This window comes from Solanum pennellii, chromosome 10, assembly GCF_001406875.1.
Source record: "Solanum pennellii chromosome 10, SPENNV200".
In the NCBI taxonomy this organism is placed as follows: domain Eukaryota; kingdom Viridiplantae; phylum Streptophyta; class Magnoliopsida; order Solanales; family Solanaceae; genus Solanum; species Solanum pennellii.
Window position 1 is genome coordinate 69,279,017 of NC_028646.1, and position 72,089 is coordinate 69,351,105.

At 34.5% G+C, this 72,089-nt stretch overlaps 1 long non-coding RNA gene across 1 annotated transcript; it reads left to right on the forward strand.

Annotated features, from left to right (window-relative positions):
* The first annotated feature begins 4,378 nt into the window (after positions 1-4,378).
* Positions 4,379-40,837, forward strand: LOC114074397. Its single transcript, XR_003574794.1, has 5 exons — positions 4,379-5,119; positions 19,272-19,336; positions 26,663-26,790; positions 28,228-28,289; positions 40,600-40,837. It is a non-coding gene; the product is annotated as an uncharacterized LOC114074397 (long non-coding RNA).
* Positions 40,838-72,089: the final 31,252 nt, after the last annotated feature.

A 72,089-nucleotide genomic window follows, 5' to 3' on the forward strand; every position in this document is an offset into this window, starting at 1 on the left:
ATTCTTTGCCTGATCCAGGTGCTACCCTTTCTTTTGTTACACCTTTGGTTTCTAGGAAGTTTGATACACTTCAGGATGATTGAACCCTTTTCAGTTTGTACCCAAATGGATGACTCCGTAGTTCCAAAAAGTGTCTATAGGAAATGTCATGTAATGGTGCCAAATAGTGACTCTTGTTGACTTGGTAGAACTTGACATGTTTGATTTTGATATCATTTTGGGTATGGATTGGCTTCATGCTTGTTTTGCTTCCATAGATTTTAAAACGAGGGTAGTGAAGTTTCAACTCCTAAATGAACCCATATTAGAGTGAAAGGGGAGAAATTCTATGTCAAGGGGTAAAATCATTTCTTGCTTGAAGTCTTGTAAGATGATATCCAAGGGTTGTCGATACCATGTGGTGAGGGTTAAAGATTTAGAATGTGAAACACCTTTTATTGAGTCGGTCCCCGTAGTGAGGGAATTATCGGAGGTTTTTCCTAATGACCTTCTAGAGTTCCTCCCAAATAGGAAATGGACTTTGCCATTAACTTCTTACCTAATACGAACCACATTTCGATTCCTCTATATCGGATGACTCTGGCCGAGATGAAAAATTTGAAGTTCCGCCTCAAATATTTACTAGACAAGAGTTTCATTGAACCTAGTATTTCTCCATGGGGTGCAATGGTCTTGTTTGTAAAGAAGAAGTATGGGCTCCTTAGGATGTGCTTTGATTGTTGTCAACTCAGTAAAGTCACCATAGAGAACAAGTATCCTTTTCCTCGGATTGATGATCTATTTTATCAACTCCAAGGTGCTATCTACTTTTACAAGATTGACTTAAGTTCGGGATTTTACAAACTTAGGGTGAGAGGTTAAGATGTTCCCGAGGCAGCTTTCCGAAATAGATATGGTCATTATGAATGTCTAGTGATCTCTTTTGGGTTTACAAATGCCCGAGATCATTTATAGACCTAATGAATAGAGTTTTTTGAGATTAGCTCGACTCATTTGTGATTGTTAATTAATGATATTTTGTTATACTCGAAGAATAAAAATGAGCATGAGAGTCATTTGAGGTTGGCCTTGCAAGTTTTCAAAGAACACCAACTTTATGTCAAATTTAGAAATTTTGGATTTTGGTTGAGGTTAGTTGCTTTTCTTGGCCATGTTATCTTTGGTGAGGGTGTAGAGGTCGATTCGAAGAAGACGGATGCGGTTAGAAATTGCCTTAGACATTTGACTTCGACTGACATACAAAGTTTTTTGGGTCTAGTTTGGTACTTTTGAAAGTTTGTTGACGCATTTGCATCTATTGATTGTCCTTTGGCACCTTTGTCTCAAAAGAAGGTGAAGTTTGAATGGTCGGAAGCTTGTGAAAAAGGTTTTTAAGAGTTGAAAGATAAGCTTACCTCCACTGCGGGTTGACCTTGCCTGAGGGTAATGAAGGGTTTGTGGTGTATTATGACGCTTCCCGAGTGGGCTTGGGATATGTCCGCATGTAGCATGGTAAATTAATAGCTTATGCCTCTAGGAAACTCAAAGTTCATGAAAAGAATTATCCAACTCATGACCTTAATTCAGCAGCCATAGTTTTTACATAGAAGATATGAAGACATTGCTTGTATGATGTGCATGTTGATGTGTTTACTGACCATAAGAGTCTTCAATATTTGTTTAAACAAAAGAAGTTCAATCTCTTACAGAAAATATCGTAAGAAATTTTGAAGGATTACGACATGAGTGTCCTTTACCACCGCGGAAAGGCCACTGGGTTGTGGATGCTTTGAGTCGTATGGCTATGGGTAGTGTATCGCATGTTGAAGAAGAGAAGAACGGATCTAGTGAAAGATGTTCATAGGTTTTCTCGGTTGGGTGTACGGGTAGAGGATTTTCCAAGTGGTGGTTTCATGGTCCATCATAACTCCGAGTCATCATTAGTTATTGAGGTGAGGAACATCTTTATCCTATATTGATTGACTTGAAGGAGTCAGCAATTGGTAAGCTCAATGAGTCATTCATCCAAGGGGAGGATGGTCTTCTTAAGTGCCAAGGAGACTATGTGTACCAAATGTTGAGGATTTGAGAAATAAAATTCCAGAAGAAGCCAATGTTTCCCATTACTCCATTCATTCGGATGCCACCAAAATGTATCATGACCTTTGGGAGGTCTATTGCTGGGATGGTTTAAAAAAGGACATAGCGGAGTTTGTTGCTAAGTTTCCAAATTGCCAACAAGTTAAAGCCGAGCATCTAAAACCGAGTGGTTTAACCCAAATCATGGATGTTCCTACTTGGAAGTGGCAAGACATCAATATGGACTTTCTTGTTGGGTTTCCTCGAACCTGAACACAAAATGATTCAATATGGGTTATTGTGGATAGGTTGACCAAATATGCCCACTTTATCCCCGTTAAGTCTACTTATACGGTCGAAGAGTATGCATGAATCCATATTAATGAGATCGTGAGTCTTCATGGGATTCCTTCGTCCATCATTTCGGATAAAGGTGCCCAATTCACTTCTTATTTTGGAAAGCTTTTCAAAAGGGTTTAGGTGCTGAAGTGAAACTTAGTACGCTTTTCATCCTCAGATAGATGGTCAAGCGGAAAGTACCATACAGACCCTAGAAGATATGTTAAGATCCTGTGTTATTGATTTTAAGGGAAGTTGGGATGATCACCTACCATTGATTGAGTTCTCTAACAACAATAGTTGCCATTCGAGCATCTCTATGGCAACTTTTGAAGCTCTTTATAGTAGAAGATGTAGGTCTCATGTTGGATGGTTTGAGACTGGTGAGTCTTCACTTCTTAGTCCCAAGATTATTTGTAAGGCTATAGGGAAAATTCGGGTCATAAGAGATAGATTGAAGACAACCTATAGTAGGAAAAAGTCTTATGTCGAAAATAGGAGAAGAAATCTTGAGTTTAAAATAGGTGATCACGTCTATTTGAAGATTTCACCTTTGAAAGGGGTGATGTGATTCGGTAAAAAGGGGAAGTATAGTCCCCGATATGTTTGTCCTTATGAGGTTTTACAACGGGTCCGAAAAGTTGCCTATGAACTTAAACTGCCTAATGAACTAGCTTCGGCTCATCCAGTGTTTCATGTTTCCATACTCAAGAAATGCATAGGCGACCCGGTGTCTATCCTACCTATTGAGGGTTTAAGGGTGGATGAGAACCTCTCATATGAAGAGGTTCTGGTTGAGATCCTTGATTTCCAAATCAACAAGTTGAGGAACAGAAGTTACCTACGTAAAAGTCCTAAGGATTACATCTTGTTGAGGATGCAACATGGGAGGCCGAAGCCGACATGAAGTCCCGCTGCCCTCATCTTTTTGCAACATGGGAGGCCGAAGTCCACATGAATTCCCGCTACCCTCATCTTTTTACTCCTTCAGGTTAGACAAACCTCTTAATAATGAATAATATGAAATTGACTTGTTTTCTAAATAGGTGCATGTTTTGGTAAAAGTTATACCAAATTAAGTTTTAAGAAAATGTCTTCATACTCTACTTTTGCACTTATATGAAATGTGTATGCATGTTGTCTTCAGGAGATTTTGTTGTTTTGGTGTTATCTTGAGAAGAGTGATAACATGGTTACTCTTTGATGTATTTTGAGCTCATGTTGATATTGAGAAGGTTGTTCCTCATAATTTTTGACACCAAATTTTTAACCTCCACAAATAGATGTTATTAATTATCGAGCTTCATCAATTTCAAACGATTTAAAATAGTTGGTCTTATAAAATTAAAATATACATATATATACATATTTTGCAAGTAATTTTAACTAGTCTTGTCGAATTTATAATGTCTAGATAATAAATTTGCTTTGCGTATAATTATTTTATAAATAGGGGAATTTGTCTCAAAAGATATTACTTTTTCGGTTACTTATTTTTCAGTTTAAATTATAGTTATAATTCTGAGTTAACCAGTTTGTAATTGAATTAATCATTTTATAATTAAGTTATTTATTTTATTTTTGTTAAGATTAAGAAGCTTTTAATTAATTTATGTAAATTCGTCTTGCTTAAATTGAGACGTAATTAAGCCATTAGATTAAATTTGATTATGATTGAAGTGAATTTGGGTATCGTTCCTCCTACTTCATCTTTTAAGACAAAAACTTTGGGGCCTTTATTTCGGCCAACTCTTTCAATTCAAGAAACCCTCCAGTCCATTTGCTTTTAATTTTGCCCAATTCCACAAGGGAATCCTATTTTCTTGCAGCAAATATGATAGGTACTGCCCAAATTTTAACCCCCCATTACCAATTTGATCCAGCCCACGCCTTTATATCCCTTGACCCGACCCAACCATTTTTCCCCTTTCAGAAAAGAAAATGAAAACCAGAACAAAAGTGAACCCAACAACGATAGCGCGCGTGAACGGTGAAATAAATCCGGTACGCGCCTCACCGCTCTTCACGTTATACACGGTGATAGACGGAAAAGCAGTGACAACAAAGGAAAGTACAATCCTTTATATCTTTACCCCCCCCCCATCCCTTTCCTTGCGTATGATTTTTAGCTGACAGAACCATGCGAAAACACCCTATTAGCGTGAGATTGCATGCCACATCAATCAAGGATGGTTGGAATCGATCAAAACCGTCTAGTCACCCTTTCTCTTTTTGGAATGGGACCAAAAATATCAGAAAAAGTTTGTTTTTGACAAAATAGTGAAAGATTTTTAAATTCATGTCCCCCCTCCCTTTCATTCATTTTTTATCCCCCCTTTTTCCGAGCCCTACTTCTACCTTGATAAATATTGGTTTTGTGGTTCACTGTTATGGGGGCAGAGGTTGGGGGAATTTTTCTTAGTCGGTGAACATTTTTTTTAGAGAAGTTTCTATGTGAGAAAGAGGAAACAACATGTAGAATTTTGGTTCGAGAAGGTTTGAGAAAAATAAAATATTAGAATGAAAAACTTAAGAAAAGAGAAAGTAAAAGGTACACAAAATATGTGGGTTTCAAGTAGTCCCAACTTCCAAACAAGTATTATAGTAGGCACCAGGTTGCCGAGTCCTTCTTATTGATCGTTGGAATTTCCGTAACTCGTGTGTCTGAAGGAAGCCGAAATCCCTCAGATCGTTGTCATCCCACTTCTCTGCAACTAGAAAGGTAAATGATCTTCCTCTAGCGTCTTTCATCTTCGTTTCTTTCGCTACTCCATTCCGTTAATGTTGCAAAAGTCTAGATTCTGTGGCTGGTTTCTGTTGATACATATCATTGAGGTTGGATAGATTTGAGTATATTATGCCTATATATATCTTATGCGACCTCATGGACATGATTAATTATTCAGCTGGTGTTGTCGATTCTGTGTTGGTTTTCTTTTTGGTGTTTATTTGTTGTGTATATCATTCATTTTTTTATATATATACTGAACATGCCCTTTGATGTTCATAAATTTTCAAGAATCATTTGGTCCTTCATCTTTAATTTATTATAATTGATGTTTTTGTCTTATAGATTTCCTTGTCTATTGTAGTAGTTTTCTCATTTATGAAACATAGTTTTAGCTGTTTTCTTGAGAGTTTGTGTCCCCATTGCCCAATGTGACTTGCTCAAGCGATTGTCGGCTCTCATGTTTCTCGTTTATGTCGTTTTCTTGTAATTTTCCCCCCATTTATTATATTAGAAACATCATCTTTTTTTGCGATTGTAAAGATTTAAAAGTCAATATGAAAATCTTACGTTTTTTAATACCATGTTCGGTCATTTTATATAATCGGGTTGCTTGCATTGCTAAAAAAAATCCCGAAGTATCTAACGCGCTGTCAATGGAAATAATGAGGAATTTTTCAACTGGAAAATCATGCTCGTTTGATGTCTAAAAAAAGGAGTAAATAGAAAAAATGTTAAAGTATTAAGATTTTTCTTGCTCATGTCTGTGTATTCTCATCCTACTTTATTGAGTTTGTCTCGGGAAATTCATGCTTGTGAAGTTTATTTTGTTTAACTGCATGAGGGCATGAAGTGTTCATCTCTATCTTACCATTCGAATTTCATTATCGATTAAGGTGGAAGAATTTTTTTTATATGCATTACTTTGATAAAAATTGAGTTAAATGTTTTGTTTTGTTGCGCTTTGTTTAAAGGATCTTTGATATTGTCTTAGCGTACATGTTCCATTCTGGAGTCTAGGGTCCTTAATCCATTTCCTCTCCATTCATTACTGCCACTAGATAATATACTGTTTCCTTAATTTCATTTGCTTTGCTTTCTGCCGAATCATTGCGGATCCATTGTCGTACATTATGTTTTATTGTGATTAAGTGTTCTGTTCAATTCTTCGTATAATTAGGTACTTATGTATATTATTTGTCCTTTGCATGTTAAACTCGACCGATTTCTTTATAAACCCTCGCCTCTCCTTGCGTCTCAAGAGAGCCAAAAAGGCTCAGAATTCCTTTACCCATTAAAACCCGACGTCCAGGTATCGAAGAGAAGAATTTGAACAAGATTAAAAAGCCAAAGAATTCAGACCAAAGAGTCCAACTTTTTTTAGAATGTCATATTTTTTTATTTTGGGGGTGTAACCCCTTGTCGTCTTTTATTATTTCTTGACTATTGTATGATTAGTTTAGGACAGGTACAAAATCAGTGGGTCAACCCAAAACTCCAAATACCTGTCCAAGTGAACAGAAACCAGATTTAGACCCAAATCTCTCTATCCCTCTTTTACTTTATCTATTATGTGTTTCGTTTTGTCGTTCGTAAAGGTTAGAGAACCCAAATCCCCGCAAGACGCTATTTTGTTTTAACGACTTAATTAAATCGATTAAGTAAATAAACCGAAAATAAATTTTGCAAGTCAAATCTCAGTTTGGTAGTAAATTAAATACCTCATTTTTCAAACAACTCTAAATATTTTTTATTTTAAAATTAAGTTAAAATCATTTTAGCTAAATAAATTAGTTTTTGGATGATGGCGATTTAGTGAATATTTTAGGTGCCGTAAAAACCTTCCTAAAATATAAATATGAATCCCCGAACCCCCATTAAGCATTTTCAATTCGCTTACTGTTTTAATCGATTGAAAATTGGTTTTCTTGACTTTTCTTGAAAAAGTAAGTAGCAACTCCAAACAAGTCAAAAACTTATTAAAACTATATTTTCTGAAAGAAATCTTGAGACAGAATGTCGACTCTGCTAGAGATTTAGAAGGATTCTAACCTTAAAACTAACATGTTTTAGCTATGTGAAATTAACTGTTTATTTGTTCATTTATCGCTTTATCAAAATTGTTGCACTTTCATGGCATAACATCTTCCGTCAAACGACGATTATTTTTTATTATCACTTAAAGGACGATTATGTGGGCTCAAAGTCATTCGTTAACCTAATCTTTCTCGGGGCACTCTGACGAATGTAGTTGGTTACTTGATAGTCAACGGTCGTTAACTGTTCCAGCCTAAGTATTCTGCTTGGGTCACCCTTTTACTATAAAAAAAAACCACTCCTATTCACACTAAGATAGAGCGAAATCAAATCCCTAAAGTAGCACATTGGCCAAAGATGACCCAACAACTAAGGGGTGTTGGACACATTAGAATGACTGCCCTGAGTCAAAAGAGCCCACGGCTCGACCGGATGATCATACTTATATGCTATTTGAAGGATGTTAGTGTGTTTGGAAGATTGTTGTGTCTTGGGGAAGGGTGGAAACTAACTATTTGTATATTTTTGTAGATGTCGAATCAATTCATAAGTTTCAAAATGGTCACTGAGACACCCAATATACTTTGTGTTTGGTGGAACAACCTCAAAGAATTTCAAAAGAGACAAATCTCGATTCACTTTGGCCACTTACCTTCGATAATGGACTTTAAGGTTTGACCCACGTTTATCGAGGTAATTATTTGGTTCTGGGACAACAAAGGGATGGTTTTACGATTTTGTGATATCGAAATAACACCAACAATAGAGGAGTTAAAAGATTGTTTGGATTCAATTGGAACGTGTGGCAAGAGTAAAAAATATCCAGATCATAACATCTTGCTACCATTTAGGCCGACTAGTGATAAATTGAAAGACATCTTACTGCTAGTGGACAGACTGGTTGGATGCTCAAAATATACCATTGATGAGATTTTTGAATGATAGGGGCACGACAACAATTTTAGGTTATTTCATAATCATAGTACTTGGAGACAAACTCAGACAATCGCGTTCTCCGCGTGCCTTTTAGGAATGATGGTGTTCCCTAAAGATTAAGGTAAAAAGATTGATATCCGGATTGTGATGGTTGTAGACTCTATCTTAAGAGGGATTGGAAAAGAAGAAGAAGCAAAGGAACACTACAGTTTGGCCCCGATTAGTTTGGGTGACATCTATCGATCTCTGAGTTTGTGTAAGAACGGATTCCAATTTTTCCAAGGGTGCAACGTTTTGCTTTAATGGTGGATGACTAAACTCTGTGTAAAAAAACGGCAACCAGCAACAGGAGTTGTCCAAGCCAACCCAGACGAGTCCCCTCGATAATTACATATTTTATCTAAGCATTTGCAAGTTCCCAATTCACACTATGAGAGAGGCATGAGCGAAAGTATTCAATAACCTGAGAGAAGAAGACATATAGTTGATGTTTCAGAACTTTATGTCAGAGAAGATATCGGCTCGAGGGACCAAACGTCCATTTTTGGTCCTTCCTGACACCAGAGGAATGCGACCCTACAATCGAACTGGGGTGATGCGGCAATTCAGCAGAAGACAAATCCCACCTGCTGAAGGGGATACTAGCTCCTTCGTCATTGATCACAACAGGTGTGTCAAGATACCTTTTGCCAAAACCATCCTCCAGGAATGGGACGGTAAGGTCAACATGAAAGGAAATATTGCTGAAAATAGGTATGAAGCTGGGTATGTCGGTGAATACAAAACATGGTTGCAGGATGATCTGCGTTGTGTGGTGAACCCAACACCAAGCTTGGGTCGAGAAATTGAGGACGTCCAAATGAGGCTCCAGATCCACGTTTATCATTTTCAGCAGGAATGGGAAAAAATCGAACAGGAATATCGACAAAGAGAGCAAGAGTACCAATCCAGGGAATTTGGAAGCCAAATGGCCTTAGTTGTGATGTCACAAGAGTTAACCGATGCGAGGGCCTGTTTGATGCGTCTAGATACAACCTAGATGAACACGTCATCACTCTTTGGACCATGCCTCCATCTTCCAAAGCTGTGTTTGCTGAGCCGTACGTGGTAAGAAGCAAATACATCATGTGTGAAGAGGTAGAAAAGGAAAGAGGAGAAGCAGGACCACAACTTTCTAATTCCCCTGTGTGGGATTGTTTTCTATTTGTATTTGCAGTGTATTCTCATTCCCAAAAATGTCTCCCCATTTTTATTAAAACTCTATAACAAATTCTATGATTATTTGTGAAACTTATTTTGGGGGGTGCAACAATCTTTATTAAATTACGCAATACATCCTTTAGATCTCTAGGCCTACCCTTCGCACATAGGGACACATTCATGATTAGGAGCGATATATGTGTTGTTAAATATTTATGTGATATGTTATTTTGAATAAGGGCATCGTTAAGCCACTCCTTTCCAGAATTTTCTGAAAAATATATACACAAGTCACTATTACAAAATGTTCGACACTATTTTTCGAGTTTTGAGTTTCCCAAACAAAAGAAAAACCCTATCACAAAATCCTAAACACTACTCTACCCTCTCATGAAAGGTGAGATCACAACTATGGACAAAGGAAAGAATATCAAGACTGAATCAACCGAAGAAAACATGATGGACATACAGAAGCAGCGCGGAAAGCGCCTATATGAGCTATTGTTTCCTCCTGAGAACCCCAAGTTAGAGAGCATCGAAGAAAGTTATGAGGAAGTGGTCACCCGCAAACCTTCTCTCAAAGGACATCTGGTAGAAGGGGACCAGAAAGTCACTCTTGAAGCATACCCACAAGAATACCGAACAAGGATGGAAACCATTTCGTGCACCCTCATTTTTTAGCACTATAGGTCGAGGCGTATGTTGAGGCCCGTTGAAAGAGAATCTTCCCAAGTGGAATTAGGGGACATCCGCAAGACTTGTGAGTTTTATCCCAACCAGAAAGGGCATACGATAGAGGAGTGCACAGATTTTAAGAAGGTGGTCCACCGTTTGCTCGATATGGGCAGTATTGCGAACAGTTGGGGTGACTGCATCATCCATAGTTTTCCCCATAATTATAAATTACCACACAACTTGATTAGAGGTCTCAAGGGTATTTGGCTTGTAACAGGGCTGAGGGAAAAGGTATGACAAATTTGACTTAGTGAATTCACCTTTTTAATGCATTGTTATACTCATCTTCACCTTATCTGATGTTCTTATCATTCTTTTCATTTGGAGACTCAATCTTCAATTTTGATTCAAATTTTATGAAACCCCTTTTATTTCATAAATACTTTATTTTTCAATCAATTTTCATGTTCTTGCTCTTTTTTATGAGGGGGGGGGGGTACTTATATTTTCTCTGAACGTCAAGGTTGAGGATCACTTTTATTTCTTCTCTTTCATATGACTTTTTTAATCCTTCCTTTCAACAATTTATCTTAGGCCCTAACTTGGGTTTTGCCTAAGTTGACTATTCAGAAAATTCAGTTTATAGAAAATGTTTTATGAATATAAGTTAGGGTAATAGGCTTCAATGAGGCTGGAAAAAAATAACATAGGCTCTAATGGTGCAAAGATGGTTACACACCCTCACAATGTAATCACAAAAGGTATGAAGATTCAATTTTCTTCTCAAAATTTATTCCCATTACCATCTCTTGCATTCACCAGGGCTAAAAAATTGACTAGTAAGAAAAACTCTAGAAATAATAATGCATGCTTTAAAGTAGGATCTCACCATACACGACACATCAAGTACATTCATCCTTCACAAGTATGCAAAATTAAGTAACTTGCATATGATGTTAATGGAAAGGCTTACATCAACACACAACTAGTCAACATAAAATTTCAAAGATCTTTCAATAGTATAGCAACACCGTTTTCCCCTTGTAACACCAATACAAAAAACATTTTTCATCAAGATCCCTATAAAAGACATAAATATTGGACAAAATGGATCCTTGAATATCCATAATAAAAACACAAGAAACATCAATATTTAAAAAACTCAGAAAATCATGGGTCAATTTATAGAGAAACAAACATGAAACTAAAAACAACCAAATGTAATAAAACAAAAATTCTAAAGTATCTAAATAAACAAAATACAATCAAATGAGAATATAGGACATGTTACCTTACCCGACCAAAAAGATACTAATAGTTTCATCAATACTAAAAATAAAAGTACTAAAGTAAGATCATTGAAAATTCCCCCTAGCAGGATATGCCCATGAATAAATCTGATCCTCTGGTTCTTAAGGTGTAACATTACCTTAAGCATAGGTAATCAACACATTAGGAAGAGGAAGACTTTAATCTGTTGGACAGACCCCATTAGTACCAATCATGGAGGTCTCCATACAAGATCTATCCAAAGTAGCATGTACTATCAACTCCAAGATACTCTATAACTCAGATAAGGCTTCTGCAGTCACCTACTCATAAGCCTTCAAAAACTCATCCTCATCCATCTTAGTAGCTGAATCATTTTCATGCTCATCAACTATCGACTCACCATCTACTGGGTGCTTAGCTATCCTAGAAGGTTTAGCTCCTATAAACATTGTCGAGGGTACAACACATGGAAATTGGGGTAAATTTACCTCCCCATAAAATAAAAATACTTTTGGACCTGAATGGGTTCACGTCTTCGCCAAAGCAGCTATATCACTTCTCAACTCGGTGAGCCCCAAAAACACTACCATCTTATCTCAATTACTCCTCGACTCTAGAGACGTTATCTAGACTCTCCCCATGGGAATCCATTGTAGCTTGATGTCTTAGAAATTCAATCCACATAGGGAACATGATAGCCCAAATAGACGTGATAATCATCTTGGGCACCTACTTCTCAAAGAGAGACACCCTAACATCCACTGAATGGGAAAGGTTGCCAATTCAACAGATCAAGGAATGTGTCAATGGAGGAATGTATGAAGAGGCAAGTATGGTAGTGGTAGATTACAATGGATAGAGAAGACACATAATGAAAGGGGAGCAATACCTAACGACTTCACAATATGAGCGGGATGAGAAACACTAATTCTAAGGTATTAGGTTGCACTACCAATGTGGTATTAGGTGATCCATGATTTTCTCTCTCTGCATCATCTCTCAAGTGATTGGCATCAATCCTTCGAATATCATTGGATAAGGCAGAGGTCACTCTAACATCAGTCCTCTCTCGAAATGGGACTCCTATCGCTTCACATAGCTCAGTGATCAATAAGGGGAATGGTAAGGAAGTCTATGCTGCCTATCTCGCATGAGCATTTCCTCCTCATAATTTTGCCCATGTGATCCCCTCATGATCAATTATGACCCACTAAGACTGCCTGATGGTTCTGGAGGGTCGACTCATTTTGAGAAGGCATGAGGTTGCTTCTAATGAATAAAAATAAAAAATGAGCCACTATGAATCGATAAGGCAAAGGTCAAGGAGGAGAGATACCTGAGGGATTTGTAATATCCTCGGGATAAGAAACACCGATTATAAGGTATTAGGATCCACTACAGAGGTGGTATTAGGTGATGACAACTTCTTTCTTGCCGCATCATCTCTCAAGTAGTTAGCTCGATCCTTCAAATAATGTTGGATAAGGCTGGGGTCACTCTAACATAAATCCCCTCTTTAAATGGGACTCTCGCTGCTTCACATATTTGAGTGATCAATACAGAGAATGGTAAGGAAGTCTGTGTTGCCTAGCTCACATGAGCATTTCCTCCTCAATAATTTGGCCATGTGATCTCCTCCTAATCAATGATAGTCCCACAATGATAGCCTTTTGGTGTCGGAGGGTTTACTTGTTTTTAGAAGGCATGACATTGCTTCTGATGAATACTTTCACGACCCGGATTCTTGAATCCGAATTGCAACTGGGGTCGTTGACCTATTAGAGGTCGCAGACAAGCCTATTCTTGCATTCATCACATTCATCTACTTAAATTTGCAGAAAGTTTAAAACTTTTTAAATGTATGAAACATACATAGACTTCATATAATTATTAACTAGTTACATAATATACTAAGCTCAAAGAAAAGGAATAGCCATCTATCATAAAGAATCAATTCTAAGGGAGAATCAATATATCATAAATAAGTTTGCCAAACACGGCCTTATTACAAAAGATTCGAAAAGATAGTATCTGAAAGAAATGCTAGGGAAAAATCAACTAGTTATGTCTAATACTAGGCTAGACTAAAACTGTAGCATCCTCGAAATCAAGAGGACCTACCAAATGGTCTGGAGAAAGCTGATGTACAAACCGCTGCAATAAATCTTCAATCTTCTTGGTAACCTGCACCTATAAAAATAGTAAATTGTATAGGTTTAGTACACCAGTTGTACTAAGCATGGGTGTATGCACACATACAAATAAGGCTATGCATGATCAAGGAAAACTCTTCCTAAAAAACATGCCATTTCTTGAAAGTGAGGTCAGTAGACTTTCCTAATTAGTTAGTTGTCAATTGTGGTGTGAATATGATGTATTTTAATGCATTCAAAGCACACAACTAATTTTCTATATGATCACAAGACAATAGAATCATCAACATAATTTTAGAACAACTAGAGCGAAGATTTGATATTTTGACCCTCTTGAACCCGAGAGCTCCTCTCTGTATACTTAGTTTATTTTTAAGTCTTTTTCTTCTTCATGTTGTGTAGTTCAATAATTCCTTTATTCCTATGTTTTACTTACAAGTCCAATAATTCTTTGTAGTCCCACACCAACAATGAATCAAGTAAGTATTTCAAGAGATTAAGAAAATTATTTAACTACAATTTGGGGAATAAAATCTTCATAAACCAATCATTAGTGACTATATCTATTATTGTATGATTGTCCTAATCTAAGAAGTCATTATAAGCCAATCTTATTTGACTAAGATCCTTTACCAATAATATAAAGTCATTACAAGACAATCTAGTTGTCTTTATCATTTTCATAACATGAGGATTCATTATTAGCTATGCCCTTTTCTTATTGTCATATTCATTGGACATGATTGGACTATCCTTACAACAACTCATTCATTACAAAAAAGTATTCATTAATAATTCATAAGCCAGTCTCTATTGGCTATGCCACTTATTTCATCATTTTCATATTAGGGAAGTTATGAAGCTTTGATTTGCTATTATGTTTGTACTCCCCTTTATTGGCATTATATAACAAGTCATTATAAGCCAATTTATTTTGGCTCCACCCATTATTTGCTGAAACTTCATAAGTATTGATATTGGCAATTGACATACTTAAGCTCTTCTTCATAGCTCACTTTTAACATTCGTTCCATCATCATTCTTTGTTGCTTTCATAGAGACATCTTTAGAAGTAAGATCATGCGAGCTAACATGAAATCAAGTATCTTCCCCACACCGAAAATACGTGATTCACCGGTTAAAATGAATCTAGGTCATGTGAGCTACTCATGAAATCCAGTGTCTACCCCACAACGAAAAGGGGTGATTCCCGGCTAAGGCAAATCCATCTCAAATTTTTACCCCACATCGAAAGGGGTGGCTCACCGCTATAGTGAACAATGAATATTCTTTTGAGCATTAACCAACATAGATCATGTGAGATGAACATGTAATCCTGTTTCTACCCCACACCGAAAAGAGGTGATCTCACTGGCCGAGGTGAGATCGAGACATACCTAGCTCTCTTAGTTGGAAACCACAGGCTACTTCCTATGTTGGGTAGACATAGTTCGAAGACTAGGGACTTAAGGAGACTACTTATGCACCTCGGTGTAGCCTCTTCATATGAAACTTACAGGTGCAAGCACATGCTCATAACTAGTCTATCGGTGTTTTGCTCACTTTCATTATCTTCTTTATCTTTCAGTGTGGACTCAAACATTATGGAAGCTTGCTTCTAGATAGAGATTTACTTACTCTATTGATGACTAGTCATCCCGACATTACATTGGTGAAATGTGAATTATCCTTACATATCATCCTTTGGTGTTAATGAGACTAGTCTCACACATTCTAACACCGTCATTCGTGAATATTTTTAACATTGTAGCTTCGGTGTAAGTGAGGCTTATCTAACTTCTTTTATCACCTCAATCTTGTCACTTTCTTAACATAGACATCTTTAGTTATGTTATTACCCACGTTACTTGCTTACTTTTGTTAGTATCTTCATATCATCGTTTATGGATGATGAGCACTTCATTCAATGAGTTACATATGTTCATGGTTCATTCTTTTAGAGTATGTCGGGAGTTGGCCCAATGAATGGCATGCCCTTGAATATGGATTCATTGAATTACTTTATAAGTACTGGTGATTGTCATTTCCTTATTTTGGCTACATATTATTGGCATATGCTTTAGTATTTGCTAAACAATTTTGGAAAGGATTACATAACCATCTTTGTTGGAATAGGCCCATTTACATTCATTAATGTATAGTTTGGTATGTATGAACCATTAGCCAATATTTTAATCATTTAACATAAATTTATAGACATTTTCATGCATCCTTTTGGGACAATGTACTGTTACCCAAATTATTGGCATAAGATAAGCATTGCACTCAAGACTTGATTTCATGTAGGTCCTTTTAACCAATCTTATAGTTCATAACTTTAGGGATAACATTTTTAAACATCTTGGACAGCATCATATTAACATTTGACGAATATAACATCTTCATAACTTCACAACAACAGCAAGTCAACATTCCGACAATAACATAAAAACTTAAACATTTACGGACGTAACTAGCATATCCTCGATTCTTAATTCACGTTGGTAACATTTAACTTCATACGATTAAAATTTCATGAGTTCATTAGACATTCATAATTCAAGAACCCTACACATTAATATCATACAGAACCACATACTAAAAACATGATCTCTAACCTTTTCAACATTGAAATCGTACAAGGATACTAGGGAAAGGAAGTTCGACGAGAACGATGGGAACAACCCTAGTTTTCAAGATCACATGAATCGTCCAAAAGAAAGTAATCTTGGAGAAAAAATTCAAGGAGGAAAACCCATACCTTATGTAGAACCTAACCTATGAATACCACCTTGAATGAAACCTTGAAGGAACCTTGAAATTGCCCTAGAGAAATAGATATACTTTCCGCCTTTTTCTTTCGTTCGTTGTTTTCTGAATTGCGTTTGGAAAATCATAGTGTTTTTACGTGAGTATAAGTCATAGGAACTGATATTTACTTATTCAACTAAGGTTTAATAGGTTAATTAAATAAATCAATTAACTAATTACTAAAAATCCCCTCCTAGTTTGACTAGAAATCGGAAAACACAACACTTAGTCAAATCTGAAATGTTTCCTAAGATTTTCATTTTTCCCCTTTAAATTAATAAATTACATGGAAAATTTAATTATTTAAGGGACCTAGGGTAATTAAAAGAGTACTCCTAGGTCATTGGAATCATAACTAACCCTTTTGGATCATCCTTGGTTAAGTACTAGGATGTTTCTTGAGTTATACTAGGTTAGTCTAAGAATTTCGATTTGACCCCATTAATTTAATTAATTAAATTGATAATTTAATTAATAAAGTTACCTAGGGTAATTACTAAAGTACCGTAAGTATTTATAACCATAACTAACCATTTGGGCCATCCTAGGTTATGTGATAGGTTGTCTTTTTCTTGTCTTACCCGAAATATAGAAATTGCTTTGTGATTTCGGTTTTGCCCTTTTAATGTAATTAATTATTCTTATAAAATAATTAATTAAGTAGTCTTGGGTAATTACTAAAGTATACCTATCTTGTTAGGACTATAACAAACCCTTTGGACAATCCTAGGTTAGGTACTAGGTTGTCTCTTTAACTAGTTACTAGGTTAGTGTTCACAAGGTTTGGTCTTAGGTTGTCGGGTGCACTAGTTGGTCGATTTCGGTTAGTACTAGGTTACTTAGTTATTTAGGGAAGTAGTTTAGAGTCTAGAATTAGTTATAGAGCTAGTCCACACATGGGTGAACCCATGTGCACGCCTGCACCCCTAACTACCCTAACCAAATTCGGTTAGGGTTGTCCCCTCTTGGCCGTTTCTCCCCATGTGCTTGCACATGGGTTGCTTGTAAATTCCTAACTAACTATTATTGATGTACTATTTGGAATATTTACTTATTGTCCCAAGGATCCTCACTATGTCCTTGGGCACTGCTTAATCTAAATGATCATTTTAATTGATCATGTGCCATGGTATCTAGGCTTGACATTTGGATGCCTCATACCCAAAGTGTTGATATAGTTGATATGGTTGAATACTTAGCTTAGGGTATTACTTGCAGGTACATTTCATGGACAAGCTTATTAATGTTAGGAAATTGGCTAACACCCCTTTAAGCAAATATTTTCTACTATGCCCAATAATTTTCTTATTTGGGTATTATATTGAAACTGACTAATACCCCTTAGTAAATTTTCAATGCTATGCCCAATATTTCTCAATATTGGGCATTGGAATGCCTATGTATCTCAAATACGCATTCTTAAAGACCTGTTGGGCTCTTCACTAGAAATCTAATTTTCCAGAATATTACATTATCCCCCCTCCCTTAGGAACATTCGTCCCCGTATGACACTACACATCATTTTACACAAAGAGGGTGATTTTCGAAAGTTACTTTAACATGCTTAAACATTTATCTTTTGTGAATATCTGATTCACTCTTATTTGGATGATGCACAACATTCAAGCTTACCTGAAACTTCACATTTTAGATTGGGGAACTTACTTCTCAATCACACCTAACTTAATGCACATCACAACTCATGCAACACAAAAAATATGTCTATGCTATACAAAAATAGCATCATGAATTCAAACATGACTTCATTTTAGCTCATATAGTGCAATTATTAAAGCATATGATTAGCGACTTACAACACCAAATCGACCAATGCACTAAAACGTAGAGTTTCTTACACAAAAACCAGACCTAGGAAGAGTACACCTAACTTTAAGAACTTAACAAATGAGGGTAGCAGGATCTCGTATCGGCCTCGGCCTCCAACGTTGCTCCCTCAAAAAGGTGGTTCCTCCATACACCCTTACAGTGGATACCTCTTGTTCCTCAACCGTTTCACTTGGTGCTCTAAAATTTCAACGGGAACCTCTTCGTAAGAAAGGTTATCATCGACTCCTAGAACCTTAGATATCATCTTGTTGGCCTTAATATTTGAACCTAATGATGCCCAACTTAATTTCAAAGGGACTTTCCACTATGCCATCTATTTTTCTACATACTCCTTCGGCCCTAACACTGTCTCCTATGGGAGTACTTACTAGAAATGGTTCATGTAATATCTCAGGAAGTAACTCAAATTTACTAGACACTAAAGGAGTAACAAAATACAAGGTAGATCCTTGATCTAATAATGCATAAACAGGAAAGGAAAAAGACAAGCAACTTATCGGTATCCATATCCGCGGACTTCTCTTTTTCCTCTCTTCCTTTCAACAGATAGAACCGGTTTCTCTTGGGGGTTTGACTGTTGCATTAAGATTCGGAAGAGGCTAAGCATCTGTTCTTTCCTGATTTCTTACATGTGGGCAGTCCCTGACTATATGCCCACTCTTGTTGCACCCATAGGAGGCATTATTACCTAGCAAACACTCACCTCCATGCGAACGACCACACTTATCACACGAATTGCTATCTCGTTGGGAATTTCTAATGTTGCCCTCGTTGGCATTTAAACTCAAGTCTCCATTTAAACCATGTAGCCATAATGGGAATTGACGGGTCATACTTTTTAGATGATCACGTAGGATAGTATTTGCGAAACATGAGGTAATACATTGTATCATCACTTAGTCTCAAAGTGATGGTTGTCGGTTAGAGAATCTTCTGTAGAAACTATATTACTCTCATATATAATTAAATTTGAGTTTATTATTGTTATATCTTTAATGAACTAAGACTTACACTGTTTTATCAGTTTTACATATATATATGTTGCATCATCCTTATTGCTTTATATTGAGTTGTTATCTTATGAGTTGATTAGAGCCAAGGTAAGATCATCCTTAGTCCATTTAAAGCAATATAATTGTGTTTATCTTAACAACTCCTATACTCGTACATTCAATATTCTGATGTCAATTCGCCTCCATCATTTTATGATGCAGACGCAGGTAACCATGATCAACACACATCACATCATTGATCGAGGTTAACAGTTCACAGTCATTAGGTGAGCCTCCTTGCATTTTGGAGGACATCTTTTTATTTTCTTTTTTCTATCTTAGTTATTAGGATGTTGTGTGGTTGGTCCCAACATCCATCTCACTCAATTTAGAGGCTTCATACAAGATGTAGTAGTCTAATTATGGAGTCTCCTTTACTTTATATTTCATATGTTCAAGTTTTATGATTTGAATGCAATTTTTGGCAAAGACAGTTATCTAAGTATTTTGATGAGAATGTTTTCAATTCTTAATTTGAGATGAGAAAGTCTTCCTCTGAATTGAGTAAGCCAGGTCAGGGGTTCTCTTGGTGGCCAGTAATGGTCATCGAGTGTTGGCCACATCCAGGGTGTAGGCTGCGGGCGTGACATTCATATTCTCATCAACCTTCAAAGATTCCTTCTCAACAACCTCACTTCTCCATAAGGCCTTTATTGATGCGACCTCCTTTGTTCTAAACTTGCAAACCTAACAATCAAGAATGTTAATAGGAATCTTCTTATAAGATAGGATTCCCTCGAAACTATTATTCTTGGTAGGAATGATAAGAGAAGGATCACTCAAACATTTCTTTGAATAAAGATGTGAAATACGGGATGAACTACATCTAACTCTAACGGTATCTCAAAGTCATACATTACTAAAACACTTAGATATCCTCTAAGTAACAATGTATCGGGACTTAATTTTTATTTTTTATCAGATATGATAATGCCCTTCATAGGTGAAACCATCATATATACCTAATCACCAATGTGAAACACCAAATTACTTTATCTAACATATTTATAAGATTTATGTTTTTTATCAAATATCACAATGCCCTTCATAGGTGAAACCTTCATATATACCTAATCACCAATGCAAACACCAAATCTCTTTATCTAACATATTTATAGGATTTATGATGGCTCTATGTTATTTTTAATCTCTTAGAATATTTTTACCTACTTCATGGATGGTCCTAAAAACTCAACTTTATCAACCTTAAACCAGCCAATAGGAGATCTACACCTTCATCCATAAAGATCCTCATAAGGAGCCCTTTGAATACTGCATTAATAGTTGTTATTGTGTATTAACTCAATAAGAGGCAATTGGTCATCCCAATTCCCTTTGAAGTGCTACACAAATGCTCTCAATATATCCTCTTAGGTCGGAATATTGCTCTCATAAGGATGAAAAGTTGTATCAAGGTTAACATTTGAACCCAATTTTTTAAAAAATACTTCCGAAATTGAGAGGTAACTTAGAACCTCTATCCAAAGATGATGGATAAGGAAACTCCATGAATTCAAACTATCACATGAGTGTGCGTGAAAGGACCCAAAACCGAATGGCCTCACATACCTTGATAGAGATCATCCCCGACGAAATCCATGCAATGATCTTGGCGTTCTTGGACGATTCTTGGTCTTCCCCTTTTTTTCTCTTTTTCTCCCAATCCCTAAGGGTTCTAATTTTTTGAAACTTATTTGGGACTTGTTTTACCCCTAATATAACCTTTAAACGAATTAGGAAACACTAGGGTTGAAGGACAACATTTCCCTTACTAAAATCCAGTGTTGACTTTCATTAGTCAAATAGCCGAACTTCTGAAAGTCATATATCCCTCATACGAACTGGGAATTTCGCAAAATTGGTGTTGTTGGAAATGTATTCCCAAGATCTTTCCATACATATGAATAACTCATCGAAACTTTTCATGAGCTGGAAGTTATGACCGTTTGAAAATCGCCAAAACTCACTATTGAAATCTTTAAATTTTTTAGATTTTTTTCTTACTCTAAAAATTGATTATTCTTGTTTTTCTTAGCTTGACCTTAGTTAATTCAAGTTACGAGATGTTACAATATCTCCCCCTTGGGAACATTTATCACATCCCAAGACCACACCCTAGAAATTTAGGGTACAATCTCGGATTGTAACCGGCGTACTCGACCTCTCGGAGGTCTTATACAAGCCCTTTCATATCATTCATCGCATAAACATAGTGAAAAGTGGTGCGGAATTAAAACTTTTTACAAAACATAATATAGTTTTCAAAATCTCTTTCATATAAAAGTAATAGAAAATACTAAGTCTCAATCACATCATCTTAAGACACAACAATACTTCCGACATGGACCATACTTCAATATACGAATAAAGAAGTACTTAGTCTATTACAATACTTTGAATGAAAACATAAAAGACATATATGACCTCGAGTCAAGTGAGGACATACTTCAACTTCTCTTGAATAACCTTCTAAGTCCAAGTCTTCACTTCTCAAAGCTCCTTACCTACCGTGAACGATATAGATAGATAAAAGCATCGAGTTAGTACAACCACATGGACTAAGTATGGCTTTATGCATAAAAATCATGAAAACGGACTTTTATTGGAAATATGCATCTTTTCATTTTTAAATCATATTTTAATCATAATAACATCATTAATGAATTTATAAACACATAAGATAATAATTAATTAACAATATCAAATTTAGGCATCACTTTCTAGTAAGTTCAATTCACTTTACTGTGAATTGACTGCACTGTTTCAATTACTTACTAACCCCTTTAATAACCAACTTCTAGCATGTAATTTATCCACTTAAAGTCATCCTAAGATTAAGTTAAGTCACACAAAGAAAGACCGCCCATACACCCTCTCTAGATGTGCATAAACGATCCATAGGATTACTTATAATGAGTCACATACACACTTCAAGACATCAAACATATCAGCATATAAACACTATGACATTTCCTGATCAAAGGCTATCAAAAGACTTACTTAAGTAGGTGAAGAAGATAATGTACATGATTGACCTCTTCAAGACTACCTAAATCATCCTTATGACTTCCTAAATTTGTATCATGCCCACATAATCAACATCTTCCCTAATTAGAGTCATTCTTAAGACTCATCTAGGTAAGATACAAAGTGACCATTACTATGCCCCCTTCACACCTTAACTAGAAAACCCTTAACTACTATAGATATGTACTTATTCCTTTTACATAATCCATAACGTAAGTCATTAGTTCATTAAGACTCGTACATCACATAAAGGACAGTAAAATAATGGTCTTAGACAAGACCTAGGAACTCCACATAACACCTTCAAAGTCTATTGTGCAATCTCTAGATAGAGTCCCATACAATCACCTAAACTCCATAAACCCCTCTAATGCTAATAGGTATTCCATATGATGATTAAAGGCAATAACCAACATAGACCATTATAGCTAGACATGAAATCCGGAGTTCTATCCTTCTCCGATGAGGTTGTTGTACTTGCCAATGGTAGAACTTAGACACATCCCATGTAGGCACATGGTTAAGGAATATGAAGGCCATGCTTTGTAATCTAGTCTCATACTTAACTAGAACTACTTTCCCTTACAATACTCACTCGGTGCTAGCCTTCTTTCTCATAAAGAATTTCCTACATTATGTTCACATAAAAGGGTTCCATAACAAGTTCATAACCCAATCACATTTACCCTACAAAGGAAGGTCCACTAGGGCTACCTCCCAATGGTGACAAGAAGCTCATTATGACTTTCCTAAGGATTAATATTATGTCGTTCCAGCCAACTGACCTTAAGTCCATCATTCCTTTAATTAGAAGGATACCATTACGGCTTACGCTTGAACAAACTTAACCTTACCCTTAAGTCAAGATTTTCACATAATAGACTCTCATATCATCATTTAAGGTAACATATCATTCATATATTCAAGACTAAGAGTTCTAACACCCTAAATCAAGACATCACATACTGATAATCATATATACATCAATCAAGGTACACAAGTCAACCAAGACAAGATACCACATACTTCACTTTTAAATAATAATGCAAGTAATCCTAGAAAAACCTAGAAACAATCTAATATCTTCAAGTCATCCTATATATCTTCATAACATCATAAATGAACTCCACATAGACTCACAAATCCACATAGGAATAAACAAGACTTAGCCCTAACACTATACTCATAATGTCAAAGTCATAGTCTAAAATGATCACTTAAGGAAACATAAGTAGAAGAACACACATATGACTTCACATGTACAAATATAATGTCATGTTTCACATAATAAACTACCCAAATAGTCACATTGCTTTAAGTAGTTGCCAATAAGGCCATGCTCATCATATTGCATAAAGTAACATCGACAAGGCCACGTCAATTGCAACTAAAACACATAACACCACCACAATAAATGGACCATACAAATCCCAATAGAATCGAAGTTTAATTAATATCAAATTAAAGAATAGGCCAGCATACCTTCATACCATCTTCCACACTTCAATTCAATGCCAAATCAACCAATTCAACATCACAAGGCCATTACCCATGGCCATGAACAATAATTCAAAGCAATAACCATAAAACTAAATAAATCTATATCTATTAAATCTAGGTTTAACAATCTAATATCAATTATATATCAATTGAATACAATTCTTATATCATTAGAAAGCCCGTAAGAAACTACATAACAATTCAACAATATTAGCTTAATATCAAGTAACTCAACAAGTAGTCATAACTAGGGTTCATCAATTTACATGGTTTCATAGGTAATTTAGATTTAAATCATAATTACAATATCAATTATATCGTAATTCAAAATTTAGAAATCATTTATGAAAGAACCCATGGTAGAATTTCGAAATTGGACAATTGACTTTAGAAAACTTTGAAAAATATTTTGAGAGTTGGGCTCCTTCCAACTTGATTCAATTCAGCCAATTTGTTTTATGTGCATTAAACTCTTCAAGTTCTTGATGAAAAGTTGTGAAATTCTTGGGGTTGACTTGTAATTGATCTGTAGTAGTTTTGATTCATGTTCCTAGATTGTTTTCGAGTCTAAACTATTGGGTAATGAGTTATTCAGGGATCCTGAGGGTTTGGGGTGGCAACAATGGGTGTTTTGAATATTTAAAGATGAGAAATGGAGAACTAAAGTCGCAGGTCCCATCAAACACCCCTTGGGGCGCTGGGCCTACCAGAGCTCCTCAGAGAAGCTTGTGTTTGACAACACTTGCATGTCGCGCCTCTCAGAGCACCCCTTACAAAGGTTTGCACTGAAGTACATTGCGCCAAGACCCCCTGGAGACCCCGTTCTTCCCCTATCTTTTTGTACTAGCTCCTAAATGAAGTACCTTTCATTCTAGTTGATTCTAACATTGTAAAGTGCATCTAAACATCATGAAATCATCCCTAAACATAAGATCATGATCAAGGAATCAATAATTCAATTTAAGGGAAACTAATATCAAAGTCAAAGAATTTAAGAGTAAAGTTTATAAGTTAAGAAGCAAGTCGAAGTGAGTTATTAAATTTTTCAAAGACTCTCAAACAATCACTTTAACTTAGTTTTAACGCTCATGTTACAAGTTGAGCAAAGAAAAAACAGTTGAGTTAAATTCTTAAAAGCTATAAGGTGACTAAGTATTCCATAATATTTAAATTTCAAGTTAAGTAAAGAGAAAGAGTTGAGTTCATTTCTAAAAGGCTATAAGGGAACTCCGTATTACCTAAAGGATTTTTACAAATGTTTAACATTTAAGTTAAAAAGGAAACTAAGAGTTCCAAAATAATTTTAAACAAAAAGGGGATCATTTATTCCTAAAGAAAATTTTTAAAGCTAAAAGGTTCAGTAAATTATCTCAACCCAAAGGAAGGAAGTTTTACTAAAAATATGAGCTAAAGTATATTTTTGGAGTAGTATTGAGCACCGATGTGGGGATGAGAGTTCATATAACAAGGCCAATGGAATCACTATATCATAATTTATCACTAGTTCATAGCTTAAGATAAGAGACTTAGGTCAAATTTGTAATCTAGATCAATTACTCAAGAACTAGCATAATTGGACTACAATTAATTATAATCTATCAGTAATTTATAAAATAACATCATCTAGTAGTAATTCAACCAATAACAAAGTCAATTGAACCAACATTACACAATTCATATTAAGATCACAACCTAGGGTTAAGGGGAATAGGTTATGTTCTACAAAGTAGACCAATACATCAAGATAATACATGTTAATTTATCCATAATATCCAAAAAAAAGTCATAAAAAAATAATTCACAAGATCAATTTCGAAATTGGAGAAGACCCACTTGAATTTCATACTTTTGAAACCAATTTGATGGAACCCTTTGGGGAAAAAAGTCCCAAAGGTGAAAGAAATCTCATACCTTAATGTTTGATGAATATTGAAGGATAAACCTTTGTGATTTAAGCCCTATAACCCACCTTTACCTTGTCTCCTATGGAGTTTCTCAACTTGAGAGAGAAAGAAGAGAGAAGGAAGAGAGATTCGGGTTTGTGAATTATGAGACCTTAGTTTAGACTAATTAGCTTAGGGGCTTTATATAGGTTTTTATTTAAATTAACTAGACCTACCCTAACAACTAATTAACCTCCTTAATAAGACAACTAATTAAATGAATTAAATCAAAACATGCAGCAAAAACTCAGACCTCAGAGACGGAACCCCGTCCACGACCTTTGTGTCGATCGACGGACAAAGGACCAACCGTCCTGTTGGTCCGTCCGTAAGTAAGAGGCTGTGAAAAACAGGCTCTTCTTGAATTTGAATATGTTTTCAATGATGGTGGCCATCAACGCCCCTTTGATTGACACACGCCTCGTCGATTACACTCGTCTGTGCACACTGCCTTTTGGCAACTTCTTGCCAAAATGCAAGAGTCCTGCTCAAGGGCCCTTGGTTGGTCCTTCGGGCGTCATGCCTGGACATTTCGACCTTAAACTAACTTTAATTCGTGTTAGAGACCCTTGCACCAATTTTCAACATTTTCTGACTCCTAAAAGCTAGTCAAATAGGCTTAGGCATCCTAGTACCTCATTGAACTATTTTTCGGACGCCATGGACGTTCTTTAACATTTTTGTTTCTAAGCCTATGAAATGAATTATATACATTAAAATAGTCCTTAAAATAGTGTCTAAAACTTTTTACATCAAGGTTAGTCTCTAGAACATGTCTTAGATTTTCGAAGTGTTACACTAGAGATAAAAATACATTGGCTCACCCTTCACACTTAGAAAGAAAATCATATTCAGTAAAATAACAATCTGAATATGCTCGGCAGTCTGTTACTATTTCTAGTCTTTCTTACTTTTTTATTGTGCCATCAAGGTATTGTTCCCCTTTTCTTCAGCCAATCAATCTCCACTTTATGTAAAATTTCTTCACATTTCTAGGTTTAGCGTCATATTGTCTTCTTATTACTTCTTCAATAAATGCAACTAACTATCAAATTTTTAATTTTATGTAATTCATCTTGGAAGAAATGGTGTCACAACCATTCCTCATCGTTCTCTATACAATCTTCATGTTATCCACATGTGCCCTGGTGTCAAAGACCAGATTTGATGTTTATGGATCATTTCCCAGAGTTTTTGCCAAACAAATTAAGGTAAATGATTTTGTTTCTCTTGTTGTGTTAACTTTCATTCCTCTGTAATATTCCATCAGTCATGAACTTTACTGAAAAATACTGTAACACCCCGTATTCTACGTATACTAGTTCTATTTATATGACACTTATGTATTACCTTGCAGTATAGTTATGAACTTGGTTTTCTATGCGACAAGTGACAATAGAATAAATTTGAAGTAAACTGTCCATAGATTTTGGTGCGACACAATTAAGTAGACGTCGATGGAAGTATTTACAATTGAGATCATAAGGTTGTATTTGAGTGTAGAGTTGAAATTGACATAATGTAAATAAATTTTAAGTAAAGCTAAAGGTATTAAGATCTAGAAATGGAATAAAATATTGAGGTGCTTGCTTGACTTCACTAAGCTAGTAGGTGACAAGTAGGCGCATCACCTACTTTGGCTTATTGACCAGCAAGAGGACCAAGTAGGTACATCACCTACGAAGACTCTTTTGACCATTTTATTGGGCCATGTACACCATCTATATGTGTCCCAAATTGAATAGAAAAATAAGGGGTAAATGGACAGCCAAGGCCCGATCTTTCAGATCCCACAAGAAATAATTTGAATGGAAAATTAGGTGCATCATCTACTTAAAAGTGTGGCATATTTAATGACACGTTGCTGCAAATGAAGTACAAGAAAGGTTGAAAAAGTGAAATCTGATGCAAATATCTCATTTTCTAGTTATTACAAATTTTAAGCTCTCAAGTTCATAAGTTTCTCTCTCTAGAGACGAAAAAACCACCAAATTTTCCCACTAGGGTTCTTACTATTTTTCACCTTATTTCTTCTAAAGCAGACAGAAGTTCACCTTATACCCGCTATTGATTCAAGTATATTGGACAGTTCTTCAAAGGAAGTGAATTATTGATAGTTATATGTGTTGGCGGCCAAGGTTCTTCCACTCTCTTCCAAAGCTTAAGAGAAGGTTACAAAAATAGTAATTGAAGGAGCATAACATATTTAGATATCCAAGGTAAGGGCATTGCCACAACATTTAATTATTAGTTTATTTGAGAATTTCAGACTTACGTTTTTATTGCAACTCGTGGGATGGTGATTTAAAACCATAAATTCAAGTATTTTTACTATCTTTTAGTGTTGAGGACTACTATTGTATTGATTTACTTATTTGAGGTCATGGAGGTACTTAGAAAATGAATGTGAAAACCTGTAGGGGGCAGATTTATAAACTATGGTGATTCATTATTAAATAAATATTTTTGTAAACATACTGCCCGTTCCATGGGAAGGTTGTTTCGTGTAAATAACTATAACAGATAAAATATGTAAAAGAAAACAATCAATTTGAAAGACTATGGGTTGACTGCTGTTTTGATGAGTTGAAATATCCCGACTTTATCGGTAAGCTGCTAATATTAGCATAAATAATTGGTTGTTATAGATGAATACAATGACGTTAAAGGAAAGGTTGACACTGTGTAAGCTATACGAATTGGAATTCAGGTATGTAAGTCTATTCAATTTCCTATTTCTTTGGCATGAATCTAAATCATCCATTACAAAAAGTAAGCTTTCTAAGTGCCCTTGGTAGTGAGTGATCCATATTTACAATTGCTACTCTCTAGAGTATTAAAGTGATAATTCTAATATGCGTTTGTTATTTAATGTACGTGTTTACTCTACATCATGCAATGTCTAAACTTTTTTAATCATCAAAATAACCTTGAAACATATTTCCATTGTATAAATAAGAGTAATCTTAGATTATACATTGTACATATGCTTATATGTTTGATATACGATCTGCCCATATTGTTGCCAACTTGCTTAAATTGTCTATTCCATCGTATATGTAATGTTTTCACATCTTCTTGCGTTCCCTTTATTGGTTATTACTCCCATTGTTTTTTGTTGTAATGTTACATCACAAGATGCCTACTTGCTCTACTGTACATTTTATATTTACTTACTTGGAATATATATAAGTCCTTAAGTTGAATCTTTTCATGTTCCTCCTTGGTTCCACATTCATGAACACCTTGTATTTGATATTAGTTAGTGTGTATAATATTGAATTCATGTATCTTGCCTGAATTTTAAATATTTTCACTTGATGTGCTTCAATTTTAGATGTAAAATTACTTTCCCAATCATATAAGCTCCTATGTATTACATTGGTGTCACATTTGCTTCACAGGTCATTGATATTATCATAAGTCCATATTCATATGTCTTCTACTATTGGTCCATAGTTCAAAATCTCAAAAATGGTTATGACCACTAAAATAACAACCCAAATGAGTTATTATCAACAAAAGAACAATCTCAAAACGTTTATGATTATCCAAAGAACAACCTCAAAAGATTATGGGCATCAAAACAACGATCTCAAAGATTAAAGAATCTAAGTGAATAGATATGCATAATTATGGATCAAAGCCCAGGGGAAAATTCCTAGCATGGGTCGATCCCAGTTTGTATAGAAGGGTGGCAGTTCATGGGCAAAAACCTAGAATTGGCCGATTGGTATAAGAGAATGACATCTCAGGGGCGAAAGCCTAGGATGGGTTGATCCTAATTTGTGGAATTATGAGAACATAATGCCAGGGTTTAAATAGCCTAACATGGTTCATCCTGTCCTTCCACTTATCAGCTAGTCATTTGTATCATATGTGTTATAAAAATTATAATGCACAGTAAAGTAAAGAAAAGATTGTAACATACATGATTGTAGAAGTTTAAGCAAATGTTGTCTCTAATCCTTATCTATTGGTATTTAATTGGTTTCACTTAACCTATCATTTTACTTAACGTTGTGTTATGCCTTACATATTTAGTACATTCTTTCGTACTAATGTTTCTCATTGGGATGCTGCATTTCATGTTGTAGGTACACATACTCAACTATTAAATCTCCCCAATAGAAGCACATGATACTCAAGGGTTGTTTGTTAGCTCAAGGTTTAATAGGGGCTTTGCCGAGTCTTTATTCTACGTATTTCATAGTGGTACATTCATTGATCTCATTAAAGGCTTTATAGAAATGGTAAAGTTATCATATGTATTCATATTTTCACTTGTCACATGTATCGATTCATCTAGTTAACATATCAGCATAGTAGTAATTTATCTTCTCATCATAGGTGACTCATAAAGCACGTATTCATATAGTACTTGTCTGCCTCACCTAGAGTTAGGGTGTGACAAAAGTGGTATCAGAAAAATTCGTCTTCTGGAGTCTATGAATCCATGTCTAGTAGAGCCTTACTTATGAATGTGTTGCGCGCCACATTTATAATTAGGGGATTTCATGAACATTTAAGAAATGTTATCTTCCTTCATAATCTAGGTCATGCCATAGAGGGAAATTAAGAAGTCAATTTCCAGTTACACTTGATCATGATACTGATATTATACTTACGATTGTTAAGGTTTACACTAGCTAAAATGTGAACATGCAACTTACAAAAATGGATCTGATGTGATCAAAATTTAGACTACATTGAGCTTTTTTTATTCTCTTGTTCTACTCCACAAGGTATGTACAGGTTTTTATATTATATGAATTTTAAGTTGCATTTTTACCATTTGAATCATGGTTGTTTAATTAAGAAAGATATAGTATGGTCATCCATATGCTTAAAAGGTATGTGCTACCTTGTTACATACATGAGATGTAGTATTTCTAAGCACATCTTCTTAGGAGGATGTATGCAACTCTTGAGCTCTACATTTCCTCCATATTTATAGGATCTATTCCTATAGAAGAAACTTGCTATTAGTCTATGATATATGTAGAATTTGCAGTATTACACATGATCTCGAAATTAATATCGTTGAACCTGTTTTTTTTTCCGGAAAAAGACAGTGGCACAGTCAGATAGGTGGATGTATCTGTGCAATATTGTTAAAGATACCCCTTGTAATGACCGGGGAGCACCCCATGGAAGTTACCAGCGTACTCGACCTCACGATGGTCTTGTACAAGACTCTTAGCATACCTTCATCTCATAAACATAAAATATTGGAAAATTTAATACTTTCCATAGCATAACATAATGCTGAGCTTAACCTCATTTAAAAGCCATATTTGCATAGTTAATAATCTATGTCTCATTTTTCCTTCTTAGACGGTACAACAACAGAGTAGAATAGGGACACAACCATTAACAAAAAAATAATGAAATCTATACTATTATATAAACTTAAATGACATCTTGACGTGGCGATCCTTGATCGTAAGGACCCTCTTAAACTTGGGTAATATCTTTCCAATCTCTTCACTCTAAGAAACCTCTAGCCATCACCACCTACACTTTTTGTTAAAAGATGAAGAAGAATGGTATTAATACAAGAATGCACTAATTATGATAACCATGAAAAACATGCTTTTAAAAGGGACATCTTGTTAGAAACCATGCATCATGACTTTTTAGGAAAACATCATGAACATTTATACAATCGGTACAACACAGACTACATACTTTATCATATACATAGAAACCATTCATAATAACACATAAAGCTATTCATCACATTTTGACGCACCTTTAATACATACAACGCATTACCTTCCTTTTTACCTAAACTCTTTTCCTTAACAAACCCTTAAGAAATACTTGGTACAATGTATCACCTTAAGGTCATCCAAGATGTACTTCCATATAGCCTTCGTGAATAAAACCACATGCATATTCACAAAGTCATAAGCATATTATAGAACATGACCTTCACATAAGAACCATCACCTAAGACAACCCCCAAGTCACACTAATGCAATATATAGGTAGAATCCCATAATACTACTTATACCATGTGTTCCCAAGAACCCACCCTAGAGTAGGCATATCATATTCATCAAATCATAACATCTTCATTTAATATTAGAAATAAGACCAACATACTTAATTATATCATATAGGAAATCATTCATTTACTACACATTTATTCATAACTCATTTAGTTCACATAATAGGTAACCCATCTTCACAACCCCTTCAAAAGCTTACTTGTGCAATATATACATGGAGTACCATAACCACACATACACAAAGTAAACCCATTTAGAGGCCATAAGTGTAATTCACATGGATAATCATAGCTCATGTCTTGACATAGTCAAAGTCAGACATAACATTCATTCATACTAATCATACATAAACATGAGTCTTCATTTCATATGAGGCTCCAATCCTATCCTTTCTTTATGTCACCTGGTGCAATGCATCAGTAGGGTCAATAGTCCTACTTGTACTAGTATATATCTCAAGGAGTTACGATTAGAGTTCATATTATTATCTTACTCTTGTTTTTAACATTTGGGAGACATAGCCATAACCCTCAAATACAATGTGAGCTACATGGAACCCGGTGACCTACTCCCACACCAAAAAGAAAGTGTAATACTTTTCAAGGTAGGACATTCATACATAATAGCTATTCTAGTGGATCTACTAAGCTAGTAATGGAACAAGGAGATTGCTACTAGAAACTTTGACTAGCTAACATGTAGATTTCAATCCCATGAGACAAAATCTATGTCGGGAACCCGGACTTGCTAACGTGAATATCGTCTTGTGGGAAGCCAGACTTACTAAGTGTAAAGCCTCTACACTAATTTTTCATGTTCACCTAGTGCTAAGATCAAACTCCCTTTTTAAACATCTTTAAGACTTTAATTGACATTAGTTCATTAAGTAGTCTTTAGGGACTTAGTTCCATTATATGTCATATAGCTCAAAGGTTACTAGGATGAGAATGTCCTTTCATCATGGAACCTACATTATGCGAGAATTTCCTTTCACATAATCATATCATATTCATACTATTGTCTAGTTTAGAGTACAATTGAGTAACAATTTTCAAGCGCCTTATTTTCACTAGATTATCATAAACTTTATTCATTCATACATTCGTCTGTGTGTTTACCTATGCGAGAAAAACTTTTACATAACCACCTTTGGACAAAACATGTTCATACTTCACTAGTCATATACTTTTGATGCATACGAATACATAAAGGTGAATATGAGAATTATCCTTTCAATTAACAACATAAACATATCATACTCATAATTATGCATAAAATGTGTGTGTTCATATTAGTCATCATGATCACATAAGAGCAACAATCTAGTTGTTGAGGAAACCATACTCCAAGGACCACAACACATATACAATATCCCTCAATTCATGAACAACTCACATAAAGAGAATATAGGGATTATAGACCACACACTCACACTATATCCTAGGAGACAAGAACATATTCCACATTTAAATAGAAGACTCCTAACATGCAAGGATCACATATTCACAGACGGTTCATATGGGTAGGGGTCAATCCAAAATATTCCTTGACATATTCAATCATGTAGATCACTCCTTATCCTAACACAAATATTCACATTCTAGTTTACATCATCAACACACCTAGGCCATGATACTAGCATTGAGGACTTCACACATAACCTTCATATTCATGATGATCATAATATCAATTCAATATATGCCACTGACATCAAGGACATGATCACAACATGTATAGACAGACAAGAATGTAAATACTGCCACAATAAGTGGACCACACCACACAACATCTATTCTAATACTAAACACAAGGAAATTAGGTCAACTCACAAATACTCCAAGCCATGATCATCATAGAAAAATCCTTAGAAATTCATAATCAATTGATGTAGATAAGCAATAATGCATAACAATTTATCATAAACTAAGCATAATGTAATTGATGTATAATCAAGATTAGAAGACCCACTTTATAGGCTAAATTGTTAAATTGCGGAGAGCATTGGTTCTTTCATAAATTCTATGAATTATTATCATAAAACCATTGATTAATCATAAATAATTTAATGTCTTTGAAAACCATTTTGATAGTGAACCCATGTTTAGATTGAAAGTTAGGAATTTCGTTCATAGAAAGTCTTTAGAAAATCATTGATAGAACTCCTTAGATGAATGATTAATAAATGATCAAGGGTTACCATACCTTAATACAAGAGAAGACCACTAAAACTTTGAGAAGAAACCACTTGGAATCCATCCCCTAGCTTGATCTTGAGCTTTGTCTCCAATGTAAGTTTTGAAATAGAAGACTTTTGGAGAGAATATAGGGTCTTTAGGTGGGTTAGTTAGAATTGTTAGTTTAGGGTTCATTAAGCCTATATAGGTGCTCAAATACCATATTAAACGACCTATATTAACCCCCACTTAATAACTAACCCAACTTCTAACTTCTAACTGTAAAACAAAACTGTCAAACTGGAAGCATCCACATTTGGTCATCCAAGGACCGTCTATTGATCCGAGGTCCGTGGTTTGGTCTCCTAAGTCATTATTGTGCTTCACCATATCAGGTATAACTTTTCACTTTAAGATTGGAATATGGAAAACTCGACAGCGAAAGAAAGAGAACTTCGAGACCTTTAATTGGGTAGGTAGTGGCCCACCTAATCCATTTTTAGCTATGAGATATGACCATTTGAAGTTGACTCTAAACTAAAAACTAAACCACTAAGAACTATTTTTAAGGCACCATTTTGGAGGCTTAGTTCTATGTGATTTTAAGAGCTTAGCTTAGGGTCTTACTAGCTTTTAAAGATTAATAATCAAATATATAACAAACCCCTAATCCCTTAATAAATCAATTAACTTAACTCCTAACCACAAACCTAAAACTAAAGGCTGGACATTGGCAACACATACAGTTACCACCTACGGATCGTAGTTAGTTTGACGCCTCGTGCTGCATGGCCGTGGTTCTTTACTGAGGGTGGTGAATGGAGGGCTTTGTTGGGAGACTAAGTCTCAACCTAGGATCCCCTTCCATGACCCATCATCCACTTGACGTCCCGTCAAGGTTGGTCTCGAAGGCATGCTGTCTTTTGATATCTTTTTGCCAAATTTTTGGGTCCTCCTCAAGGACCTCTTGGGTGGTCCTTGGGGGATCGTACCGAAATGTTTGGACCCTAAACATGTCCATATTTGTTTAAGGGTTACTTATAAAATATTTAATCCTCAAATAACAATTAAAGATCAACTACAAAACCCTTACAACTCACTAGTTCACTTTCACTATTATTCGGAAGTCATGGTCGTCTTTTGATGTTTGATATCAAATCTATTAAAACAAAAATTAAAATATGTTTCCTACATTATTAAAAAATTATTAACTCATTTAAAACATGTGAGGCTCCAGTTTACCCTAGTTCAATTTTGAGGATCGTTACACCCCTAATTAGCTAAAATGGCCTAAATTCTCACCATATATCATCCCGATTATGTTAATATTTGGCTTTTATATGGTATATGCCAGCAACCCCGAATAAGTACTAATAAAATTTGTATTCTTTCATGGCTATAAAACATAGGGATTAGTGTGCCAATTTCTATAAATGATATATGTATGGTAGTTCCTATTATGATCTATGTTTTGGTGATGGAGGATTAGTATGTGACTAAAGGGTAAGGTTAAGAAAAGAAAACAAGTTGATTGGTTTGACCTAGGTTGTGACTCGTCATCTTGTGCATAGTGGGATCTAGTACATAAAGATACTATTTTTGACTAAGGTACTTGTTAGATAGGAAGCATGTGGAATGAACCTTGAATTACATGGCCGAATACGTACGCATAGCTTCTCACTATAGATGGGATATGTCGAATTCAGGATTATGGGAATATGAGAATGTTATAGAGGAGGGAGATAGGTGATTATGAAAGAGAGGTTGCTAAGTGTGTGAGGCAATAAAAAGATATCAACTCTTCAATCCTAATGATTTATAATGGTGCACCCCGAAACGACATTGTGCACCTTTGTTTGACATATACGTCATTTTCGTATTGATTCAAGTCTTGATATTTGGAACTGATATCAACAAGAAAAAGCGGACTAGAAAGGTTACCTAGATAGAAGATACATGGACCTAGTTCATCTACATTATTAGTACAAAATAGAAGTAGAGCATTATTCACATGTATAGAGCTCATACATTTCATTTAATATTTTTATGTAGTATTTCGTCAGTCATAGTCCAGTTAAGGGAGAGGAAAAATTGATCATATGTTATTTATTATTTTTTTCGTATCTTGTATGGGAAAATAGTCGGAGCACCCTCACTTGTTTAAAAAATCTATTAGTTTAGCCAGACTTATCTAGTTAAGCCCATAGGTGATAAGTCTAAGATTATATGAATCATGATATAATTTTGTATTTACTTGACATTTATGTGTTAATAGAGTTAATGTTTTATGGTACGTTCAAGCTTCAGTATTTTCTAATATGGCCTTCAAAAGACACCAGACATAGAGGGTGATGTGACACAAGCTAGTAATAATGATAAAGTTGACCTCAGCCTCCTACTTCATAGTATGAACTATATATTGAGGATTTTCTTTTCTATATTAACTTTAATATTTATATTGACCTATATGGAAGCCAATTCCCTATAGTAGAACACCTATAAGAATACTTAGGAGATTAAAGAGAGTGGATCGGGAAATCAATGTATATGTTTTGAAGTAGATGAGGAATACTAGCAAAAGTATTCCATCAGTTACTTAAATATTAAGACAGTGTGTTTGCTCTTATTATGATAGAGTGGTTTTATAGAATATCTCTTAGTTTCCAAAGATTGTTTGTTATATAATTATACATGTTACATGTTTGATAATTATCTATCTGTATGTCATTTTTATTATGTATTACCTTCTCATAGGTTACCTAATTCCATTGAATACTTCCATGTAAGTGTTTTCCGCTTCGGAGTACCCTTATTTATTTTTATATGTTTTCGTAGGACCTTTTCCCTATATATTAATTATTGCAATCGCTACTTTTCTCATTTCACTTTTTCATATAGTGTGAGTACTGCAAGATAATTGTTCATGTCACGTGTTCATATATTGTGGGTACTCCAAGATAATTGTTCAAACGACCACTTCTATATATTTTACATGCCTCGTAGACTACATGCTTAAGCATTACAGGACTTATAATTTTACTTCCCATGTGTTATGTTCTCACTTGCTCATATTTCATATGTCTATTCATTGACATGTTAGTCAAACTATCCATGCGATATAACTCACTTGCTCAATGTGGTTTGTATTATGTAGATAATTTTCTTTTATGTAGACACATGTCTTATACTCTACTCGCTTACATATTATATTTCATAGCTTTAGTACTTATGCATCATATGATCATCTAGTCCATTTCCTTCATTCCTTATAGTTCATTCTCTTGCACGCTACCTTAGTTCATATGCGCACGTACACCACATATTTCTATAGCTTAATGCCCATATATTATGTTTTCCCTTTTTATGCTAGTCTTATTTTGTGTCATACTCAGTGTGACTTATTTATCTGTATTATAATTGACTTGAGTTTTGAAAATTTTGGAAAAATGTTTCCTTGTATCATGATGTAGTGATGACTTTGACCAGAAAAAGTTGGGCATTTATGTAAATTCTATCACAATAATAGATAAATAACTTAGCATAATGCCAAATTCGAAGGTGCAACATAAAAAATTAGTTTATATTAACATTTATGCATTCTTATAAGACTCGCCTCTGAAAAGCGTTAAGAGATAAAAAGAGAAGGGAAAGTAGTGCCCCGATTGGTTAGGCCTGTGATTTTATGTGTCTGTTCTATATACAATGCTTTTGGGAGATACTATAGTTATTCTCTATTGTTAAGGCCTTTAAGCTAAGCACAAAATGTGTAACCTCCATTGATGTATTGTGGAAGCAATATAATATAACATAAGATACTTGGAATAGAATATTGTAGAGATCCTAAATACCCCCTCCCTCATTCTAAACATACACATAAGGATCTGAGATCATGTGGTCCCGTTATCTGATCATAAATCCTACTAGCATTTGTTTATTTGATATGTCATTTGCATGTATTGTGTTTAGGTATATAGAAATCCTTTTTTTTATGAGTTATAATTGTGATTATTTAGTGAATTACATGGTCAAGAAAGGGGTTTAATTTGTCATATTATTATTTTATGAACCATATCTATTGAGACATAATGCTAGAATCGTCTATACGTGTTTTAGGTTAGTCTATGAATTTTTGATAGTCTTATTTATAATGGGAACTCTCGCAAATATCCAAATGAAATTCAAAGGTTAACCAAGCGAGCAACTTCATTGTTACACTCCAAAAAGTCAAGACCTAACATAGATCCTAACATGGGTGTCAAAAGGTTTAGATTCTATTTATGACCTAAAATAATTTTTTGAAGTCATCCTAGATGTTTTAGAGACAAGACGTCAAAGAACGTCTAGGACGTCCAAAAACTAGCCTAATTGAACTAGTTGGTGTCGCTATGTTTGGGGATGGTTTTTGAGGGTCAAATGTAGTCTAAAACTTGTAAAAGACTTTGGTTAGGTATAGAATAGTATAGAGTGTCTAAACATCAAATAACTACGCCCCAAGGACCACCCAAAGGGTCATGGAGAAGACCCCATCATGGGTGGGCAGGCTGCCAAAGCAGCCTGCAAAAGTCAAGAATCAGTGGGCTTCTTCGCGACGTGCAGCCCGCACGCACCTCACTGTCCCAAAATTTATTTTTGGGAAATAAAGCGTATGTTGGCCCTGGGACGCGGAGCCACTTCCCAGATTCGGTAAAATTATACTTTTGACATTTTGACTTCACAAAAAGACCCATTTAAGTGAGGGGTGTTTTGGGTAATTAGGGGGTGATCATATATAGCCTAAGGGTCATTTTAAGTCATTATTCACTCATCCATTCTCAAAAACTCATCCATTCTCAAAACAAAACTCAAAAGCTCTCACCATTCTCTATTTTCTCTCTCCCCAATTCCTCCATTGAAGAAGGAAGAAAGCTTCAAGAAGAAGGTCAATTTCTCTAGAATTTCACTTCAACTTCGTGGATGACTCTTCATTAAGGTATGAGTTTTTCATTCTTGGAATTCCTTTCCCCGAGAGGTCCTCTAAAAGTTGATTTTCTAATTACCCAATTCAATGGTGTTTTCCAATTCTAATGGGTTTTCTTCTAAACTTCAAATTAATGATAAATTGTGATTTTGTATGACTAATTGAGTATAAATTGTTTATTAATTGATGTTAATTTATTAATTTTGATCATGTTCCCTTCCCAAATTCCCCAAATCTTGGATCTTTGTCATGAATTGATGGGAATTGAAGAACGATTTGATTATTTGACTTGTTTTTATCTATTCTAACTCATCTATTGATTGACTAGGGTAATGTATTGTTCCAATTGGATCAAATTCATTATGAACACTAATTCCCCTAAATCTAGGTTCTTACTTAACGTTAATTTAAATAGTGATGATGCAATTGACCTAGCTATTGTGTTAATTACTATAGTGTGATGGTACTACACCCTTTATTTGGTTGAATTAAATGGTTGATTTTAAGACCATGGATGATGGCTTGTGAAGGATATCTGGTAAGTCTTTATGATCCTAACCTTTACTTCAATTGTGATTACTTGTATTTAGTAATGAAGTTACATTGAAGTATACCTTATGAGAGATTGATAGGGTTGGTATGATGTTGAATTGAAATGTCTTCACTATGGTTTGTGAGTTGTGGGTTATGATGTAAATGTTATAAGGATGGTGACAACTTACCAATGTGCCTCATTATAATGTGACTATTAAAATGTGCCAACCTTACATGTATGAATTGTAATGAAAGGACAATACTCATGCGATTCTTATTGATTTATAATGATTATGATTATATAAGTGATAGACCCTATGACCTAACTAAGCTATAATAATTAATAAATTCATTAGAGATGTTTCAAAAGGGACTCTAGCTTAGCACCGACTGAACTTGTAGATGAGGGGTGGCGCCATCCCAAGGAGGGAATCATAGTCCTCACGGGATGTATAGCCTTATAGTCCAAAATAATAATAGAGTGATGTTTCCATGACAGCCTCCAAGCTCCATAAACAATGTTGCCACCATAGGAATACTAGCTAGTGGATCCCCCTGGATGCAATATTCATGTTTGGTACTAGTTTGGTCGGTATTCCACATTCCATTGTTGTAAGGTTTTACAACATCGGATTCCACACTTAGATCTTGTGGTCTATGACGGTTAAGACAAGTGTTCCCGAAAGTAAAATTAAATAGTGGAATATGCACTAACTAGAGTGACTTGAGAGGTTTGACTTAGCCTAGGTAGGGGTATGGGACTCTACCTATGTCTTGCACTAGTTTTCCTTGATGGAATCCTTAGGAGATTGTTCTTGTGTTCTTATAATGTATATCTATGAAGTTGTTGACTTTACATTTTGATGATCCTATATGATGTTACTTTAATTTATGAACATGCTATTTGTCTATATTGATAAATATAATTATGGTTATTATTGATGTTATGTTATGTTAAGTTAGGCATTTTTTGTGATCCTTTGTTTGGTTACTTGATTGAGTAAGGTTATGGGGCTTTGCTTGGTCATTACACTTGTAGGATAAATGGTGGATTATGAGTAAGGGTCTTGCTTGTATTATGATGTTTTGAACTCTTGTATATGTTGACTTGACTATTACTTGTTGATGTTGGTCTTGAGTTGAACATGGGTTTCACCTATGACTTGTGTGAGTATTGGCTTATATGGGTTCTTGATTGTGCATAAGGCTTTTCAAAGTAATTTAGCATGGTTTTGATCAAATATCCTCTTTAGCATTATTTCACTTGTTTAATGAGAATATACCCATATTTAGTACAATTGTGTACTAACACATGTTTGATGTTTACTGCAAAGGTAGGATCCAGCTGTTGATATTAGAGAAGGCTTTGAAAAGTACTTGGATTCTTATGTTCCAAGTTTGGTAGGTCCTTACTTTTCGAGGACGATGCTATTATGTACCTATGGGATGTTGTCTAGTCTTAAAGAAACTCCGCGCATTATCTTTCATTTTTATACTATAATTGTAAAGCCTATATGTGACTATAATTTTTTATGTAAGCGCTATGGACAAATTGTGATACTTAGATTGTTTAAAATGTGACAATGTTATAAACTTCTTATGATACTATCTTATACCATATATGTGCAATAAAAGTAGAAGACTATGTAATCTTCTTATATGAAGAGTCCGTGTATACTCGATATGAATATATTATGTGTATTTAAGGTATATGTAAACCTCAATGTAGAAGTACTTGAAAAGTTTGATATTATCCACATTTAAACCTATGAATTTAATGATGTATGCTAAGAGGCTAGTCTTAGTCCTCAAAGTGAACGACTACGCCAGTTATGTCTAGGGGGTGCTCCCTGGATGTCACACTCACCCATCATTCGAGGACGAATGATCATAACGGTGGAGTATTCTACGTGCAGTAGTTCTATTTATATGGCACTTTTAAATTGCATTTTGGCATATTTATGAACTCATGTATGAATTGTAATGAAAGGACAATACTCATGCAATTCTTATTGATCTATAATGATGATGATTATATAAGTGATAGACCCTATGACCTAACTAAGCTATAATAATTAATAAAGTCATTAAAGATGTTTCAAAAAGGAATCTATCTTAGCACCAACTAAACTTGTAGATGAGGGGTGGCGCAATCCCAGGGATGGAATCATAGTCCTCACGGGGTGGATAGCCTCATAGTCCAAAATAATAATAGAGTGATGTTTCCATGACAGCCTCCAAGCTCCATAAACTATGTTGCAACCATAGGAATACTAGCTAGTGGATCCACCTGGATGCAATGTTCATGTTTGGTACTACTTTGGCCGGTAGTCCACATTCCGTCGTTGTAAGGTTTTACAACATCGCATTCCACACTTAGATCTTGTGGTCTATGACGGTTAAGACAAGTGTTCCCAAAAGTAAAATGAAGTAGTGCACTATGCACCAACTAGGGTGACTTGAGAGGTTTGGCTTAGCCTAGGTAGGGGTATGGGACTCTACCTACACTACACCATTTTAGGTCTACGGCAACACTAAATCTGGACAACGCTTATAAAGTGTTGCCTAAAATAATTTTTGGACCACTTTTAAAGTGTAGCCAAAGATTTTGACTTTTAGCTACATTAATTTTAGCAACACATCTAAAGTGTACTCTGTAATGGGATAACCTACACTTTATAAGTGCTGTTATAGTTGGCAACAACTATTTACATGAATGGCCACACTTTTAAAGTGTGTTATTTTTATAATTGTAAATACAACACATTAAAAATGTGGCCTTAGTGCTTTCACCAAAATTTTATATTCCCTCCAACATTTTAACATTAAAATTTCATCTCCCTCCCATTTTTATTCGGCCAAAAAAAAGCATTAAAGAAAAATTAAAAAGAATAAAACATTAAAGAAATGAGAAAAGGCAACATTTCCTAAAACTTCAGCGGAAGCTTCCATTTTCAGCTGAAGAACACCATTTGCCTGAATTGAAGAAGGATCGAAGAACGGAAGAAATCAGTTTGTACTATGATTTTCGTCACATTTATATTAAACTTCAACTGAAGAACACCATTTTCAACTGAAAAATCGAAGAGCACGATTTTTCTGAACATGAACTGAAGAAGACGATTTTCCTCTCAGCTTCGTTGTTCAAGATTGGAGAGCTGAAGAAGACGATTTTCATCAAAGATTTAAGGGTAAACTGCTATTCCATCATATTTCCTTTTGAAAATTGAAAGAAAATGCTTCACAAATCAACTTGCCTCATGTCATAAAGCTTTAGGTTGTTGGAATAGAGTTTATCAGGTAAGAGATTTTACCTTCAAAAGTCTAAATTATAGCTTTAAGATTTTGATATGCTTCCGTGTCAGCCAAAAATTGATGTTAGGGTTTTTATGTTCTTGTGTTGTTGATACGAATTTTGTTGATTTTGGGAGTTTAGTTTATAGTTGTATTACGTATAAATGGGCAGATTATCTTTGATTCACTAGTTTTTGCTCTTGAATGTTGAATTTAGAAGCTGAATCTAAGTCGCCTTTATATGAAGAACTGAGTTGTAGCTAATTCATCTTTCTTCGAAGAACTAAATTGTTGAAGCTGGCGATACCTATGATATTTTGTCCCTAATATAGATTTCGTCAAGTGTAAGTAGCTACTCTACATGAATTTCAAAGTTTTTAATGTCTGTTTTAATGTCACTATTTTTTTTGTCTTCCTGAGTTCATAGTTTTACTCACCTTAAGCTTGGTCTGTTCCTTTGTTAACCAAATTGATTATGTCTTCTAGCTATTTGCTTGTAAAAATTTTCTTTTTTCAACTACATGCTTTGAAGTGTTAGAAGTCATTTTGTTGTTTCTCTAGTGCATTTTCAAGTGTACATCAGAAACTTTAGTTGAATATTTCTTAGTTGTTTTGGGATCACCTCGTAGTATGAATTTGATAAACTTTCTTTGTATTTTGAGTTGCACTACATAGAAAATGAATCATATGCCTTAGAGATAGACGATATAGGATATATTTTTCAAGTCTAGAAGGGGTAGTGAGGGAGCAGTAAGTTGTGAGAGTGTTTTACAAGAGCTGGACATTACAGTTACGACAAATAGGAAATTTCAACCTATGAAGGGATCTATCAGAAAAAAATAGTAATAGACTTAACTTTTGTGGCTGGACAATACATAATTTCTTATTTTTTACAATAACAAGTAACTGTATATGATAAGTTTGATTGGTGCACATTTTATTACCTTTTATAACTGGTAAAACTACAACGATAGCGTAACATGCTTTAATTGTTAATGTATATAACTTAAATTCTTAGTAAAGCAATTGTTTCTACGTCTTTAATTGTTTTGGTTCTTTTTCTACTTTCAACTTGAGGATTATGCTTTCTTTCTTTTCTGCTAACTGTTACTAGCAATAACAGAATAGAAGTAGAAGATTTGTTTTTGTAGTATGGACAACCTATTGAGTTTTGGATATTGTTGAAAGTGAGGCTTGCTTCATCTAAGTTTTAGAAAAATTAGGAGAAGTCAGTGCAAATAAAATGGAGAGAAAGTTTTTTATGATGCTAAAGTCTGTCCTATTTGATAAGCTAGATGCAACGAATGAGAAATAGCTTGTAACTTTCTAATTTCATTACATGTCAAGTTCTTGCATATAGAATAGAAGTAAATAGAACTGTAAAGATAGTCTATGGTCAAGTGCTATAAGACTGTTTATGGATGATGCTAAAGCCTGTTTCAATGTCTGTCCTCTTGATGAAGTTAACAACTTTATTATCAACTTTTTCCTCACTGACTTTATGTTTCTCCTTTTTATCGACTTCAATGGTTCTCATGCTCCACAAAGTGGGCTATATTTTGAGCTTCACGGGGGGGACCTTGTGGTGGTATCCACCAACACTTTTTCTCTGTGACTTCAGTTGATCGGATGCCTTTCCCTTTAGTCTATGTCAAACTATAGATATTCTAGTTAGTAATGAACATGAATAAGCCTACTAAAGAGCTTAAAATATATTTATTCTTTTGTAATTTTTTAAGAATAAACATGTTGTAATTTGTATGCTTCCAAGTTTGAAACTTGTGACCATATCTTTTAGACTAGAGTCTATTCATCTTAGTGATGAAACTAAATGAAAAAGCAGTTTTAACATATAAGAATAAACATTAGGAAACAATGTTGATCTATTCTTTACATTCCTAATCATAGAGAACCTCCTCACTTCTTTACAATGTATTGTTTCTTTTTTACATTGACTGAAAAGAATAACTCATATAAAATGAGACAAGAGAAATAATCAATTTTGTTGTAAACTTGAAAAATGACAAATAATTTAAAAGAGAGAAAAAATGATGTAATTTCCAGTATGATTGGGGTGGCAGGGAGAGTGCAGACGAAAAGTGGGGGTGGTTAGAGCAAGGGGTTAATAGTATTGGGTGTTGAGTTGAGAGTTGATACAAGTCGCCTCGTCATCGGAGAAGGCAAATCCATGGAAGACTGTTCCACCTTGTCACGTGGGTTCTCTTTTGACTAACAACAATGAGTTATGACCCATTCATTTCTTATCCATAGATATGAAATTACAAAAAGTTGTAACGTAAAACATAAGAACTAGCAATATAACTTAGGTATTACTATATATAGTGACCACTTGGCATTTGCTTAGCTTATCAATACTAAACAGTATCTCATGTAACACATGATCATATGGTCCCTACCCCTCTTTGAATTTTTTTCTGCAAACAAAGAATCCAAAAAAAATGTTCGACGACCAACGTGGACTACCCTGCACCTGCTGACTGATAATTTAATCAATTTGTATAAACCAGCTAACAGACAATACGAGCTGACTGGAATGCCTTGGTCTATACAGTTTTATATGACTAAAAAAGTGCAGGTCTAAATGCTTTGGCTGTTTTACATGATTCAAGAAAATATCCAGTTTTTATTTTTATCTAAACTTGTAAAGTTCACCAGTAAATACATTTGTAGCTTAAGAAATTCGGTCAAGTTTGTGTAAAAAGTTGTTTTCAAATAGATAAGCATGCAATATTTGAAAATCATGTCTCTCTGTTGATTTTTTCTAGTCACCTTTGTTGACTTCTTGTTCTATGGATGTGGAAATACTTTGTTTCAATTAATGTGGTATTTAGTGGACTTAATCCTTGATAAAGTAGGACTGATAAGGAATCATTGCTCCACAAGAATGTTGGCTTTACCGGTGGTTTTAACCATGTTCTTTCTAAACACTAGGGATATTACCAAGTGTAATGAAAAATCAATGTTGAATAAACACATGATGAAATACTTGTTGAATTTCAAAAATGCTTTGAATGATTGTTTACTTACATGATCTTGAGTTTCTCATGATATAGTTTTTGGTATTGAATTATATTCAAGTATCATTTTTGTGTTGAATTAGATTCAAAATACTTTTCTGTTTCGGTGTTTTGACGTGCTTACTCGGTTGCACGGGTTTAAACATAAGAAGATAAATCCACATCCTTTATGTTTTAGAAATATAGTTAATGAATTTGTAAGAGAACTATTAAGGCAAACAGAACATATAGGACGTATATAAAATATAAACACGCTTAAAAATCCTTCATAAATCAAAGTTAAAACTTAAGCAAAAGTAGCATCAGGGAATGCAACTTGATTTAACAAACCGAGTGGGTGTTCTGTAAAGAATCTAACAGAGTACCCCCCCCCCCCATATGGATACTTATGGGGAATAAAGAAATTCTTGAGTAAATTTAGGCCACTAATGGAGGTTTCATATCGTCATTCTGATGCTTTCATTATTTCACATAAAGTTATTTCTTTCTACTCTTTTGCTTGACCTTTTGAATATCCTTGGACTATGATGCATAATGTTTTTATTGATTGGGTTGGGCGTATTGTAGTTCTTTAGTTTACATTCATTCCTGCTGAAATCTTAATAACATGATAACATTTATAAAAAATATTACACTCATAGAACATTCACCACAAAAAGTAAGGATAAAAAAGATCTTTCTTCATGTATCACTGATACAACAGTTCAGAAATATAAAAACATGTTGTGTCACTAATACAGTGAAATTTGGAAACTATTTTTTTTTCTAAGACAACAAATATAAAAATTATTGTATTACTAATACAAAGCGACATTCATAAGTCGTTGATCGAATATCTATTATTGGATCATAAGAATGTTTGCTTGAATGTTTAAACATGGTATTAGATATTTGATACTTCTGTGATTTGGTGTGCACAAGAATAAGATTTTAAAGCTTTAACTCTAAAAGCTCATAAAACTCTAAAAGCACTAAAGCTCCAAATACAATTACAAAACTTTAACTTTTAATCATTTGAATTCTATTTATTTATTTTCTTTCTTAATTATGTATATCCTATTAATTGTACTTATTTTTTCCTTTATAGTATCATCAACATTGAAAAATATTTGTGGAGCATTCAAGGTTTGATTTGACAGCGAAAGCCTCATGACTAGGTAAGAAACTTTTATCATCTCATAACACATGATTCTGATAGATTACTCGTCACTTTTAAAACTTATTTGTTAACTAGTTAATGATTATTGCTGAAAGGTTAAATATTGATATCTTCTTCTAGGAGTTCACATATCCCATCCAAGGATTGGATGAAATTAGCAAGGTATAGCAAAGAGTATATTGATGGCATTGAATCATTTCTAGATTTTGCTTACTCTTATGGAGATCCTCATAGAGAGAAAATTCAGTGTCCATGTGCGAAATGTTGTAATATTCTTTGGAACCAAAGGAATGTAGTGTATGATCATCTAATATGCCATGGATTCGTTAAAGGCTATACTAGATGGATCAATCACGGGGAATGGGATATCAAGTATAATGTTGATGATGATATGGATTACTCGCGTGATGATATTGATGGGTTGTTAAATGATCAATTTAGAGATGTTGCAGAGGCTGGAGGAGTTCATGATGGTCCAAATGAAGATGCCAAGAAATTCTATAGCTTACTTAAAGAGGCAAACGAAGAATTATATTCAGGTTGTATAGGTTTCTCTAATTTATCATTCACACTTCGCTTATATTTGTTGAAGTGTTTACAGGATGGAGCAATGAATCATTCACTTCTCTTCTAGAGTTATTAAAAGAGGCGATGACCAAGTTGAACATTCCCCAGTCTTACAATAAAACCAAGTCTATGCTTAAGAATCTTTGTCTGGATTATGAGAAAATTGATGCATGTCCAAATGATTGCATGTTATTCAGAAATGACCATAAGGATGACGAATTTTGTCATACTTGTGGAGCTTCACGATATATTCAATCGCCTAAAGTTGATAGTGAGCTTTAGCATTCAAAAAAATAACATCGAGTTTCAGCAATGACTTTGAGACACTTTCCATTAATTCCTAGACTCAGAAGGCTATTTATGTGCTCAAAGACGGCAGATTCTTTGCGGTGGCATGAAGAGGAACGTTCTAAAGATGGAAATTTAAGGCATCCCGCTGATGGTCTAGCATGGAAAGATTTTGATAGGGTGCATCCAGATTTCGCACAAGATTGTCGCAATGTGAGAATTGGCTTGTCAAGTGATGGATTCAATCCATTTCGAACCATGAGTATATCACATAGCACATGGCCAGTTATGTTGATGGTTTATAATCTGCCACCTTGGATGTGCATGAAATCTGAATATTCCATGCTTTCTTTACTTATACCTGGACTGCGATAACCTGGAAATGACATTGATATTTACTTACAACCATTGATAGACGAGTTACAACTATTATGGGATTCTGGGGTTGAAACATATGATGCTTCCAGAAATAAAACTTTTCAAATGCGGAGACCTGTTATGTGGACAATCAGTGATTTTCCTGCATATGCTATGTTATCTGGTTTGAGTATAAAAGGAAAGTTTGCTTGCCCTTGTTGTAATTATGGAACTAATTCTCGCTATCTTAAACATAGTCGGAAAATGTGCTATATGGATCATCGTGTTTTTCTACCGATGGATCATCCATGGAGATCAAACAAAAGATCATTCAATGAAAAAGCTGAATTCAGGCCTCCTCCATCTCCTTTAAAGGTAACTAATGTTCTTAATAGCTTACATGATTTTGAAAATGTCTTTGGGAAGAAGTGAAAGAGATCAAATGAGGCCCATGGTAAAAAAGGTCAATTTTTTTTTCAATTACCTTACTGGCAGCACAACTTGTTACGTCACAACCTTGATGTAATGCACATAGAGAAGAACATAGTTGATAGCATACTTGGAACTCTTTTGGATATTTCAGGAAAAACAAAGGATCATGCAAAAGCACGGTATGATTTGAAAGATATGGGAATCAGGAAGAACCTTCATCCACAAGATACAGAAGATAGTAAGAGAACAAAGTTTACAAAGGCGTGCTTCTCAATGAAAAATGGAGAGAAATCCATCTTTTGGGGAGTTTTAAAGACAGTCAAGCTACCTGATGGTAGTGCCTCCAATATATCTAGGTGTGTACACTTGGATGAAAGAAAGGTGTCTAATTATAAAACACATGATGCTCATTTCATGTTACATTACATGCTTCCAATACAAATTAAAAGCATTCTTCCTGATCATGTGGCTATTCCGTTGATTCGATTAAGTTCCTTCTTCCATCTTTTGTGCCAAAAAGTAATCACATTGGAGGAACAAGATTGTTTAGAAGTAGAGATCATAGAAACAATAAATCAGTTGGAGCGAATTTTTCCTCTTTCAATTTTTGATATCATGATTCATTTGCCTATTCATTTGGCGAATGAAGTGAGATTATGCGGCCCAGTGCAAAATCGATGGATGTATTCCACTTAAAGAGAAATGGGTACATTCAAATCATACATTCGCAATAGCCGTTTTCCTGAAGGTTGCATAGCAGAGACACGAGTGGGAATAGATTGCATGAATTTATTCTCAAAATATCTGCATCGGGGTGTGCATACAAGATTTAATAGAAGAGCGCGAAACAATGATGAATGTGACCCAAGTGACGCAGAACCTAGGAGTTTGTTTTCTAACAAAGGAGTTCCTTTAGGAGCAAAGAAAATTGATCCAACCATTTTAGATGACAAGTCACTAAGTCAGGCACATGCATACTTATTGGGAAATTGTGACGATGTTCAAGAATATATTAGGTACCTTAATTTGAATATAGTATTCTTTTTGTATAATTAATTTTTAACTTATTTGATTTATTATTTTAACAAATATAGTAAATGTTTTGTAGAGAGCATGAGCAAGAGGTTAATAATCAGTCACGGAGATCTAAATAGAGCAAAGCCAAGAATCATTGTCAAAACTTCTCTTTATGGTTTGAAACTCGTGCTTTGCTAGAGGATGTGCCTGATTTGATAAAACAATTGTCTAGAGGACCAAATTCTGTTGCAAAAAGTTATTTTGGGTATCTCATAAATGGATATAGATTCCATGTTAGGCAGCGTGATGCAAGGCGTAAAACACAAAATAGTGGTGTTACACTAATTGCCTCAACTACAAGCTGTGCAAGCTCAAGGGATAAAAATCCGATTGCTGTAGATTTGACTTATTTATGGTAGAATAGTTGATATTGTTGAATTAAAATATTACAACCATTTTAAGGTTGTTTTATTTAAGTGTGATTGGTATGAGGTTGAAAAAGATGTTTATGGCCTTACTTATGTCTATTTTAACAAAAGATGCTCTCAGGAAGAGCCTTTTGTGCTTGCATCTCAAGTACACCAATGCTTCTATGTATAAGATCCATATGATCAAGATAACCATTATGTTATGAAGACTGTTCCAAGAGACTTGTTTAACATGGGTGATGAAGTTGAATCTAATCTCCCACAAATTTATGAAAATGAGCCATCGGAACATTCGAAGGGTCCATCTATACCAAAAGATAATGGTGAAGTACTCTTAACAAAGACTGATATACAAGAAACAATCATTGATGTTCCTGTGGAGGATTTGTCACTCAACAACTTGAAGTCGAGTATGAAGAGGAGTTTGAAGATGAGTTCGAAGATTAGTCTGAAAATGAGTATGAAGATGAGTTTTCAGATGCGTTTGAAGACGAGTCTGAAAATGAGTATGAAGATGAGTTTGATGATGAAGTCGAGTCTGAAGAAGACACACCATGAGTTTCATTATTGTTGTGATGATCATATAGTGCTCACTAACTGTTTTTGTAATATAATAGTTTTTTTGGTAAAACACATTAATATATCTAATATGTGGAATCTAATATTAGAGCGCTACTATGTTTCAGTATTCTGTTGGCTTTTTTGATGCGCCCAATTGTTGCTTTGTTAAGTAATTTATGTTGCCTTCTTATCTGATTATTATTTTATTTAGGAACCTATACTTCTAGCTGATTTTTGCTTTATTTGGTTGTTTGTTATTTATATACTTTCTGGTTTCATTTTATTATCAGGCAGTTGGAATTAGAGGCATACAACTCTGTAGTTTGAAGTTGCTTCTTGTTTGGTCGTTGTCCCGAGTTTGTCGCTCCGAGAGAGATACAACTCTTTACCTTTTATTAATTTAAAGTAATAAGAAGCTCTCCAGTTTTAGATTTGAACCTGCAAATTGTTTTTGATGTATCCTCCTGAACTTGACACTATTAAACACATTTTTAACTCTAGAAGTTTTTCGAGAAAGGTCTGGGGTTCTTTGTTATCTCCTTGGGTATCCAAAAGGATTATCATTATCTTAAATACATGGTGATGAGATGATGGAACAATGTGCACATAAATGAGTATGTTTGTTTCACAATGTCTTAGTTGATACGATTTATGTTGGTTTCTTATCTGATTATTATTTATTTGAGGAACATGTACTGATTGTTGATTATAAGTTTCTTAGTTGTTATGATCTATTGGATCTGTTTTATTAAAGTTAACCGAGTCTCATTTTAGTTTGTTCCAGTCATCTTCAAAAAAGTTGATATGTCTGTGTTGCTGTCACAGTAAACTAAAACTGCCCTCTGTATCTTGATGACAAATTTTTTGATTAATTTCTTAACCCAAGCAACCTGTGCAGTATGATTCGGTTAAGTAATTTTTAACCCAAGTAGCTCCTCAATTGTATTATGCACACTGTTCCTCTTAATTTAAGGGTAATGACATAGTGCAACAGTGTGCACATGTTAGTAAGATTATCACGGCTAAGGTTACTTATGATAATCGTTGTACCAGTGAGTACTGAATCAATTTCATGATTTTGTTACATTAATTCCTATAATTAACATGGATGGTCATGTCGTGCTCAAACTATTTTTCAGTTCAAACTATTGTAAAAATAGGAATGCAACTGTGGAACTGTTAGGAGTCTTCATTCAACATTTAACCCCAATGTACTGTTATGTCTGTATGTTATAGAGAGGGGCCATCAGAAGCTTCAGACAAAGATTGTTGTATTGATTATTATTGTATGTGTGTTTGACTTATTATGTGATTTAAAATGAGTTCTGTAATTACATTACTATTTTGTATAAGTTCTGCAATATTATACAGTACTTTAATGTATAAATTCAGGAAAATTCAGGAAATTTTGGATGTTCTGGAAATTATAGAAATTCTGAAAATTTTAGAAACTCAAATGTTGCAATCTACTATAATAAGCTATCCATCTTTCAACCTTATATAAAAATTACATTGCTGCTACTTCTTTCACTTAAACAATCTTATATTCTGTATGTTTACTTACTATTGGGAAACAACTTGAAGAGATTTAAACAAAGCGAAAAGAATGAATCAATCAAAAATGCTAAAGAAAAAGGGTTTGAATCCACACAAAGCTCAAAGTCCATTGAAGAATCTGGATGTTGATATGCAATACCGATCAAGTGCTGAATTGGCCAACAAATTCAAGATTAAGAGAGAACAACTTGCAAATGAACGCAATGATAAAGCTAAGAAAGAGCAGGCACCAATACCACATAAATGAAAGAATTCTAAGGATTTCATTCCACAACAAGGAAAGAGTAAATTGCTTGGTCACAAATCAGTCATTCAATCGTCTTCAAGGGAAGAGCTTAGAACCTCACCTATGATTGCAGGGAAAGGAGAAACTAAACAGAGGTTATTTCAATTTGAAAAGTCCATTCAAGATAATGGAACTAAACTTCCTATGAATAACTCTAGGTTCCATACATCATTCAAGAAAGATGTTACTGCTTCAGCACATGTGACTGGAACAACACTAGGTAATGGAGAGGCACGACATGATATTCTTTATCTACCGAATTCAAACAGGTAAAGAGGAAGCCTATCATACCAGCTAGTACTCTTGATCAGTTTCAAAAAATATCAAGGGATACACAAAGATGATGAAACAAAACGTGACAACAACACAGCAAGTGATGTCGAATTTATGCATACTCCTATTATTAATGAACTGAACAAAGTATTGGATGATCGTGTGAAACAAGAAGAATTCAGTAAAGTTAAATGTGATGTCGAAGAGGAAATTGACACTTATTGTAGTAAAAAAGGTATGTTTAAAACCTTGTAAGATTTAGAACTCATTATAAAAGAAATATCTTATTTCATGTCTGTTACATCAATCTAGAAATGTCGAAGCCAAAAAAAGATCGAGGACATAGAACATGTAAGGATATTCATGCAAGAAATTTGGAAGAAAGAAAGAAGGTGACATTTGATAAAGGACAAGCGATGGGACCAACTAATAAGATAGTGTCACAATTAAGAAACTTTATAGGAACAATTGCAAGGAATCCTAGATTCATCAGCTTGATGTACACTAGTTGGCATGTGGTGCCAAAGGATACTAAAAAGTGTATGTGGAAATACATCAATGTAAGACCAACCACTCTTGAGAATTCATATTTTATTTTTTTTTACTTACTGAAACTAAATATATTTTATTTTGCATAGTCCAAATTTCTACTTCCAGTAGAAGGAAAGAAGTGGGTGATGACTGGTCTTCGTGATGCCTGGAGGCGACAAAAGCAAAAAATTAAAAAGAATTTTTTTGATAAAAACAGTACCCTTGAGGATATGCTAGCAAAATGTCCTGATGGCATTCCACATAATCTATTCTGCCAGTTGATCGAGTATTGGAAACACCCAACAGCTCAAGTAAGGTTAAAATGGTGCATTTCTACTCATCGACTAATTCTGCATCATATCTATTCTTTTTATACATATAAATTCAATTATCTCTTTGTTTTTAACAATAGGCTCGAGATGAATTCTGAAAACAGGAAAAAACAAAAGTGAAGGCATCGAATGGGACCTATTAATTTTGCTAAAGAACGCGTGACACTGGTAATACTTAGCTGACATTTCATACAAAATTTGATTTTCATTTTTTTGTACTCTATAAGAACTTACTGATTTTTTAAAATTTCTTTTGAATCTGTAGCGTGCAGCCAAAGACAATAACGAAGAACCATTAAAGCCTGAAATATTTATTGCAACTCGTACCAAGACGGGAAAGGAAATCCAGGCTGATACCCAAGTTGCAATAATAAGTTTTTCAAAGAGGATTAGTAGTGAACTTTATTCAGACTTAACATTTATATTTTGGGGAGTTTGACTACATTAAATTTTAATCACGTATGCCTTTTTCTTCTTCTTCTTGTTGTTGTGCAAGTTCGAGGAGATATCAATTATTTGTCGACGTTGTTTAATTATTTTTGACGAAAAGTTTTCATAATGTTTTAATGCTTGATCTCTATAATAGAATTGGAAATGAAATAGTACTTACAATTCACTATGGATGCCAATTTTATTCAATAGACTGAACTTCAAAATCGCCAAAATTTCCAGGGAAACAGCTGATGATGCATTTAGTGAAGTATTTGGAAAGGAGCAGCCTGGTCGAGTTAGGTGCTATGGTAGATCAGTGACAACAAGTTCTTTGAAGAAACATGAGGAAATTAACAATCTAAAACAAAAGCATGCCAATGAAATCATTTCTCTAAAGGAAGAATTGAGAGAAGAAATGCGACATTTATTCACTCAATTGCTGCAAAACAACCCTGGATTGAATTTTCAAGATATACCAGGGTGTGTTGGATCTAACCTTGATTCACCTATTGATGCAAGTAGCGCACAAGCTGTAAGAGGTACAAATCTTTCATATTCTTCGGGGTCAGCTCAAGATTCGGTTCTTCAAAAGGTATTTTGTATTTCAAATTCTCTGTTAATAGTGTCAATATTGTTTTTCTTCTAGTTTAGTTGGTATTCTTGGTAATGAAATTCAAAACTTATTTTTACTTGTCTAAGTTCAGTCCATCAATTGGACATCCCTAATTTCTTGTGTACCATATCTTTCATCTTCTCCATTTTGGAAATGTATATACTATTTAACATTCAAATGGAGAGATTCAACCTTATGATTGAAAATATCAATGAATGGAGGCATCCTTGATGTTAAAACATGTATACAAGGGAGCTAATTTACAAAGAGATAATTAAGATGTGTTCTCAAGATAATGAAGGGAAGATTATAGTAATGAAATAAACATAAGTTGTGTGCCTAGATCTAACAGCAAACAAAATAATTTTTACTACAATAGCAGACTAATATATGTTCAATTATGCAGGACAAAATGTTGTTGCATTTGGTTTTACTAGTATGTTAAAATCCCAGAAAACCACTTTTAGTCCATCAAAAATCACCAAATACCACTTTACTTCATACACTTCCTTGGGAACATTTGTAACAAGTGACATAAATTTGCACTTTCTTGATGTAGCAGTCTTTCTGGTTTGGTCAAATCTTGTATGCATCTCTAGCAATTGTTTGATACTTGACTCTGTGAATTCGAGTACTATCAACATTACTCGTGGAGTTATAAAGTTTGATTTTCGCGGGGTTGTCCTCAAGAAAGACAGTGAATCCACCCCTATTGATTGTTGAAATTTGAGAAGAGTACTGTGTTTCAAGCCCGAAAACAAGAATATTGCAGGGGTATTTTCGCGATACAAGATCATAAAGAAAGTTGATTTCTTTCTCCGCGAGGAGGTTGTGGCTATGTTAAACTACAAACAAAGCAGAGAAAATTGGAGAGGAAAATTGGCAGGGGATTTTCTTGCAGCCTGGTTCTCTATTTTTTGTTCACTGTCTGTTAAATCTTTACCTTGTTCAAGATTCTGTTTGTGTCTTTTTATAGCATTCCTTCTGTTCTTACTAAACATTTCTCCTGTGTGTATTTTTTGTTTGTGTCTTTTTTTTCATTGTCTGTATTTTTTTAACTTGAAATAACAGTAAATTGGGCTTCATTATTGTGAAAAGGGATATCCATAACCTCCTGACAAAACAAGAGTCATTTCATCCCTCCCTGTAGATTTCTTTTCCTGCAAATTAGTAGTGTCCTGCACTTTCCAGCCATATCAGCAACTTCCTAAATAACAATATTATCTAGGGGCTTAGGGAAAGGAGTACCTGCATTTACTGAACCTTTAGAATATTTTAACTCTTTCATGTATGCACTAGAGATGCAGTCTGATGATGAACCTTGCCCTATGCTGCAGTTCTTTGAAAATATCATGTTCATGTTGTTATGTATTGATTTTTGTGGTCATTCTAAACTATGTTATGAACCTTGTTTCCAGTGGTCATCTCTGGTTTGTTTGAACTACTTGTGTGTTCCTGTGAGTGTTCTCAGGCCCAATATGTTGTTAGTACTGGACTTATTATTAATCTGTGTCTCCGATATATCCTTATTTATTGATTGTTTTGTTCATCCTGCATAGAAAGATTAATTGAATTGTTAGAAGTATCAACTACAGAATTAGTAGTGGAACAGTGTGATGAGTCTTTCTTATTTTGTGATCAAGGCAAGTACAGAGAATTATCTTACAACATTCAAGACTTGTTAGTGCAGAATTATTAGAAGTAAGACATGTACAATTCAAGACTTCTTAGTGCAGAATTATTTGAAGTAGCAAGTGCATAATTACTAAGTAGTTCTGTTGCTTCTTAAGTTACTACTATCTGTGAAGTCTTAAAGAGTAAGTAGAGGATTAAAAATACCATTCTTCATATTATATACTTCTTTCAATATGCAATTAAAGAATTCATATCTCAACAATTATCTCACTTGTCCTATAAAAAATCTTTAATCTCTGTTTAAACTTTTGAAGTTTAATTTTGGAGAGTCAACAACAGAAGACTGCACAAATGTTGTAGTCCTTATAATGTGTAGTTTTTACATTGAGATTGTATTTAGATTTTGATTGGTTGTCTTACAGTGAATTTTCTCTGATTTTGCACATCTACAATTAATTCACAAACTTATAATTTTATTTTAAATGTGCAGGAAAATGCAGGTAATTGAATTTGAATTTGGCCAGAAGTAAACTCGATCTATTGTGGAAAAAGATGAAGAAAATTTTGTACTGTTGTCATATACGTTTGAATGACACTTTTGGTTTTTTGGAACTTGTTGATATTAGAGATCTTTAAGTAATCACTTTCTAAGTTTTGGTTGTACATGAAATATTTCTCGAAGTTTATTTTAAATATATAGCTTCAATTTAATGATTAGTTCATTTTGTGTTTTAGGTCACTTGTATGTATTTAAATATAATATATATATATATATTTGTGCTACATGAAGGCTTATAAATGTTGAAGTTACACTTTGTAAGTGTTGCTCTAGGTAGATAAAAAGTTACACTTTATAAATGTTGTTCTAGGTAGATATAAAGTTACACTTCGCAAGTGTTGCTCTAGGTAGATATAAAGTTACACTTTGTAAGTGTTGCTCTATATGAGATATAAAATCAACACTTTATAAGTGTTGCTATAGATGAGATACAAAGTAACACTTTATAAGTGTTGCTATAGCTGAGATATAAAGTAACACCTTATAAGTGTTGCAGTAGATGAGATATAAAGTTACACTTTATAAATGTTGCAATAGATGACCAATAAAAGGCAACACTTTTTAAGTGTGACCAATAAATCTTAAAAGGCAACGCTTTTAAGTGTAGTCTAACAAAAAATAGGTGTTGCTAATGCACGTCTTCAAAGTGTGCCCTTATACCTATTTGGCTACGCTTTATAATTGTAGCCAAAGATGGCAACATTTAAAAAGTGTTGCCTAATGTCAAAGGTTACGCTTCTTTTGGGCAGCCCCTAAAAAGTGTTGTTGAATGTCCAAAAGTGTAGCCTTTTATCAAAGGCCACAGTTTTTGCTAGTTTAGGCTACACTTACGTGGTGTTGTTGTACGCTGAAAATGGTGTAGTGCTATGTCTTGCACTAGTTTTCCTTGATGGAATCCTTAGGAGGTTGTTCTTGTGTTCTTATAATGTATATCTATGAAGATGTTGACTTTACATGTTGATAATCCTATATGATATTACTTTAATTTATGAACATGCTATTTGTTTATATTGATAAATATGATTATGGTTATTATTGATGTTATGCTATGTTAAGTTAGGAATTTTTTGTGATCCTTTGTTTGGTTTACTTGATTGAGTAAGGTTATGGGGCTTTGCTTGGTCATTAAACTTGTAGGATAAATGGTGGATTATGAGTAAGGGTCTTGCTTGTATTGTGATGTTTTGACCTCTTGTATATGTTGAATTGACTATTACTTGGTGATGTTGGTCTTGAGTTGCACATGGGTTTCACCTATGACTTGTGTGAGTGTTGGCTTATATGGGTTCTTGATTGTGCATAAGGCCTTTCAAAGTAATTTAGCATGGTTTTGATCAAATATCCTCTTTATCATGATTTCACTTGTTTTATGAGCATATACCCATATTTAGTACAATTGTGTACTAACCCATGTTTGATGTTTACTACAAATGTAGGATCCAACTGTTGATATTAGAGAAAGCTTTGAAAAGTACTTGGATTCTTATTTTCCAAGTTCGGTAGGTCCTTACTTTTCGAGGACGATGCTATTATGCACCTATTGGATGTTGTTTAGTATTAAAGAAACTTCGCGCATTATCTTTTGTTTTTGTACTATAATTGTAAAGCCTATATGTGCCTATAATTTTTTATGTAAGGGCTATGGCCAAATTGTGATACTTAGATTGTTTAAAATGAGACAATGTTATAATCTTCATATGATACCATCTTATACCATGTATGTGCAATAAAAGTAGAATACTATGTAATCTTCTTATATGAAGAGTCTGTGTATACTCGATAAGAATATATGATGTTTATTTAAGGCCTATGTAAACCTCAATGTACAACTAATTGAAATGTTTGATATTATCCACATTTTTAACTTATGAATGTAATGATGTATGCTAAGAGGCTAGTCTTAGTCCTCAAAGAGAACGACTACGCCGGTTATGTCTGGGGGTGCTCCCCGGATGTCACACTCACCCATCATTCGAGGAAGAATGATCATAAGGGGGGATTATTCTACGTGCACTAGTTCTATTTATATGGCGCTTTTAAATTGCATTTTTGCATATTTATGAACTCAGTTTCCTGTGTGACTAGTGACAATACAATAGGTTTAAAATGACGGCTCATAGATTCTTATCTGACACAATGAAGTTGATGTCGATGGAAATATTTAATCTCTATATCATAAGTAGGTATTCGAGTAGAGTTGAAATTTACATAGTGTATATAAGTTTTAAGTTAAGCTAAAGTTATTAGGGTCTAGAAATGGAAAACAATATTGATGTGCGTGCTCGACTTTACTAAGCTAGTTGGTGACAAGTAGATGCATCACCTACTTTGACCTATTGACAATCCCAAGGACCAAGTTGGTGCATCACCTACTAAAACTCTTTTGACCATATTATTGAAACAAGTACGCCACCCATATATGGCCCATGTTGAATAGAAAAATAAGGGAGAAATGTACAGAGAAGGCCCAACCATTCAAAGCCCACATGATACAATATGAAGAGAAAAGTAGGTGCATCACCTACTCAAATGTCTGGCCTAATTAAATACACATGTTGGCTGCAAATGAAGTACAAGAAAGGTGGCAAAAGAGAACCTATTAAGGTCAAATATCTTATACAAATATCTTCTTTATCTGTTATCCAAATTTTAAGCTCAAAAATTCATATATTTCTCTCTCTCAAAATGAAACAGCCACCCAATTTTCCCAATAGGGTTCTAAGTATTTCTAACCTTATTTTTTCCAAATCAGCCACAAGTTCACCGTCTCTCTTCTATTGCTTCAGGTACATTGGACAGATCTTCAGAGGGAGTGCACTAGACATAACTATATGTGTTGCCAGCCAAGGTTCTGCCACTCTCTTCCAAAGATTAATCGAAGGTTACAGAAACAGTAATGAAGGACCATAACAGATTTAGATATCCAAGGTAAGGGTGCTTCCACAACCTTTATTTATTAGTTTATTTGAGATTTCCAGACTTACTTGTTTAATTTAACTCATGGGATGGTGATTTAAAACTATAAATTGAAGTACTTTGATTATTTTTAGTTTTGAGGACTTCTATTGTAATGATTTGTTTTGGGAGGTCATGGAGGTACTTAGAGATTGATTGTGGAAATTTGTAGGGTGCATATTTATAAGCTATGATGATTTTCCATTAAATTAATATTTTGGTAAACTCACTGCCCGTTCCATGGGAAGGTTGTTTCGTGCAAATAACTGTTACGGGCTGAATTTGTGGAAGAAAACAATCAATTAGAAAGATAATGGGTGAGCTACTGTTTTGATGAGTTTAAATATCCCGAGTTGGTTGGTAAGCTGCTAGTATTAGCCTTAATGATTTGTTGTAGTAGATGAAGATTATGACGTTAGAGGAAAGGTGGACACTTTGTAAGATATTAACAAATTGGGAATTGAGGTATAGAAGGCTATTCAATGTCCTATTTTAGTGGCATAAATCCAAAACATGCATTACAAAAAGTAAGATTTCTAAGTGCCCTTGGTAGTGAGCGCTCCGTAATTACACTTCCTACTCCTTGGAGCATTAAACTGAGCACTTTAATAGGAGTTTGTTACAAAATGTACTTTTTACTCTACCAAGTGCTAGCTTGAAAGGTTTAAACTCGTTTCATCGTCAAGTACCCCTGGAACATAACACCTTTATATAAATTTAAGTGATCCTAGATTACACATGGTACATATGTTTTTATGTTGGATATACAATCTTCCAATATCTTGCCAACTTGCTTCAATTGTCTATTCCATCGAATATGTCATCTTTTCCTAAATTCATATGTTCCCTTTATTGGTTATTACTCTCATTGTGTTAGACTATAATGTTACTCACAGTATCCTTTCTTTCTATATTGTACATTTTATATTTACTTACTTGGAATATATATCCGTCCTTAAGTTGAATCTTGTCATGTTCCCCCTTGGTTCCACATATATCAACACCTTGTATTTAATATTAGTTAGTGAGTATCATATCGAATAGCAATCTCTTGGCAGAATGTTAAATATCTTTACTTGATGTGCTTCAGTTTGAGATGTCAAAATGCTTATCAAGTCATATAAGCTCCTCAGTAATATGTTGGTGTCACATTTGCTTCCCATGTTATTGTTATTATCATAAGTAAAAATTCATATGTCTTCTACTACTGGTCGATATTTCTAAATCTCAACAATGATTATGACCACAAAAACAACAATCCCGAATGAGTTATTATCAACAAAAAAAATATCGAAAAAAGTTATTATTATCTAACAAACAATCTCAAAAGAGTTATGACCATGAAAACAACAATCTAAATGATTAAAGAATCTAAGTGAAGCGATCTCTATAACTATTGGTAGAAGTCAAGGGGGAAAAGCCTAGCATGGGTCGATCCCAATCTATATATAAGGGTAGCAGTTCAGGGGCGAAATCCTAGCATGGGCCAATCCCAATTGGTATAAGAGGGTGAAACCTCAGGGGAGAAAGCCCAGCATGGACAGATCCCAAACTGTGGAATTATGAGAACAACATCCAGGGGTTAAAATATCTAGCATGAGTAATCCTTTCCTACCATTGATCAACTGGTCATTTGTATCATATGCCTTATAAAAATTATAACGCATATAAAAGTAAAGAAAACAATGTAAGATACACTATTCCACAAGTATAAGCAAAGGTTGTCTCTAATTGTTATCTATTGGTATTTGGTTTAAGTTGAGCTCTAACTTACATATGGTTGTATTATGATTTATACATTCAGTACATTCTTTCGGAATGACGTTACTTGTTGGTGACGCTGCATTTCATGTTGCAGATCCATGCACTCAACTAGTAGATCTCCCTAATAGAAGAACATGATATTCAACGGTTTTTGGTGATCTCCAGATTGATTTTTGTCTTTGACGAGTATTCATTATGAGTATTTCCTAGTGGTACATTTATGGACCATAGTAGATGCTTTGCACACATTGTAAATCTATTATTGGTATTCATAGTTTCACTTGTCAGATTTATCAGTTCATCTAGTCAACATGTGTTGCATATGAAGTTCCTCATTAGTAAATATATCTACATAGTAGTAGTTTACCTTCTCATAATAGGTGAATCGTAAGGCATGTATTCATATAGTGCTTTTTTTCCTCACCTAGACTTGGGGTGTGATAAATATTCTCTTATACTTCTCTCATATCTAACTTGGAAATCAAATTTTTAGCCAGGCGAAGACCAAGCTTAATGTCACAGAATATTGTTTACCAATAAGTCATTTCTATTTCAAAAATTACATCAGCAACTTTAGTAAATTTCACAAATATCTAGACTTGGTCAGTTTAGTAAATTAATAGAGTTTGATGTAAGATATTTTTCATTCTAAGTTATTATACCTACCATTATATTAGCTGGTATTCTAGAGCGACGTACTAATCAAATTATATATGAAAATCCTATTGGATATAATATAACAATCGGGGTTATTTTTTGCAATGGTTATAAAGACAATCTGAAATGATTTTGACAGGAGAGTGATTGTGGTTACTTGATGTATTTAATGGTTATGAGTGAAATACTTGACTTTGAGTTTCACTTGTTTGATGCTTTTAATTATTGAATTGTGGTTTATGAATTGAGAATATATTGGGCCTGTGAGCCAGGTATTGTAGAATTTCTATGTTGGGTTAATTTGTGTGTAGGTTGTAGTTTCAGGAGATTCATTAGAGTGTCGAGGGTATTATTTTTCTAGCTAGTTGCTTTGTTTAGTAGTTTGCTTGTTGACTACGTTGTTGTTGGTACTCACCCTTTGCTTCTGCAGTTGTGTAGGTTCTGAGCCGGGACACATGTGATTTGTTTCTCTTTCTTCGATCTCAAGGCTTGTAAAGGACTTGAAGATGTAGTCGTTAGTCATTCACTATTCGTTTTTTCCTTTTCTTAAATTTGTTCTATTTGACAAACAAACACCTAGACTTATATTTGTTTCTTAATTCTATATGTACGTATAAAGTGGCATATACGCCTGACAATAAAATTTTATGGGTTTTAGTCGAGGAATAAGTTTTCTATTATATTGTGTTATTTATCTTTTTGTTATTAAACTTTTATTTTATTTTTCGTTAGGTTGCGGCTAAATTTTCTTGGTGGGGGAAACAACTTTCATCACGTCGATTTTTTGAGTCCTGACAAATCCTTTTAGAGACCTAGGTTCATAAATCTCAAGTGTGTATAACCCAAGTTTAGGTAGAGTCTTGAGGATCGATACAGATATATTTGTACATATCTTCAAGAGGATCACAAACAATTAGTAAACGTCCTTTTATTCATCACTTCTTATCATTTGTGGTTTACCTTCGCTAGCGCTATGTTTCTGCGTGCTATTTTTGTAGATATCAGAGACCAAAACTTCTGCTTCTATTTATAGATAGGAGGTAGTTCATGACTCTTATTAAGTCCCCAACGAAGGGTAGAGTCCAAGCTAGAGGTTGTGCTCATGGAGTAGCAAAAACTAGAGGTCATGCTCATAGGGTGACACCATCTAGAGGCAGGGCTTGAGAGGGCTCTCCTAAGGCACATGTTAAGGTTGTTGAGGACTAGTTTCCTTCCGAGTTTGGAGCTGGATGTTTTGTGTAATAGAGATTCTTTCTTCGGGTGGTGAGATAGTCACACCTAGGGTGATTAGAAAAATGTAGGGGAGTAGACCCCATGTGATCATGTAAAGGTGGGTCAGCCACCAATGGTTTCTGTACTACCTATTGCTGCATAGGTTGCTCATGAGGTCATCTTGACAGTTGTTGATCGACAATGCTATGAGAAGTTTCACAATATGAAACCACCCAAATTTCAAAGTTGTAAGAGTAAGGATGCTCAAAAGTTTTTAAATTTGTGGTGTTCAGTTTGTGGAACTTTAGCTTCGTGGTTCTACCATAGAGTTGTGGAGGACTTTCATGAGGTCTGGATTAGTTAAATCTCCACCGGCAGAGTGTAATATGTTTTCTAGTACTTTCCAAGACTACTTCATTCCTTGGAGCATGAGAGAAGAGAGTCATCCGAGATTCGAGATCTTGACTGAAGGTATTCTGGTTCTGACTGAGTATGTGGCCCAATTCTGTGAGCACTCTATAAATGCTTTAACTAATTTTCTAGATGAGCCTGAGAGAGTTCACTAGTTTTTGAGAGGGTTGACTTTCTCCTTAAGTTCTTATGTATTTAGGGCAACTAGAGTGGGGGCTTCTTACGTGTCCATTGTGAGAAGCACTGAAGAGGCTAAGAGGATAGTTCTTCTACATAGTTTTCTAGTGCATCGTCTAGAGACAGAGGTTCTCATAGAGATGGTAGTTCTTTCCATACCCTTTGGTTGGGTAATGCTTCTGTTCGAGTGACTGAACGTGGGCAGTTATGGGATATGTTAAGATAGTTATAATAGCTCTTCAAGTTCACAATAAAAGAGTAATGTTCAAAGATCTTGCTTAACATCTTGGGATCCAATTCATATGATGCAAAAATGTCCTCTACGGTCTCTTTTAAGACCTCATTATTCTCATTAAATTACTTAAATTAGGGATTCAGTACCTTCAGCTAGAATTCAAGGTAGATTTTAGTCCGGTAGTGGTGACATAACTATAGGGATAGGTACTACACTTGTGTAGGTTGAATGTAGAGGTTCTACTCGGTCTATAGGAGGCCGAGATAGACAATGTTGACTTTTACAATAACGGATGAGATTAGGACATCTGATGTTGTGATCACAAGTATCATCACAGTTTTCCGTCATCATGTGTTTGTATTATTTAATCCGATATCTACTTTATCATATGTGTCTACCTACTTTGCCGATGGGTTTAATATAATGTTTATTTTCATATATGTTCCTATTTATATTTTTACACTAATGGGTGAATCCTTAGTGGTGTATCTAGTATATCGATCATGTCTTTTTTTGAGCCAGGTATCATATGTGGGTAGACCTAATCATTTTGCCGATGGTAGAATTTGATATTAACTTGGGTATTAATTGGCTTTCTCCACAACATCCTATTTTTCATTGTTATGCCAAGAGTGTGACACTAGTGATGTCGGGTAACCCTAGATTTAAGTGGACGGATACTAGCTATTCACACCCTTGCAAAGTTATCTCCTTCATTAGATCTCAGATAGATTGGTTGATAATGTGTGTTGTCCTACTTGGATTTTACTCTTCATAGTAGTGTCGAACAATCTCCCATGGATTCCGTGTCCACGATTCGAGAGGATGTGTATTGATTATCGACACACCTCTTATGTTGTTTGTGAGAAAGTAGAATGGTTCTATGAGGATGTGTATTGAATATCGATAGTTGAACAAAGTTACATTGAAGAGAAACTATCATTTTTATCATAATGATAATTTGTTTGATCTACTTCAAGGTGCATCTCTGTTTTATAATATTTATTTGAGATAAAGTTATAATTTGCTAAAGATTAGGGCATCATATATCCACCTTAGCCACAAAATCTACTATATCCCATTTAATGCCATTCAACCAAAAGACTTCCTGCAAATTACAGTACATCTTAGTGGCACATGGATGAATAGAATAATTGGAGTTATGGACTTTTGAAAATTCTTCTAGCTCAACTCACCTACCTTAGGAACACATAACAGACCCTGATAGCGAAGCACACCATCTTCCCGTTGAGAGAAAACATTTACTCTCTTCTGATGAACTATACCCTTTCGTTGAAGGAATATCGGATCACTATATTGTCTTTCTTTAACCTCCATTACTAAATAAGATTTTGAGCCATACTGAACTATCACACCACAATCAGATATGTTCATAATGCGAACTCAATAGTGAGCAAGCATATTAAAATCCATTGCTAGTTCTTTTAGATCTTCTTAACATTTGCTACACTACTCATAGATAGTCTGCTATGTGCATCTGCTACTACATTAGCTTTACCAAGATGATAAAGCACACTTTATATCATAGTCTTTTAGGAATTCAATCCATCTCCTTTGTAAAATATTTAACTCAGTCTGGCTAAATACATACTGAACATTCTTATGGTCTATGAACACATCTATGGGAACACCATACAAGTAATGTCTCCAAATATTTATTTCAAAGACCACTGCTACAAGATCAAGTTCATGTGTTAAATTCATCTTATGAACCTTAAGTTATATCTTACAAAATTAATAACCTTTCCTCGCTACATCAACACACAACCTGGGAAGATTCTGGACGCATCGCAATAGATCCCATAACAATATGAACCCTTTTGTATAGTCAAAAGAGGAGTTGTAGCCAACCTAGTTTCAATTTTTCAAAATATTTCTCACACTCATCTATCAAATAGAACATAAATTTTTTATGAGTCAATATAGTTAATAGAGAAACTATTGATGAAAATCTTTCAACGGACCATCTGTATTAAATAGCAATCCCAGGAAACTTCTAATATCAATTAGGTAGGTATGTCTGGGCGATTGTATCACGACATCTTTTTTTCTGTGAATCTACTAGGATCTCTTCGCTAGATATTATAAGCCCAGTGAAAGCAATAAATTGAAACAAAAACTAAGATTTGCTAATCTTAGAAAATAACTAGCAATCATTAAGAGTTTGCATGACAAACCTCAAATGGGTCGTATGTTCTTCCTCATTCCTAGAGTAAACTAATTATCATCAATAAAGATGATAACGATGAACTCCTAATACTTCTTGAATAGTCTGATCATCAAATGTATGAAAGATGCAGGAGCATTGGTTTGTCAAAATTACGCAACTACAAATTCATAATGAACCTTCTAGTTTTGAAGGATGTTTTTGGGATTTCAATATCTGTGACTTTGAGTTGATGATAACTAGATCTGAGGTTTATCTTCGACAAATGACTAGCACCCTGAAAATTTTCAATCAAGTAATCAAATCCTAGGGATGGGATACTTATTCTTGATTGTGACTTTGTTCAATTGTTGATAATCAATGTACTTTGAGATCGATCTTTCTTTTTCACAAACAACTCTGGTGAGCACCCCATGGGGAAATAGTAGGTCTGATGAAACCCTTATCTCGAAGGTATTTCAAAGGCTCTTTCAATTCCTTAAGCTCAGTTGGAGACATTTTGTAAGGAGGAATATAAATAGGTTGGGTATTTTGAAGGATATCAATTGCATAGTCGATTGTCCATTTAAGATAATCTGGGGTAGATTTCTGGAAACTCTTTTGGGAACTCATTAACTACTGAAACTGACACAAGAGTTGGGGTTTAAACACCTTGAATCCTTAACCCAAACTAGTTGATAGATAAACCCCTTGGTAATCATATTTCTCAACTAAAGGTAAAAAATGAATTGATCAATAGGCGCTAATCTAGTACCATCCCATTCAAATATTGATTTGTCTCAAAATTTGAAACGAACGATCCTAGTTCTACAATTGACTAAGGCATAATATAACCAATTCTTACCTAGAATTATATAAAATTCTACCATTTCTAACTCTTCAAGATCTGCAGAGGTGACTTTTTATGAGACTATGATATGGCAATTTGTGTATATACATGAAACTATAACAGGGTCCCAAACTGGGCTAGAGACTTAAAAAGGTTCTTAGAGGATTTCTAGACTAACATCAAAGTTGACTGTTATATAAGGAGTTACAAAGGAAACAGTTTCTCCTGGATCTAGTTAATCATAAACATCTATGTTAAAGACTCCTAATGTAGCAGTCCCCACATAAGGAGAATATTCTTGACATTGGCAATCCTGAAGAACCTACAACCTATTTTAGCGTTGATCGCCACCTATACTAGACGAGATACCCTGCTAAGTCGGGCGACCTGTTGGTGCTGGTGAAGTTGTAGACTTCCATCAATATATGACTAACCACACCCAAAACATCTTTCTTTTCCTGCAAGACACTAGCCCTAATGATCCTTACCAAATTTAGTATTCATCAACACCCCAACTTAAACTTTTGATTTTCCTCGAGTAAAACTTAAGTTCAACAATTCCAAAAGGATGTCTCAAATAGTGCTACAAATGAATCAATCATGAATGAAAACAACAAAACTCAAATTACTCATGCAAGGATCAATTTTTGCACTAAAAGATTCACGGTGTGACTCACCAATATCAATGATTCTTAAGTTCACAATACTTGCTTCAAATGCAAGTTCAAGCTCAACAAAGTACTCAAACGCCATCACACAAAGATCATTCCATATTCTCACATAATTGCTAAAAAATTTATAGCTCAATAATCACAAATAACTCTCTCACTCAAAAAGATGAAAACATGCATGACTTCACCAATAGGTTTGCCCTTATTTTCTAGCCAATAGTTGTTTCAGCTCACTCAAGATCAAAGAGTTATTTTCAATCTTGTAAATGGGTTGAGTGTAAAGGTATGGCCATTTAGGCTCAATGACTTCTATCCTCATGAAATTTTGTATAGACATCACTTTCTTTCATTTTCTTCAATATTCTCATACATGCTCAAAATTCACCCCATTAATCACTTCTCATGGACTACCGGACACTCCAAGTCTTTTGCAATTTTTACAACTTTATTCCACAAATTTTTTTTTATCTTTTTCCTTTTCTTTTTTTCTCACTTGGTCAAGCTGAAACAATCAAGACCCTATACTAAGGATTCCTAATTACTACGTTAGTTTGTAGTTCTCTCTCAAGAAAGCACAAAAACTTGAAAATATATTATACTATATATGCAATAATGAAGTTAAATAACAATAATATTTAGACCAACTTCAGATAAATACCAATTATCAATAATCGATAACACCCATTTAGTAAAATACAACAATCTGTCATATTGTAAAAAACCCTAGGTTAGGGTTTTAGCCAATCACAGTGAAAAGATAAAATTCAATACATGCTACATTTTCCATACCAAGTTAGATGAAATTTTGAAGTTAAAATTAATTAAAATCTTCTTTATTACCAAACGCAAGTGTAAAACCTTGCGAAAATAACTTGAAATCCACAATGGTAGTGTTTTTGCTCTCCATATTTTGTTCACACGTTTCTGAATACCATTTCTCTCTTAAAATCTTTTGGGGACAAATCAGTGAGGTAAGTCAATCTTCACTGACCATTCGGTGAATCAGTGATTGTCCATTATCTCGCATTTATTATGCATGTCTTCCTAGTCCAACCACTATAATGTTTGGCGATCTAGATCGGGTCTTAATTCATTCTTAGATGTGCACTTTTCCCCTTTATATCTCCCATCATTACTTATTTGTATCTGCATCAGTACTTTTCATAACCTGGTCATCCATCATCGATGCAATCGGCATCTCGCCTAGTGGAACTTCTGCTCGCCAAAAGTACTCCTAATCTAGACTCATCATTCTGTAACTTTAAGTGGTAGAATGGAAACTAGCGAGTAACTGAGTGACATCAGAGATTATTAGGCTTATTGTTCTCTTCTTTTTTTGCTCGTGTTCTCTGTGTTTCCTATTTTTGTCCTAGCTTTGTTCCTCATTCCTTATATCTGAAGATCACGGGTTTTACATCAGTTGTCTAAATTTAGTATTCATCAAAACCCCAACTTAAACTTTTGAGTCCAAATTTAGTATTCATCAACACCCCAACTTAAACTTTTGATTTTCCTCGAGTAAAACTTATGTTCAAAAATTCCAAAAGGATGTCTCAAATAGTGCTACAAATGAATCAATCATGAATGAACACGACAAAACTCAAATTACTCATGCAAGGATCAATTTTTGCAAAAAAAGATTCACGGTGTGACTCACCAATATCAATGATTCTTAAGTTCACAATACTTGCTTCAAATGTAAGTTCAAGCTCAATAAAGTACTCAAACGCCATCACACAAAGATTATTCCATATTCTCACAAAATTGCTAAAAAATTTATAGCTCAATAATCACAAATAACTCTCTCACTCAAAAAGATTAAAACATGCATGACTTCACCAATAAGTTTGCCCTTATTTTCTAGCCAATAGTTGTTTCAGCTCACTCAAGATCAAAGAGTTATTTTCAATCTTGTAAATGGGTTGAGTGTAAAGGTATGGACACTTAGGCTCAATGGCTTCTATCCTCATGAAATGTGGTATAGACATCACTTTCTTTCATTTTCTTCAATATTCTCATACATGCTCAAAATTCACCCCATTAATCACTTCTCATGGACTACCGGGCAATCCAAGTCTTTTGCAATTTTTACAACTTTATTCCACAACTTTTTTATTTATCTTTTTCCTTTTCTTTCTACTTTTTGTTACTCTTTTTTTATATAGAGGGTTTCCATCTTTCTCAAAACCATGGATCAAGGGGGACCTCTATACAGTTCTCGATTTTCCTTATCTTTTCTTAACAACACAAACTTAGACTTTTGGTCTAAGTCGGCTATTCAAAAACACCACACTTCATAAGGATTATGGGTGAATTATTAAAGAGAGGTCTCATATTCTAAAATTTCATCCAAGAAAAGGACAAGGCTTCAAAGGGTTCAACAAATGTTCACACACTCACAAGGGAGGCCACAAAAGAGGTATATTGTTAAATTATTTCATTCTTTAAAATTGTTGCCTAAGATTATTTCAAGATCTTACATCACTTAGTCAACCAGAATAATGATGCAGATTCTAGGTGACATTACACATGTTTCACAATAAACTAATTACACAAGGCATATGCCCCAATAACAAACAAGACTCCACACTTTTGCTAGTGTGAAATGTTCATTACAAGAAACTCAATTCGATAATTTCTTTAATTATGTTATATTAAAAGTTGTTTCCTTTCACATTAAATTATTGTGACTTTTGTAATGACTTATGACTTTTCTAAAGGGTTGTGAATTTTTTTTATGGATTGTGAGATTTTTAAAGGAAATGTCAATTTTTAAAAAAGGTTGTGACATTTTCCAAGGGTTGTGCCTTATCTGATGAGTTGTGCTTTTTTAAAGGGTTATGACTTTTCCGATGAGCATGGGCTTTTTAAAAGGGTTGTGACTTATCTAATAATTAACTATTAGAAAATAGTCATACTACTATTTGTTAGCTATAAATAAAGGGGTTTCATGTTGATCAACGTATTCAAAGACACTTCATCCAATTCTAAGCGTTGACGATCGTTTGTCAGTATAATAACCTAACCAAGGGTTGGGGTCAAGTCCCAACGAAGCAGTTTTGAGAATAAATCAGTAAAGTATAAATTAGCTATGCTAATAAATATATAGAAGAAATTATCAATTCAAAAAATAATAAATAAAAAGGGTTGACACACATGACAATTAACTATGGGTGTTTGTAGACAAATTAACAACTAAAAATAACAAAATATAAGAGATACGAATAGGGAGACAGGATTCTTGGGATGTCAAAGGAATATGGACTTAACTAAACTATAGTGTACATGATATTAATAGAAAATTTTCTGCATATTTGTAATTAAGCTAGAATTTAGTGGCGGTATATTCTCTCTCAAGAAACTTAGACCGAATAAAGTTGGTTTCTCTTAAACACAGAAATGTTGCACCTATACCGAGCTTTATCCTTAGACCATTCACTCTCCAGAGGTGAGTGTGGGAGATGGTTTAGGATTTACTCTCTCGAGATGAACCCAAGACAACCCAATAACTACCGGCTATCGACTCAGTCGTTCTACTCTTAATACCTCTCTCTCGAGCAAGCCCAAGACACGAAGATGAAATCATATTTGCTACTAAAATGTCACTGAGCTCAAACAAAACTACTAAAAGGTATCACATTTAAACAGCAAATTAAATACTAATTATCAAGAGGCAAAAGTAAATTCAACCCATATTCACATATTCACACCAGAAGAATTGGGGTTTTAGCTATGCATAGTTTTGAGATAGAAATCGATACCAAAAAGTGTTTCCATAAAATGGGTACGATAAAAAATTTCTTTACGTCAGCTAAGGATGAAGGTTTTTCAAGACTTTCTTCGAATTTCTTGAAGTTGGGAACCTTAAAATCATCAATGTTCAAGAACAAAGTCTTCAAAAGCTCTTAAATCTCAGAATAGAAGTAAAATATCAAAAAATATTGTTCAAAGCTAAAAAATCCGGTCCTAAGCTAAAAAAAATAAACGAGTATTTGTAGTTTTCAAAAATTTGTGCTGTGAAGGACCACTCGGCATAGTTTGTTGGGATCTCCGATCTTCTCAGCGATCTACTTTTTGGTAATTCACTCGCCGTATTGCATTTGCCTTCAACATCTTCGTGTTCTGTAACTTGGGCTGATGTAGTGCCGTTTTGCAAAATAGCTTGGCGACACGCAAGCAACTCCTTTTCACAACCAACTTGATCCTATCCATCAAGGCTCAACACTATGGAACATTAGGCGACATTAAGGCCATTTGGTGACTCGCCTAATGGGTAAGGCGATCCTCAGATCGTCTTTTCTGAATTATTTCAACTGCCTTCCTCCTTTTTTCTCCATTGTATCTCTGCATTGTCTCTATTTTTGAATACC